The sequence below is a fragment of the Spea bombifrons genome, chromosome 13 (assembly GCF_027358695.1).
Source record: "Spea bombifrons isolate aSpeBom1 chromosome 13, aSpeBom1.2.pri, whole genome shotgun sequence".
Lineage (NCBI taxonomy): Eukaryota > Metazoa > Chordata > Amphibia > Anura > Pelobatidae > Spea > Spea bombifrons.
The window spans coordinates 26,827,010-26,899,098 of NC_071099.1; the positions used below are offsets into that span (position 1 = coordinate 26,827,010).

At 38.9% G+C, this 72,089-nt stretch overlaps 6 protein-coding genes and 1 long non-coding RNA gene across 7 annotated transcripts; all 7 read left to right on the forward strand.

Moving 5' to 3' along the window:
- Positions 1-233: 233 nt before the first annotated feature.
- On the forward strand, positions 234-1,172 carry LOC128470972 (olfactory receptor 11L1-like). The gene has a single exon (XM_053452818.1). The coding sequence runs from the start codon at positions 234-236 to the stop codon at positions 1,170-1,172; it is 939 nt and encodes a 312-aa protein (XP_053308793.1).
- Positions 1,173-4,442: 3,270 nt separating this feature from the next.
- On the forward strand, positions 4,443-5,366 carry LOC128470973 (olfactory receptor 11L1-like). Its single transcript, XM_053452819.1, has one exon. The coding sequence runs from the start codon at positions 4,443-4,445 to the stop codon at positions 5,364-5,366; it is 924 nt and encodes a 307-aa protein (XP_053308794.1).
- Positions 5,367-8,600: 3,234 nt separating this feature from the next.
- LOC128470975 (olfactory receptor 11L1-like) lies at positions 8,601-9,524 on the forward strand. Its single transcript, XM_053452820.1, has one exon. It carries the CDS (start codon positions 8,601-8,603, stop codon positions 9,522-9,524), a length of 924 nt encoding a protein of 307 aa, XP_053308795.1.
- Positions 9,525-12,830: 3,306 nt separating this feature from the next.
- Positions 12,831-13,754, forward strand: LOC128470976 (olfactory receptor 11L1-like). The gene has a single exon (XM_053452821.1). It carries the CDS (start codon positions 12,831-12,833, stop codon positions 13,752-13,754), a length of 924 nt encoding a protein of 307 aa, XP_053308796.1.
- Positions 13,755-16,709: 2,955 nt separating this feature from the next.
- On the forward strand, positions 16,710-17,654 carry LOC128470977 (olfactory receptor 11L1-like). The gene has a single exon (XM_053452822.1). The coding sequence runs from the start codon at positions 16,710-16,712 to the stop codon at positions 17,652-17,654; it is 945 nt and encodes a 314-aa protein (XP_053308797.1).
- A 17,185-nt stretch (positions 17,655-34,839) lies between these two features.
- Positions 34,840-41,211, forward strand: LOC128470978 (BPI fold-containing family B member 4-like). Its single transcript, XM_053452823.1, has 15 exons — positions 34,840-34,957; positions 35,232-35,733; positions 36,126-36,230; positions 36,338-36,481; positions 36,576-36,639; positions 36,822-36,882; positions 37,150-37,241; positions 37,329-37,517; positions 38,421-38,474; positions 38,641-38,811; positions 39,147-39,214; positions 39,418-39,460; positions 39,828-39,891; positions 40,539-40,615; positions 41,182-41,211. The coding sequence occupies exons 1-15, from the start codon at positions 34,840-34,842 to the stop codon at positions 41,209-41,211; spliced, it is 1,782 nt and encodes a 593-aa protein (XP_053308798.1).
- Positions 41,212-50,599: 9,388 nt separating this feature from the next.
- On the forward strand, positions 50,600-51,904 carry LOC128471529 (uncharacterized). Its single transcript, XR_008346113.1, has 3 exons — positions 50,600-50,643; positions 51,228-51,281; positions 51,795-51,904. It is a non-coding gene; the product is annotated as an uncharacterized LOC128471529 (long non-coding RNA).
- The last annotated feature ends 20,185 nt before the right edge of the window (positions 51,905-72,089 follow it).

The following is a 72,089-nucleotide window of genomic DNA, read 5'->3' on the forward strand; positions in this document are numbered from 1 at the left end:
ACATGTACCATTTAAAAAAAACTTAAATTCTACTACAAGTTTAATTAAACATTCATTCATTCACATTAATTCACACAATACCCATTCAAACCTCTATATATTATATATTATATATAGGTAGTATTAATACTTCCTCCCACTGTCATTGGTTACTTTTTAAAATTAACTCATAAGTTTGCATATATTTCTTAGATTGATTTTTCCCATGCCATGTGAATAGCCTTCGCTCACCAATGTCACCAAGAAACCAGTCCAGGGTCACAGAGTTCATTCTTCTGGGATTCGGAAACCTTGACGGAGCCAACATTGTTCTTTTCATATTTTTTCTAAGTATCTTCCTTCTTACGGTAACTGGAAATGTTCTTATAATTCTATTGGTTTTGTGCAGTAATCACCTTCAGTCCCCCATGTACTTCTTCCTCAGTCATCTTTCCTTCTCTGACATTTTACTCTCAACAAATACTGTTCCCAACATGCTTGGTGCCATCTTACTGGGTAGAAAAATAATGACTTTACTTGGATGTTTAACCCAATTTTATATCTTCGGTGGCACAACTATCACAGAATGTTTTCTGCTTTCAGTGATGTCCTATGATCGATATCTCGCTATATGCAACCCCTTGCGCTACACTTCAATCATGGACTCCAACAGCCAAGTTTACCTTTCTATCTTTACATGGCTGTTAGGTTTTATGCTCCACCTAATAGGTTTCATACCTATATCTAACTTTCAGTTCTGCGACGGCAACATCATCGATCATTTCTATTGTGACTTTCCTCCTCTCCAAAAACTTTCATGCTCTGAGACTTTTCTTGCAGAATTTATAATCTTTGTGTTTTCCATCCCTATATTTATTTGTCCGTGTGGTTTCATCATCGTGACTTATGTCTATATCTTTGTTACGATACTCAGGATCCCTTCCACGACTGGTAGACAGAAAACCTTCTCCACCTGCAGTTCCCACCTACTGGTCGTAGGGACTTTCTATGGGACATTAATAACTAAATACATGATACCTTCTACAGGTCATTCTTTGCTTGTGAATAAGATTATTTCTCTACTTCATACTGTGTTTACCCCCTTACTTAACCCTATAATATATAGTTTAAGAAATCAGGATATCAAAGTTGCCCTGAAGAAGATTTCTGTAGGGTTGAATTGGAACGCCTAAGCTTTTCATCACATATTATGTTCATCTCTCTATTGCAATGAGTGACCGCTGCGATACTATAAAAACGAATCAAAAGTATCCGCATTCAGAAGATTTCATTTGAATTGAAATATATTTTCATGAAAATGTTTCTCAGAGCTGAAAAAGTAGATTTTGCCTTCAGTGTATAGTCATTGGGGGATTATTTAAGTCATGTTTTCACACATTGACTATATGTTTTTCATTTCATCCTTAAACTTCCAACATGCCCACTTGGGCCAATAAATATTTTTACTAATAATGAAAAAAAGAATAACAGATGTGTAAACTAATTGTGATGTTGATTAATAGTTCTTTATAATTCTTAATAATAAAATATATTTTCTTATTTCCATTGTTTTTAAGTAACGTGTGTATGTAGTCTTATTTGTGTTTAAATATTTTGACTTATTTGACCTATGTTATATACATAAGAATCTGATCTTTTTTTTTTACAAAATAGAATGAGGGAACCACAAATCCAGTAAAAAAATTAATGAATTCCCATGATTTTTCTTTAAATGTAACTTTGACATTTTGTTTATAGTTGCCTATAGCACAATGTCTAATGTTTTTATGGGAATTTTTTTGAAAATGAATCATGAATTTTTATAGAAAAGTATATTTTGAATATTAAGGCATCGTGGATTTTCTTTTGCTTTTTACCCTGCTGTTTTGATTGGATTTAAGAACAAAGTTTATTTCTTATTCTGCTGAATCATTTGTTTGCAAGAATAAATATGAAATATTTTATAGCGGCATTACCATTTTTATTGAATTGAAAATTGGCAGTAGATTTCAATTTTAAAACAATGCATAGTAGTTATTTTGTTTTTAAAATGTCATTATTCTAGAAACTATTCTGGAAAACTCTGGAAAATAAAAATAACATGAAAAAATAAAGCACTATTTAGAAAATAAAGTATACATTATAAATAAATATAATGCAATCACATATAAACCTCCTGCCCAATAACAAATTATGTTTATATCAAAATACAAATAATGATAATAATAAAATTAAATTCTCAGTCTACACAGCAACAGGTCATCTCTGTTTTAGAAAAGTGGAGAATAGGGGTGACAATGAAAATGCTTTCATTAAATCCATTTGCCTCCATTTTTGTAGACATATAAAAAGCTTCAAATACTCCCTTAGAAGATATTTGCTAGGAAGAAGAGAAACTTAACATTGGCAGGTGATTCTGGAGCAGACCAATAAAACTTATCCACTATGCATGAGTATTGATTAGGTGGTATCTCACTCCAGTTTGATTAGCCAAGATCTATAAATTTCCCTTGGATGCCTATTTCCATGGGCGTACAACCCAAAGTACGTTCATCCATGTTTGGAGGACTCTATACTGTTGGGCACACGCTATACTTAAGTATGCCAGATGTATCACTAAAGGTTGGAAGGTGAGGGCCCCAGACTTAGAATTTTTTGCAAAAAAGATTGATTTCATTTATGAAATGGGGGCAGCTCAGCTGGAAGATACTCAGAAAGGGTTCCTCAAAGTGTAGACACCATGGTGTGTGTGGGACAGAGTGTTGGGCTAGTGCTGTTGAAGAGGTAGGGGCTCTTAATCTCTCCGAGGGATGTGGCTTTTTTTTCCTTCTCCAGAAAACCCTGAAGTCATTGGGGAAAGGGGGACACTGCACCTTGTCAGTAGAAGGCAACAAAGGGTTAATTCAAGGAAGGTCAACAGAGGAAGGAAGCATTGGTTACGTGATCAAGGGGGGGGTACTAGGCTATAAAGCCCTATGCTGTGTAGCAAGGGGCAGTTATTTTAATACCACAGGAGCAGTTCCCCTTTTCCCCTTTAAGTTGTTTTCCTCTCTTTCTGTTTTCCTTTGCAGCAATTTTGGTGATGGCGGAGAAGTTCCCTGGAAGAGTTTGAAGTCTACTGGGGGTGGCAAGTTGAATGGTTTGGTTAGAGGTTAGAGTTAATGCCTTCCCTGAGAAAGGATAAGCGGAAGCTTTGGATAGAGCTGCCCTACCCGGCCCACTGTCAGTCAGTGACCTATGGCATCCTGCGGAAGGGCTAGGAAGGGGTAGCCACTATCTTCTCTGAGATGGGTTATACGATGGTTTATTCAAGTCTGTTTTGAATAATTTGTTGTACGAAATGTTTAAATAAAGTTATGTTGTGACATTTAATAAATAAATGTCTCGGCCTTTTATAAATCCAATCCTGCGTGTGTCTTGTGTTTTATTGGGGGTATGGGAAATTGGAGATGGTGCAAACTCCTGGGTATGGACAGTGCAAGGGTCATGGCCCTTTCTCAAATGGTGAATGCTAGGGTGGTGAGACGGTGGCCGCGTTTGTGGAAGAGATCCAAGCTGGAGATGATCTACAAATAAGTTGGAAATTTCAAGCTTTTTGGTTCATCTATACACGAGGGCCGAAACAAAGAAAATGCTTCCTTTTATTCATTTTTTGGGAAGTGGTTGTTTTGGGGTTCAATGGGTTGTTGATATCCTAAAGGTTCCTAAGAAGTGCTGTGGGACAGCTATTATAATTTGTTTCTTTTCCTTTTTTCTGAAAAGGGTGATCAGGTATAACATTGTGTCAATACTAAATATGGTTTGGCCTGCAGGCGAGGGCCTAGCTCAGTGTCATTGGCTATTTATGTTTTTATGACAAATGTAAAATAATGCACTTGGGATGTAAAAATCCTCAAGGAAGCAGATAGCATTGTGGACTCTGTTCTCTCAGTAACAACAGAAGATTATTGTTCTGTTACTGCAGTTAACATTTTTGTCTTCTGGTAGGAATTACTGCCATGAATTTTAAATCGGCATATTTGTAATAGTGGTGAAATAATAAAAGTTCTGCTGCTTAAGTCTCTCTTTATTCTCTTTTTTTTTTTTTAAGAAAATACAATTTAGAATTCTACCTTTATTTTAACTTTTATATATTTTTGTGTAATATCCACATGTACTATTAATTTATGCAACTCTTTCTCTATAATATATTGAATACTGAACCTAAAACTGAATCTACTGATATTATGTTATTATAAAGTTATTGATTTGATGAAAAAAAACTTTGAAGGTTCTATAAATGCCACCTCCTCATTTACAACAGCTGCATTTTTAAAACACACAGAAAATTATCTTATCAAATATTTATTTTTTTAATTATAATTGTGTTTTAGTTTTTCTGTTCATTCTGTAATTAATATTTTTGTATATTTCTTATAAATATTTATTTTTTCCCATGCCATGTGAATAGCCTTCGCTCACCAATGTCACCAAGAAACCAGTCAAGGGTCACAGAGTTCATTCTTCTGGGAATCGGAAACCTTTACGGAGCCAACATTGTTCTTTTCGTTTTGTTTCTAAGTATCTTCCTTCTTACAGTAACTGGAAATGTTCTTATAATTCTATTGGTTCTGTGCAGTAATCACCTTCAGTCCCCCATGTACTTCTTCCTCAGTCATCTTTCTTTTGCTGACATTTTACTCTCAACAAATACTGTTCCCAACATGCTTGGCGCCATCTTACTGGGTGGAAAAATAATAACTTTACTTGGATGTTTAACTCAATTTTATATCATCAGTGGCACAACTGTTACAGAATGTTTTCTGCTTTCAGTGATGTCCTATGATCGATATCTCGCTATATGCAACCCCTTGCGCTACACTTCAATCATGAGCTATAAATGCAGAGTTTACCTTTCCACTTGGCCTTGGATGGTAGGTTTCCTGATCAACCTAACAGCCGTCATACTTATTTATAACTTTCAGTTCTGTGACGGCAACATCATCGATCATTTCTATTGTGACCTTTCTCCTCTCCAAAAACTTTCATGCTCTAACACTTTTCTTACAGAATTTATAGTCTTTGTTTTTTCCACCCCTATATTTATTTGTCCGTGTGGTTTCATCATCGTGACTTATGTCTATATCTTTCTTACGATACTCAGGATCCCGTCGACAACTGGGAGACAGAAAACCTTCTCCACCTGCAGTTCTCATCTACTTGTCGTGGGCACTTTCTATGGGACATTGATAACTAAATACATGATACCTTCTATGGGTCATTCTTTGCTTGTGAATAAGATTATTTCTCTACTTCATACTGTGTTTACCCCCTTACTTAACCCTATAATATACAGCTTAAGAAATCAGGATATCAAGGCTGCCCTGAAGAAGACATTTGTAGGCTAGAAACACGATGATCAAGCTTTTCATCACCTAAATTAGCTTCACGTCTTTAGTGCAAAATGGGATGTAGGATCATATGATTCACATTTCTATGTAAAGTCACCAAAAATAAGAGATTATCTGCATTGGGAAGGAGCAGAAAAATAATTATTTTTGACAAAAATAAAATGATTTTGGAACCTTGAAAAATATGTTTTTTATTTCGTGATTAGTCTTTGGGGTGGTTAAGTCATGTTTTCATACACTGACTATAGTATTTTTCTGGTGTATTTTTCATTTTATCCTACTTTTTCCCAGTATCTGTGTTGAGAGGCAGCTCAAAAATAAGTTTAATGCGAAATGTTTTTGATTTAAATATCATATATATATATATATATATATGTATGTATAGATAAATATCTATATCCTGATACTTTGTTTATATGTTTTATTTATTCCATTTTTTTTAACTTATTCTATGAACAATTAACAATTAACAAAATGAAACCCCCAAGCTTACTAAGTCGTCCAGGTACCACATGACAAATGCTCTCTCAGCTGCATTAACCCTTGACAACTTAAGCTGGGTGGGCTTCCCCACCAAGAAGAAACAGGGCCTTTTTAACATCTTCAGCCACCCCCAAATAAAATAAAGTAGACCTAAGCTCCGAAATATGAACAGCACCACCATGAAACAAAACTGGGCCAAACCCCTCCAGGGCTACAAAACTTACCATAAGTTTATTCACTTTCCCTGACTACACTCCATTGCTTCTGCACATGCAGGTGGCATTTCTTCACCCTCTTCGGGCCCTGAGGCAATCCTGGGGGTCAAGTGTCAAGGACGGATCCTTCTGGTAGGCCTCTTCGGAACTTTGGCCTGGCTGAACATTGGGCCTAGCTACTTCCTCAGCCACTCTGTTTCACGATGCAGAGCTGCCGACCAACACCCTCCAGCATCTTCTCCACCTCAAGATCCATGCTAACCTACACGGAGGACAAGAGGGAAGAAATGGGAGGAAAGAGAAAAGGCCTACGGACAACGAGTGACAAGGAGGCGCGCAAACAACAAGATTTTAGTAACATTATCACTCAATTAATATTTTACTGAATCCTGGTAGTACATTTCATTTCTAAAGCAATGTCATAGTAGTTATCTAACGTTTTAACTATTATTTTGCTTGGAACCATGTTTGTAAAAAGAAGGAAATAAATAATTTAAAAAATATTTAAAGAATAAAGGACACAATATACAAAAATATAATGCGATCACATATACAGCCCCATCAATATATCATTATCATAAAAAATCAGTGGTTGATCCAAAGCTGAATTTCAAAATCAGATTCCCCTTATTTAAAAACACTGCTGCTCCCCCCAAACCAAAAATAAAAAATGGATAATAATCAAGTTAAATTCTTAGTCGAATCAGCAACAGGCAGTCCATGCAGTGTCTTTTAAGGCAGACCATGGTGGCTGTGCTGGGCCATAATGGAAACAATGAATGGGAGAGGGCATGTATGTATGTCAGCATGAGTGTGTATGTATGAATGGATGTGGGCATGGATGTCTAATTGTCTATGTCTAAGAGTATGTGAGCATGGAAAGCTATGTATAAGTGTATGTGAGCATGAGTGTCTATGTACTCAACATATGTACTCAATATGAGCGAACATGAATGTGTACGTTTATGTGGGCATGGATGTTTATGTATAAGTGTATCTGTGTTAGTGGTGTGAGATACAGTATATGTTAACATGAGTGGCATCAGAGGGAGTGTGTGTGTTAGAATGAGTGTGTATGTGTGTTTCAGTGAGTAAGATTAAGTGTGTGTTATCTGTAAATATGTGTTATTTTTAGGGGCAAGGGGCAAAGAAGGCCCATACAAACTGTCTGGGAGCAGTGATGGCACAGATAAGCTGTTTGACGACAATAATGGCACAGGCCAACTGCTTAGGGGCAATGATAGCGCAGAATGCTGTTTGGAGGCCAAGAATTTGGGGCAAAGATGGCACAGGCAGGCCGGTTGGTTGGTTAGGATGGTATTGATAAGCTGCTTGGGGGCAAAGGTGGCACTGTGGGACATGTTGCTTGGTGAAGTTGGGGGCCTGACAGTGCAAGTTACGTTTTCATTTAAAAAAATAAATAATAATTATGCCTATTGTAATGCCCTCCGCATCACAAAGTCCAGGGACAAAGAGAGTAGGGGAAAGCACAGGATAAGCAGGTTCTTGCCCCTCCAAAGGGTTATTTCCACATAGATTATGGTAAAGTTAACTTTGTCCTTATTAGTGTAAAATGATCATTATTATTGTAATTATAAACTGCAATGGTCATGGGATGTGTATTGAAATACCCAGGGCTTTGAAAAACCCTTTCTGAGGTGTGCCAATAGTATAAAATGTGACTGCAGACAAACTTGGTGGCATTAATGCCTTTTCCATGCCGACATTCGGCATCAATCCTAAGAAAAGCAACAAATTCTGGATTTCTCAATACTACTGCGGCACTCACGAGCTTTATAATATTGCATTTTTTTGGTAAGTGTAAAGCATCAAATACAAATGTGTACTTTTTGTAAAAAATATGGAGTTGCAGAAAGCTGTGAATCACTTTAAAAGATCATAAGCCATCAACTTTTTATTCCCTTATGGTGTCGGGCTAAACAATGTTATGGATGACTGTGTCTGATTTATAGAAGGGAAGAACTTCATCAGACAATTCATATAACACATATCAAAATAAATGCCAAACCATTACACAAAGTGTATGATTCTAAAATGTGTTTATGTGACCTAAATTTCTGTGAATTTAGGCTGCATATTTATATTCTTTTTCAGTTGCCAATTGCAATTAAAAGCAGCCAGCACAATTCTAGAAAATATGAAAATGAATGTATTAAAAATGAATGCTCAGAGTTACAGAAATTGGAGAAATATCAACCTCCAGGTGTGAATAAACGTTTCCTTTTTCACATTTTCAAACATGTACCATTTAAAAAAAACTTAAATTCTACTACAAGTTTTATTAAACATTCATTCACATTAATTCACATTAATTCACACAATCCCCAATCAAACCTCTATATATTATATATAATATATAGGTAGTATTAATACTTCCTCCCACTGTCATAATTTTACACACAAAAAACATTTTTATCATAGCCATTGGTTACTTTTTAAAATTAACTCATAATTTTGCATATATTTCTTAGATTTATTTTTCCCATGCCATGTGAATAGCCTTCGCTCACCAATGTCACCAAGAAACCAGTCAAGGGTCACAGAGTTCATTCTTCTGGGATTCGGAAACCTTGACGGAGCCAACATTGTTCTTTTCATATTTTTTCTAAGTATCTTCCTTCTTACAATAGCTGGAAATGTTCTTATAATTCTATTGGTTCTGTGCAGTAATCACCTTCAGTCCCCCATGTACTTCTTCCTCAGTCATCTTTCCTTCTCTGACATTTTACTCTCAACAAATACTGTTCCCAACATGCTTGGCGCCATCTTACTGGGTAGAAAAATAATGACTTTACTTGGATGTTTAATCCAATTTTATATCTTCAGTGGGGCAACTATTACAGAATGTTTTCTGCTTTCAGTGATGTCCTATGATCGATATCTCGCTATATGCAACCCCTTGCGCTACACTTCAATCATGGACTCCAACAGCCAAGTTTACCTTTCTACCATTCCATGGCTGTTAGGCTTTATGCTCAACCTAATATCTGTCATACCTATATCTAACTTTCAGTTCTGCGACGGCAACATCATCGATCATTTCTATTGTGACTTTTCTCCTCTCCAAAAACTTTCATGCTCTGACACTTTTCTTGCAGAATTTGTAATCTTTGTGTTTTCTACTCCTATATTTATTTGTCCGTGTGGTTTTATCATCGTGACTTATGTGTTTATCTTTATTACAATACTCAGGATCCCGTCCACGACTGGTAGACAGAAAACCTTCTCCACCTGCAGTTCTCATCTACTTGTCGTGGGCACTTTCTACGGGACATTAATAACTAAATACATGATACCTTCTACAGGTCATTCTTTGCTTGTGAATAAGATTATTTCTCTACTTCATACTGTGTTTACCCCCTTACTTAACCCTATAATATACAGCTTAAGAAATCAGGATATCAAGGTTGCCCTGAAGAAGACTTTTGTAGGCTAGAAAATCAAGCTTTTCATCACCTAAATTGGGTTGACATCTTTATTGCTATAAGGTGCTCTAGAAAAAAAATGGGATGTAGGATCATATGAATCACATTTCTATGTGAATTCATCAAAAATATGAGATTATCTGCATTGGGAGGGAGCAGAAAAATTATTATTTTTGACAAAAAATAAAATGAATTTAGAACCTTGAAAATTAGAATTTTCATTCAGTCTTTCAGGGGTTAGGTCACGTTTTCATACATTCAAGTCCGATCGATATTATAAATATATATATATATATATATCCTGATACTGTGTTTATATTTTTATATCTATGCCATTTTTTTACTTCTTCTATAAAATTATTGTTAATCATTATTTTGGCGTATTTATATTCTGTATGTTACATAAGGAACAGTATTTTTCATAGAAAAGATATGATGAACCATAAAGTAAATAACATTTTTACATAATCATGATCGTTGTTTCTTTTAATGTCATTTTTTCATTTAAGTTTGTCGACCTTAAGACAGTTTGTAATGTATTTGTGTTATTTTTTAAAGACAGTATATTTTTGAATATTTAGCTATTTATGTTTCCTAAGACATAATGAGAGATATATATTTGTCTGTTTCCAAGCAAACATTTGAATTAATCCATTATAGTAACATTATCACTAAATTATTATTGGACTGAAAACTGGTAGTACATTTCAGTTCTAAGCATTGCCATAATAGTTAATTTTTAATTTTGTTTGCAAGACCCTGTAAAACGAAAAAAATATTTCAAAAATAAAATACACAATATACAAAAATATAATGCCATCACACATAAAAACACGCATTAACCCAACGCTGAATTTCAGTATCAGATTCCCCTTAAATCACTGCTTCACCACCAAAAAATAGATGATAACCAAATCCTTAGTTGACTCAGGAACAGACTTTTCATGCTGAGCCACAATAGAAACAATGAATGTGAGAGGGTATGTGTGTTTGTATGTGTGTGAGCATGAATGGATGTCTATGTGTAAGTATATATGAGCATGCATGTCTATGCATAAATGTATGTGAGCATGAGTGTCTATGTATAAGTGCATGTGAGCATGGATGTCTATGTATTTGTGTAAGTGGTGCGAGATGGAGTATGTGTTAGCATAAGTGGCGTCAGAGGAAGTGTTTGTGTGTTAAAATGAGTGTGTGTGCTTTAGTAAATATGAGTAAGTATATACTGTATGTTATCATGTGTAAATTTGTGCAAGTGTGTTTAGATATGTATGTAGAGTGTATGTTGGAGGGGGGCCAAGGGGCAAAAAATGCACAAACTGTTTGGGGTCAGTGATGGCATAAACAAGCTGGTTGAGGGGAACAATTGCATAGATCAGCTGCTTGGGGGCAAAGATGGCACAGATATGCTGTTTTGGGGGTTAGCAGTGGCATAACTAGAAACCACATAGCCCTGATGCAGAAATTTCCCCAGGCCTCCCCAACTTCACCTAGGATCATGTCCCATAGTGACATCCTAACCCCAAAATAGTTTGTTGGTGCCTCCTTTGCTTCAGCTTGTCAGTCCTCCCAAACAGCTTATCTGTGCCATCTTTGCCCCCAAACAGCTGTTCTGCGGCTTAATTGCCCTCAAACAGCTTGTCTGTGCAATCATTGCCCCCAAACAACTTATCTGTGCCTTCTTTCAACATACACTCTGGCACACATATGTAAATAGACTTAGGCACAAATTACACACTTACTCATACTCAACACACACATACACATTCATTCCAACACACACTCCACCTCACCCCACTTACACATTCATGCTCACACACACACACACACAAACACACTTACACATCCATGCACATACACACACAATTACACATCCATGCTCACACACACTTATACATAGACATCCATGCTTACATGCATACATTTATACAAACATACCCCTGCGTCCCCGTCCCCACTTACTTCTCACCTCTCCTGCAGCTTTCTGTTCGGCTGCTGAAACACTGTGACAGGAACAAATGGTCGCAGCGGTCGCCCCGGGCCCCCTGTCACAGGCATGGGCCCTGTCGCAGTTGCGACCACTACAACCTCTGTAGTTAAGCCACTGGGGATTAGGATGGGTCTGATAAACTGCTTGGGGGCAAATGTGGCACTCACAAGCTGTATGGGGCCAAAGGTGACATTCACAGGATGCTTTAAGGCAAAGGTGGCACTGAAGGACATGCTGCTTGGTGGAGTTGGTGGCAATTTTTGCACCGGGACCCTGTGGTTACAAGTTACACCCCCTGACAGTACAAGTTAAGTTTTTATTATTAAAAAAAAATACTTATTGTAACACACTCCCCATCATAAAGTCCTGGGACAAAGAGAGTGGGAGAAGCACTGCATGAGCAGGTTTGTGCCCCTCCAAAGGGTTTTTCATGGATAAACAAACTTTTGGAATAGTTTAGTTGTACTTACAAAGTTAACTTTGTCCTCATCAGTGTAGTAGAATTGTAACTTCTATAATTAAACTCTGCAATAGTAAAGGAGTGTGTACTGAAATCCCTAGGCATTCAAAAACCCTTTCTGAGCTGTGCCGATGGTATAAAATGTGACTGCAGAATAACTTGGTGGCATTAATGCCTTTTCCATGCCGACATTCAGCGCTAACAACAACCATGAGAAACGAAACAAATTCTGAATTTAAATATATTTCTAAATACCACTGCGGCACTCAAGAGCTTTATAATAATATTTTTTGGGGGTAAGTGTTAAACATCAAATATAAATGTGTATTCTTTGGCATGTAAATTTCTGTGGATTTGGGCTTGTTATTTATTTATTTTTGTACATTATATTTATATTCTTTTTCAGTTGCCAATTGCAATCAGAAGCAGCAGGCTTCATGAAAATGAATGTATTTTATTGTTTGAAGACCACATAGTGCTTACATTTGTACAAAAGTACAAACATTTGAGAAATCATATCCACTACCACCAGGTTTAAATAAAAATTTGCCTTTTTACATTTTCTAATTTTAAAAAATAAAATAATATCCACATTCCTAATTCACACAACTATGTCTTTCCCAATAGATAGATAGATAGATAGATAGATAGATAGATAGATAGATATTTTAATAGTGAGCCTAATTCTGCAAAAAAAAAAAAAAAAGATGTCTTAAGTGTCTTAAAGGTAATATTAATACCTCCTCCAACAATTATATTTTTACAGACAGAAAATTATATGATCAAGCATGTCCTTTTTATGATAGTTATTGGTGATGCTGTAAATTCAATATTCATATTTTTTAGATTTTGAAAATTGATTTTCCAATGTCACCAAGAAACCAGTCAAGGGTCACAGAGATCATTCTTCTGGGATTCGGAAACCTTGACGGAGCCAACATTGTTCTTTTCATATTTTTTCTAAGTATCTTCCTTCTTACAATAGCTGGAAATGTTCTTATAATTCTATTGGTTTTGTGCAGTAATCACCTTCAGTCCCCCATGTACTTCTTCCTCAGTCATCTTTCCTTCTCTGACATTTTACTCTCAACAACTACTGTTCCCAACATGCTTGGTGCCATCTTACTGGGTAGAAAAATAATGACTTTACTTGGATGTTTAACTCAATTTTATATCTTCAGTGGCACAACTATCACAGAATGTTTTCTGCTTTCAGTGATGTCCTATGATCGATATCTCGCTATATGCAACCCCTTGCGCTACACTTCAATCATGGAGTATAAATGCCGAGTTCATCTTTCTACCATTCCATGGCTGTTAGGCTTTATGCTCAACCTAATAGGTTTCATACCTATATCTAACTTTCAGTTCTGCGACGGCAACATCATCGATCATTTATATTGTGACGTTTCTCCTCTCCAAAAACTTTCATGCTCTGACACTTTTCTTGTAGAATTTGTAATCTTTGTGTTTTCTACTCCTATATTTATTTGTCCGTGTGGTTTTATCATCCTGACTTATGTGTTTATCTTTATTACGATACTCAGGATCCCTTCCACCACTGGTAGACAGAAAACCTTCTCCACCTGCAGTTCCCATCTACTTGTCGTGGGCACTTTCTATGGGACATTAATAACTAAATACATGATACCTTCTACTGGTCATTCTTTGCTTGTGAATAAGATTATTTCTCTACTTCATACTGTGTTTACCCCCTTACTTAACCCTATAATATACAGCTTAAGAAATCAGGATATCAAGGTTGCCCTGAAGAAGAATTTTGTAGGATAGAAGCTTTTCATCACTTAAATTGGGTTCACATCTTTATTGCTACGAGGTGCCTTAAATAAACTGGTGATCTAGGATCATATGAATCAAGCCCTGACTGGGTGCTGCAGCATGCGACCAGCGGTGGATATGCCCAGCCACACGCTATAAAGAGGTAATGTGGGGTCGGTCATGTCCGTCCATTGGCCATCATGCGGTCACTGGACTTAATGTGCCTTAAGGGTTGCCTGATAAAAAGTCGGCTTCTATGTAAAAGTATGAGTTATCTGCATTGAGAGGGAGAAGAAAAATAATTTCAGTAAATATTTTTGACAACAATAAAACATTTTTGTAACATTTGTGTCACATTTTTTACATTGACTGTATTATGTTTTTCTGCTGTATTTTTACTATAATCCATTTTTCCCATTATTAGACTTGTAGACTCTATGCTATTGGAATAAAATCAATATAATTAGTAATCAATATTAAAAAATTAAAAAAAAATATGTTAACGGCTTAGCTGATACTTTGTTAATACTTTTTAGTTATTTAGTTTTTCTTACTTTTTAATTATTATTATTTTTTGAGTACATTTTATGTATATATTTTTTTTTAATTTTGGGGATATTTACCCCCTTCATTATCCTATAGATGTGTGGCAAGATTATCTTTAGGATGTACTTCTATGTCATGGCTTTTTCACCTCCCTGCTGATGCAGTCTATTGACAGCCTGGACTCCCCCTGTCAGCAGAAGAATACTATGTAACGGGGTTTGGCTCTTTACGTAAGCAATGCCTGGGCATTCCCTTTCGGTAGGGGTCATTGCTGACATCCACCGCAAGGTCACCGGACGATAGGAGAGACTCAGCAGGATCTGTCTAGACCTTGTGTGGATCTTCAATTGCTCCCCCTGCTGGCTGGTCACGCCGATGCGATGAGCAATGCAAGGATATGGAAACCTGCTTGCTGATCACAGTGCGATCATTACAGGGTGATCAGAGGGAAGATTATGAGAAAAGTGTTTTTTTTTTTTTATTTTTTTTTTGAATAACCTATTAGGGCCAGATTTATCCTGGTTCTCTCCACAATCAGAGGACACAAATGTCCTCTCCACTCAGGTCAGGTCTAGAGTAGCAACACCCAAGAATTCACTGCTGAACACACCAAAATATCCATTTGATTAAATATGTAGCCCTTTAAGTGCCAGAGTGCTCAATACACCCTTTTGCATACAAAGAAAAATGGGTGTTTAATGTCATTAAATAAAATATATGTATGGGTAACCATGACTTAACAAGTAGTACATAGCATAACATTTCGGCTTACAGAAACAAATATTTTTTGACCTAGCACGGATTATTACAGACATCCGATATCTGTCTCTATTGCTAAACCAAGGCCATTGGAGTGGGGTACCCAAGGAGCAGAGAAGTCGTAGGCTGGGTACGATTTGCTCGCAGGATTTGGGGTAATAGTCATATCTGGGAACATCCAAGGGCAGGCTGCCCAGAGACCTTCCTGTTCTGAGGGTATGGCTTCATTGAAGGACAGGACCACCACACACGAGGACATGGCTAGGTTGCGAGTAGCGTGGTTAGCCATGCGAGATTCGTGGCTAGTCTCAGCTAGGGATCAGGCACGGCTAAACCCCACTCCCTTGCCCCGGGGAAAAGAATGAGGCTGATTTCATATCCCTAGATACGCATAATTGATTAGCAAAGGTAGACAACACAAAACTTAAAACAAAAATAGTTTTCAGAGCACAGTACAACATAGCATTTTTTATAAACAATCAAAAAGATGTTTCGTAAATAAATAACAAAAATGTGAAAGTAAAATGAATAAAAAGAATTATAAATGTTGCCAATTGAGGTGGAAGACTTAATCAACCACACGTTCATCAAGGTAAAGAGTACAGGGTAGAGGGGCCTTCAACATTTCTTTTTGTTTTAAGTACCCCCTTAAACCTTGTCATAGGATAAGTGACGTAAGAGAACGGTCCACTCATTCGTTTCAGCATTCTATTCGTACCCGTGGTACACTCTAATTTTCTTTTTTAATTAAGGGGGTCATCCACTCATTCTATTTGACATAAAGACCCCACGGTACACTCTAATTTTCTGTGTAATGATCATTGTTCATTCCACAGGTTAACCAAGTAAAATTGTTACGGAAAAATACTTTAAAACGGAGTCTACAGGGCAAGCAAATTTGTTTTACTACAATGATAGGATGGCAATTAGTATGACAGCCAGGGGCCGCACAGGGCATTCTCCTATGAATTGTGTAAAAAATATAAAATGCAAAGCTGGGACCCGCTCTCGTTATTCAAACCTTTACCTTAAACGCTACAGAGCCGTATTTGGGACAATTTATTATTAAGCAAAGAAAGAAAAATAACCAGTGGGTTTTTTTCCCAACAACCTTTAAAGTCTGGAGGTCACGGATAGGATTTTTTGGTAAGTACCGAATTAACCAGAATACGGAAGTCAGCTATGGATCCATCTTTTGTATTTTATGATTTTTATTATAAAACATACTCATTTTATAATTAATTTAAAAAGTTTGTAAGCTAGAAATGAATACCTAGAATTATTTATTCTAAAAATCAAAATGTAAATAAAAATCATGCCTTTCACCAAATCATGCCTTTTACCTCTGAATAATTCACGACATGTATATTTTAGAATAATTCACAATAATTTTTATTTTGGGACAGTTTGACAGACTGGGGTTCATCATGACTCTCCAAGGGTTGCATGGTATTCATATAGGGCCGCAATACGGCACGGTGAGTAAGTCCTACTGTGTGCTTGTGTATGTAATGACTTAGTATGAATAAACATTATCCAAATCAATTCCTATCCTTTATCCTGATGTTTTTCAGCATGTTCCCTCGTACTTATACATATAACTTTTCCAGAATTTAAGGAGGGGGTCATCATACATACCATGCGAGCAGCATTTCTCAGACGATGTCTTCACGGAACCATTCGGTCATCACCGAGTTCATTCTTCTGGGATTCGGAAACCTTCACAGCTTCAAAGTTGTCTTCTTTGTTATGTTCTTAATTATTTTCCTCCTAACAGTAATCGGAAATATCTTGATCATAGTATTGATTTGGTGTAGCAACCACCTTCATTCACCCATGTACTTCTTCCTCAGCCACCTTTCCATTTGTGATCTCCTACTCACAATGAATACGGTTCCCAACATGCTTGGCTCAATCTTGCTTGGTGCGAAATTAATAACTTTTCTTGACTGTATGACCCAATTGTATTTTGTTAGTGGCACCACTGTTACAGAATGTCTCCTGCTTTCAGTGATGTCCTACGACCGATATCTTGCTATATGTAACCCCTTGCGTTATTGTTCAATCATGGACCAAAGATGTCAAATCTGTCTGTCCGTCTTGCCTTGGCTGTTGGGTTTTCTGCTTAATCTAATAGGCATCGTACTCGTATCCATGTTTCAGTTCTGTGATAGCAACGCCATCGATCACTTCTATTGTGACCTTTCCCCTCTCCAAAAACTTTCATGCTCAGACACCTCTTCGGCAGAACTAGCCGTCTTCGTGTTTTCTACTCCTATATTTATTTGTCCGTGCGGATTTATCATTCTGACCTACATATATATCTTCATGACAATACTGAAGATTCCATCCACAAGACAGAAGGCCTTTTCGACCTGCAGCTCCCACCTCATTGTTGTGGGGACATTCTATGGGACATTAATAATTAAGTATATGATACCATCTATAGGTCATTCATTACTTGTGAACAAAATTATTTCTCTGATACATTCTGTTTTCACCCCCTTATTCAACCCAATAATATACAGTCTAAGAAATCAGGATATCAGGGTCGCCCTAAGAAAAATTGGTGCCGGAAAAAGACACCATCAAGATCATAGAAAATAAATATTTTTTTATCCATCTATTATTCGCTATGTGTGTTTCTTTCTATTTCTTTTGTACTGTTTCTTAGACAAAATGATAAAAAATATATATAGATGTAAAAAACTAGTTATAGACTAAAATAGTTTGGTTATATTATGGAACTCATTAGTAACGCATATGTTATTTTTATTCTGTTAATAGAAATACATATTTTAGGTTTTGGTTCTATAATTTGGTTTAATGTGCATAAACACAATAGTAAGAGTAAGAGAATAAGGCTTTGCTCTATCTGGGAATGGTGGCAAGGTTAAGAAGGCTCTGTCACATTCTAGATTATCCCAAATAATTAAGAACAGCATAGTAATCACGTTTTTAACATTTTATTTTAATTACTTAATACAATCACTAGCATTCAAAAACAAATTCTCAGTGTTTTTGCCCCAATCTAATGAGGCAGATTCTGGGGGTCATAGACTCCATCTTATTCTACACTGCTGTGATCATATAGAAGACTCAGATCAATGAATGCTTTTGCTACCAGTATGCCATGGCTGATATCCCCACTTGAATACAGGTGACTCAATTAAGTGCATCTTTAAATTAAGGTTTCCATAAGGACTCGTATTTGACCTATTCAATTAATACATTTGGCGACTTACTACATAGAATTTTCACGGTAGCCTATTAAAGGGTTAATGTTTCTCAAATCTCAGGTCAGCTCATTTAAAAAGTTCCCAGGTATGGACATTAGTGGTAGATTCTGTGGATCATATGGTTTAAATGATATTTTATCTATTGCAAATACATGGAAATGTATGGAGATCACATGGAATTTATTTTGGCCTAGGCCCACCAACCCATTATCTGCATGATCTTGCTTGATAGCCAAGGGGAGAATATGGTGGTGGCACTCTCCACCTAGCTTAACACCTCTCATATCCCACATGGGGCAGCTGTTATTTGTAAGACAGACATGGAGCCTGGCATAATCCCCACAAAGGAACGGCCTCCAGACATAACCAACAGGAAGCCCAAGTTCAGGACACGGACTGGTAGACATACTAAACAGGAAGGCAACCAAGCACATGGAGCAACCCAGGGTTGCAAAAGGTCAGGGTCACCAATATGCACAAGGGCCCAAACCACACCAGATAACACCTGGCTCTGACATAGAAGTCCAGAGCCAACGGACACAGCTAATAAGGCAAGGCCATTGTCCCCAGGTACAACCCATTTGTGGCATGTGGCTGTCTGACGCTGATGAGTTATGCAGGTATCCACCACCTTAGCAGTGGCTCCACTTCTCCACAACAATAACCCACATTAAGAAGGATCTGGGCAGAAACAAACAGGAATCAGCAGGCCCTGCACCTCCATGTCCACCATCAGAAGCATCAGGAGGATCTAGGGGAACAAGGGAGTCCCAGCTAAAGGCAAAACAGATGTGCAGTCCGAGAGGCAGACAGGGAAGCAAGGCACTCCCAGCTTAGGGCAAAAGAAGTAAATGGCAGGGGTAGAGAGATGGAGCCCAAATTATCTGGGAAAAGCACAGAGGGACAGGTGTAGACCAAAGGAAAAACCAAACACACAACTATACAAAAAATCCACTCCACGGACTCCTAAGACATGCATTTGAATGAAGTGTCACAACCAACAGGGGGTCAGCTGTCAAGCGAGAGAGTCTAAGATGCAGAAGGGTGCACAAAACCTGAGACCACCCTAGGCAGCTGCCTAGGCCGCCTAGATGGTAGGGTAAGCTTCCCGGCAATGTATGCCATCGGGAGTCATAAACATAGGTATTTGGGAATTTGATGATTGTCCCGGCTTGTCAAAAAAATATAAGGGTGCAAGGTGGAACCAAGCCAGTCCAAACTTCCTAATTCTTATTATTTTGTCCCCTTTCGGCATCTGCATGGATGCTTGAGAAGTTTTTTTATGCAGTGCACCAGTTTGGCCTGGGGCCTGATGCTGTGCTTGACTTTTTTCATGTATGTATAATAAATGCTTTATCACCAAAACTTAACATAAGTGTGACCGGGTACACCTGCCAAGCTGCGATTCCTTCTGCCGAGACACCAGCTATTAGCACCTTCAGCACCTTACAGCGTTATAGAGAGAAAGGGATGCCGCTGAACCAGAGCTGGCTAGCCGTAGCTTAGCCTATTCCGCTCTTGTACTGTCCTGAAAAATATCCAGATACAGACACAAACATAATCAGGAGTATAATCCCATCAACTACCAGACAGCCCGGTGCTTCCATACAGTTCTATGGCCAGCAATGCCCACCCAACAAAAAGTCACTATTTCAGCGTGATCCAGAGAGAGTGTCGTCAATCCTGGGGTACCAATGGAGAGCTCAGGGTCTGGAGATGTTATGATCCAAAAAACAACTTGATCCATCATCAGGACCCTAGTTCATGGGAGTCAGATTAGGGCAGACCAGACAGGGTCTGCCCCCCAATGAGCACAGGGTGACTGAGATATAAGAGAGGACAGGGCAGGCAAGGAGTCTCCCCAGGAATCCTTCAGTGCCCAGTCTAAGCAAACCAGACCCTTTCTCCTTTCCGTATCCTATGTTATGAGCATTCAACTTCTTTCGGCTTCTTCCGGTTTGTCCTTACTGCCCTAGTTAAATATATGTTCATATCTAGCCTACCTTTTATTCAAATTATTTTCCTTCCTATTCACTTAAATGAGACTTTACAGGAGAGATATGGTTCCAACTTAACTGTCCAAGATGATGGACGCGTTAAAGGAGCCCTACTGACTGAAGTACACGTTAGACAAAGTTAACTAAGCTCTTCTTACAGGAGGGTTGGTTCCCTCAGAAGATGAGCTTTCTGTAGTTAGGGGTACAGCATGAATCTGATCATGGGGTACGGCTAATCTAATTGTGAAACTAAAATATATAAATAATTTGGTAACTGTAAATCATTGTTATAAAACAAATATGACTTTCACTTCAATCAGTTATCTTTGGTAGACTTCTTAATGGTATGACAACGAATTTCATATCATATGGATAATAATATAACCACCATAATGAAGTCATTAACAAGCATTACTAGTTTGTTTAATTAGAAAGCGTAAGACTTCGTCTCCAGGGGAAATCCCTGCAGCGGTTAGAGAAACAATAATTTATTGGTATGGGACATGGTCCGTGAGGTTTATCTTCCGGGATTCTAATCAGTACTGTTTACAATTATTTTTTCCAGCTGAACTGACAAGGGATTCCGATGTAACAAACACTATGTTTACACGGAATGGAGACATTTTGCATATGTGTTCCAATTTTGATGTTAACCATCATATAGCCCATAACGCAGTTAGGGTTATCCCTAGGGGAGGGCCGAAACCTTCTGGCTTAGGGAGCAAGTGTAGTGGCTGCCCTGCACTTCCTCACCATAACTAACACACGCTCACTTTAACACATACTTACACTCTGTAACACAAATATTCACTGTAACACACACACTGAAACACACTAACACACTAACTCTAACACATACACTTAACTTGCCTGGAGCCTCTCTTCATGGTTACCCGCACAATGGGCACACATAAGTGACCCTACTGATCTTCTCTAGCCTCCAGATTGGGCTAGTCCCCTTTGTAAAGCCTATTAGCTACCCTGCACCTCCCCACCATAACTAACACATGCTCACTTTAACACACACTGCAAAGCACATATTCACTGTTACACACACTCACACTAAAACACGCATACACTATAACACATACAATTGGCTTACTTGGAGCCACTCTTCATGGCTGCTCGCACACTGGGCATACATTATGTCACCCTACTGAGCGTCTGTCTCTCTAGCCTTCAAATTAGGTTACCCCCTCCTCGGCCCTGGTCATTACAGTTATATTTAAATAAATCTGGTGTAAGATTAAATCCATGTCTGGGTTATTGGAAGCAAAGCGGGGGGGGGATTAGCTCTTTGGGCTACTGACAGTTTTGGTCCACCTTGTGTGTTACTTGTAATTACTTGGGGTCACTTTCCCTTGTTTTTTTTTTTTTTAAAGAAAAACACATTTTATCCATTAAACTAATATGAAATCGATTGGAAATCCAGCGCAGAAATGACCCTTTTGTAATTATGTTACAGCTAGAAAAGTCCTTGTTTTCCAAGAGTGACCCCAAACTTTTGAACGGTAAATGTATATAACTATATTAGAAGTCTAAGATCTCGGTTGTTTATGTGTAATGCATTTCATCGCAGGGCTTTTGTAAGACTTACCCTTTCTGTAAGCACTTTAGGTAACATGTATTCTTTTGACATATACTGTTGTCATTGTACAAAGCAAATAAAAGGCACTCGCTTTTACAAACAATCCTAGCAGGGCCACTGATGGCAATAAGAAAAATCTACCCTAACATTCAAAGGTCAAACGGTTCCAATTTCGCTTGGATAATCCATATACTTAAAAAATGTGTCAACGGAAGCTCTGATGGGGCCTGTACTGAAGAATTCCGGGAACAGTCCGGCGTTAACCCTTTCAGTGATGCGTTTTAGAGACCTCCTATGCTAAAGCTTGAGCATTAGTGAGCCTCTTCAGCTGCCAAAAATAATATCAATTTTGAATTAAAAAAAATGTAAATTTGATTAAATTCTACAATCCTACATGCTTTCAGCAGTCAGCAACAATATATCAAATTTATGTTTCCATGCAAACAAAAGGCTGAAGTGGCACTTAGACCACACATTTAATTGTTCGGCGGCAGAGGATGGCCACATTTGCCACTTTTGGCATGTAAAGTGCTGCCCCCTGCAGGGTGTAGGATGTATAAACCGACTCCCGTCTGTACGCTCATACCTTTCACATACTCTAGGGGGCAGCACTTTACATGCGTTGGTTAAGATTGTGTGAAATTTAAGTGCGTCCTGGAAAAAAAAATATCCGGCGTGGCCACCTTTGACCAGGATGTCTATGAGGTCACTCATTTCACCCGGTGTAGAAATAACAAAAAAAAGTCAGAACTCAGTTTTGAGAGAATCGCTCCATCTCTTCCAAAGCATGTTGAGCAAAAAAGGGGTTTCCTTCAAGCGAAGGAATTAGCTGTCTCTCAACTATCTTCATGCTCACTTGAAGAAAACATCAATAGAGAGGTCTAAGTGTGTACATACGTTGAAGACACATGACATTTGCTAAGGAAAGATCATGTCAATTACACCTAACACGGTTCTGAAAGATGCCACGGATTAATAGAGTGTATAATCTGATGTGTTGATATTTACACCAGGTTTACAACTAATCCCTCTTCAAGGTGCTTAATATTTTGGCTACAGTAATCATTGTGGGTTATGAGCATCATGCACCGCAAACATAGTCATGTTAACGCAATCCCCGGAGAGAGAGAGAGGACAGGTGTACGCTAAGGTTACATTTACCAAGTAACAGAATTTTTCAGAAATCTGGACCATTTAACACACTATTTTCTTGTGAACATTAAGGAGGAACCCAAAGGAACTTCACAAATATGTTAAAAAGTTATAAATAAAACCATGAAGTGTTTTAGGTCCCTGCTTTACTTCTAAACTCTGTAAATCTTTCAATGAGAACTTTGCAAACTTTGTTATCAAGAACATCTACGGGTTCAACTACAACCAGTGGTGGTGGGACCTGTTTTTGACCTGAATAGCACCCCCCAACCTCCCTCAATAAGGGTCGCTTATAGATGAGTGCTGGCCCAGCTCCTTCTAGTACTGCTTCACCTAAGACAGGTGTGTGACCCTCACGCAGTCCCGCTTACCACTCAAAGTCAGCCATGTTGGTTTATTTTAATGGATAAGAGGCTAAAGCAGAGTTATTCATTTTCTATTTATTGACATTGGCAACCAAGTGGTTTGCAGCTTTATGCAATAATGTTTTCTAATATATTGATAATTCACATATTAACATATACCTCAACATGAGTCCATAGGTATTTATATATATATATGTGTATATATATATATGTGTATATATATATATATATACATATATATATATATATATATATATAATACTAGATATTATTAGTACACAAATGTACATACATATAATAAATTAAACATTATATATATATATATATATATATATATATATATATATACTACATAAACATATACATACATATACACATACATACGCATGTACGAGTATGTCCTTAAATTGGCAAGGAATGATTTTTGGATCCCTAATGTCATTTCTTATTTTTCAGGCTTTAAGTATAACTATTTGCCTTGGACAAAACTTAACACACTATCCGCATCCAAGGAATAATCCCTGCTGTCATCTATAGCGTGACTTCCCTAACTGCCGGGGCAAAGTTGGGTATAAAAGGAGGACCAATATCGCTTCGGTTTCAGAGGAGAGAGGAGGTGGACAGAAAGACTCGGGCTTTCTTCAAACACCTAAGCCTGAACTGAACGAGGTAAGTGCAGAACTTTCCATGCACTAAATGTTTAATAGGAGAGTGAAAGAATAGTGGTTAATAAGAAAATTATGCTTTACGTGGTTCATAGAAGTGACCCCAAAGGCTGCCCGTATGGACGAAACTTCTCATATATATATATAATAGTTTTATATGGAAAGACCATTAGGACAAATCTTAGATCTGAGATGGGACAGTAACTACGTCAAAAAGGGGACTTACTCTTGGATACCCCAGTGATGCCACTTGCTGCCATAGTTTTCATGACAGCTGTAAAACATTTTAATAATATTAATAACCTGCCATAGACATGGATCGTTTAAGCATTATGTATTTTTGCTATATGTCTAGGCAAAGAGTAGACTGGGTAGATATTATTTACTCATCCTTGTGTTTTGTAACTATCATGTTCTTTTTAATGTTTCCATTTCTGCCACTTCCTAATAATCTGCTCAATATACTTTTGCTCCGTGGTCACCTTTATTATGTCAGCCCCGAAAATTCCTATCTGAATGTTGATTCAATAGCAAATGTTAAAATATGATGGCCCCAAAATAAATTCTAACCATTTATTGGCACCATTGATGCCATGGCTCCATATTGTTCTGCTAACCGTGCCTTCGATATATCTATTTATATTTCTTTGTTTTCAATAATTGTCAGTAAGTATAAGTTGTCCATGTATTAAATTAATAATTATAGGACTGCATGATGTCCATACTATGGAAGATGCTGCTTTTATGCGGCTTGGCAATTCTGCCCAAGAATCTTGTGCTATCCAGACCCGCACCAAAAGTCTTCCCAGCAGAGACAATGACCTGGGAAGGAGGTAAGTTGCATATGTATATTATACACAAAACAGCACACTCATTGATATTCAAACAAATAAAACATAGAAGACTGACACATGCAAGGAAACGCAACAAAAATAGGAACAAATATATATATATATATATATATATATATATATATATATATATATATATATATATATGGAACATTTAAGAATTTTTGGATTGCCAATCAAAAGTTCATTGGACCAACCGAAGCAGTACAGATCACTACTTTATTGTATTTTACCCCATGAAAGCTGTTGCCTACATTATCTTTGTTCAAAGGCTATGTAGGTTAAGAATTGACTTTTCTTTAAATCCCGTCTAGTGTCTAACCTTGGATCAGGAAAAAGCGGCCATACATCTAAAACAAGCTGGACAAAATCTGGAAGTAGTTCTAACTGGGACCTTCCTGAAAACATGAAAAGTGGAGCAATGGTTTTTGAAAGTCAGCCAAGCTTCACCTGGACAACACATAGTTCTGAAACAGCGGGTCCAGTGGAAAACTATAAGTGGAATGTAAATGATGCGGGCAAAGGGAACTTTGAAAGTGCAGTTTTCAAGGGTCAGCCTTCGTCTGCTAATTGGGAAGTTAGTGGAAAATCAAATAGCATGAAAGGTGGCCCAAGTAGTAGCTGGGTTTCCTTTGAAGATGGAAACGGCAAAGGGGCTTCTAACTGGGCTATGTATGAAGGAGGCAAAATGATGACAGGTGGTGAATCTGGTTTCAGTTGGGATCTAAGTGATGGAGACACACATGCATATGCATTTTCAAGTAATAGTGATGGAAACATTGGTGGAAATGGGAAAGGCCAGAAGGGAAAAGATAAAAAGGGTGGCTTGGGCAGTATCTTAGGTGGAAACAAGAAACAGAAAGAATCATCAGGTGAAAGCGGTGGGAAGAAAGGGGGACTGTTCGGAGGGTTATTAGGGGGAGAGGTGAAAAAAGGGGGCATAGAAGGTATTGGTGGAGGTCTGATTGGGAGTCTGAAAAATGTTGGTGGGAATCTTGTGGGAAGTGCTCTTAGTGGTGATGTTACTGCAGATCTTACAGGCGGATTATTAGGTGGTGATGGTCTAATGGGAGGACTTCTTGGTAGTGATGGCCTAGTTGGAGGATTTGGTGGCGATGGCCTAATGGGAGGGTTTCTTGGGGGTGATGGTCTAGTTGGAGGATTTGGTGGCGATGGCCTAATGGGAGGGTTTCTTGCGGTTGATGGTCTTGTGGGAGGACTTGGTGGTGATGGTCTACTGGGAGGATATCTTGGTGGGGATGGTCTAATGGGAGGAGTTGTGGGTGGAAGTATAATCGGAGGACTTGGAGGTGATAGTTTACTCGGAGGATATCTTGGTGGAGATGGTCTAATGGGAGAAGTTGTGGGTGGAGGTTTATTGGGAGGACTCCTAGGTGATGATGGTCTAGTAGGAGGGTTTCTTGGGGATGGTGGTATAGCTGGAGGACTCCTAGGTGGAGGTCTTCTTGGTGATGATGGTCTAGTTGGTGGCCTTCTTGGTGACAATGATCTGGTAGGTGGTCTTCTTGGTGATGATGGTCTAGTTGGTGGCCTTCTTGGTGATGATGGTCTAGTAGGAGGTCTTCTTGGTGACAATGGTCTAGTAGGAGGTCTTCTTGGTGATGATGGTCTAGTTGGTGGCCTTCTTGGTGGTGATGGACCAGTAGGAGGACTTCTTGGTGACAATGGTCTAGTAGGAGGTCTTCTTGGAGATTATGGTCTTGTAGGTGGATTTATTGGAGGTGATGGACCAGTAGGAGGACTTCTTGGTGACAATGGTCTAGTAGGTGGACTTATTGGAGGTGATGGACCAGTAGGAGGACTTCTTGGTGACAATGGTCTAGTAGGAGGTCTTCTTGGAGATTATGGTCTTGTAGGTGGACTTATTGGAGGTGATGGACCAGTAGGAGGACTTCTTGGTGACAATGGTCTAGTAGGAGGTCTTCTTGGAGATTATGGTCTTGTAGGTGGACTTATTGGAGGTGATGGACCAGTAGGAGGACTTCTTGGTGACAATGGTCTAGTAGGAGGTCTTCTTGGAGATTATGGTCTTGTAGGTGGACTTATTGGAGGTGATGGACCAGTAGGAGGACTTCTTGGTGACAATGGTCTAGTAGGAGGTCTTCTTGGAGATTATGGTCTTGTAGGTGGACTTATTGGAGGTGATGGACCAGTAGGAGGACTTCTTGGTGACAATGGTCTAGTAGGAGGTCTTCTTGGAGATTATGGTCTTGTAGGTGGACTTATTGGAGGTGATGGACCAGTAGGAGGACTTCTTGGTGACAATGGTCTAGTAGGAGGTCTTCTTGGAGATTATGGTCTTGTAGGTGGACTTATTGGAGCTGATGGACCAGTAGGAGGACTTCTTGGTGACAATGGTCTAGTAGGAGGTCTTCTTGGAGATTATGGTCTTGTAGGTGGACTTATTGGAGGTGATGGACCAGTAGGAGGACTTCTTGGTGACAATGGTCTAGTAGGAGGTCTTCTTGGAGATTATGGTCTTGTAGGTGGACTTATTGGAGGTGATGGACCAGTAGGAGGACTTCTTGGTGACAATGGTCTAGTAGGAGGTCTTCTTGGAGATTATGGTCTTGTAGGTGGACTTATTGGAGGTGATGGACCAGTAGGAGGACTTCTTGGTGACAATGGTCTAGTAGGAGGTCTTCTTGGAGATTATGGTCTTGTAGGTGGCCTTCTTGGTGGTGATGGTCTAGGTGGAGGGCTTCTTGGTGATGATGGTCTGGTTGGTGGCCTTCTTGGTGGTGATGGTCTAGGTGGAGGGCTTCTTGGTGATGATGGTCTGGTTGGTGGCCTTCTTGGTGATGATGGTCTAGTAGGAGGTCTTCTTGGAGATGGCGGTCTAGTTGGTGGCCTTCTTGGTGATGATGGTCTAGTAGGAGGTCTTCTTGGTGACAATGGTCTAGTAGGAGGTCTTCTTGGAGATTATGGTCTAGTTGGTGGCCTTCTTGGTGATGATGGTCTAGTAGGAGGTCTTCTTGGTGACAATGGTCTAGTAGGAGGTCTTCTTGGTGATGATGGTCTAGTTGGTGGCCTTCTTGGTGGTGATGGTCTAGTAGGAGGACTTCTTGGTGACAATGGTCTAGTAGGAGGTCTTCTTGGAGATTATGGTGTACTTGGTGGCCTTCTTGGTGGTGATGGTCTAGGTGGAGGGCTTCTTGGTGATGATGGTCTGGTTGGTGGCCTTCTTGGTGATGATGGTCTAGTAGGAGGTCTTCTTGGAGATGATGGTCTAGTTGGTGGCCTTCTTGGTGATGATGGTCTAGTAGGAGGTCTTCTTGGGGATAAAGGTGTACTAGGTGGCCTTCTTGGTGCTGAACTGTTGGGTGGATTTCTTGGTGATGAAGGTCTAGTAGGAGGGCTTCTCGGTGATGATGGGTTGCTTGGAGGACTTATTGGCGGTGAACTGTTAGCTGGGCTTCTTGGTGATGATGGTCTGGTGGGAGGACTTCTTGGTGAAGATGGTCTACTTGGGGGACTTCTTGGTGATGATGGCCTAGTGGGAGGACTTCTTGGTGGTGATGGCCTAGTGGGAGGCCTTCTTGGCGGAGATCTGCTAGGCGGACTTCTTGGAGGTGATTTGCTGGGCGGAGATCTGCTAGGCGGACTTCTTGGAGGTGATTTGCTGGGAGGAGCTCTTGGACTTGTAACAGACACACTTGGGTGAGTCAGATTTCCTTAAATCATATCACAAATTTACATCTTTCCATAGAGTGCATAGTACACAGGTGCAGTGAAATAAAAATATAGTACAGAAATGTTTGTTATGTTTATGTTTTTTACATACTTTCAATAGACTTAAAAAAACCTTGCTCTTTTGGGCACAACTGATGAAAATTGTATTCTCATAGATTTTAAATAACAAAATGATTAAAATAAGTTGAACAAATAAATTTAATGACATGGTAATACATTAAAATAATAGTTTTGTTACTGTTATTTTATCATGTTTAATAAATTGAACATGTATCATTTGCATTACATTGTGTTGTGGTATATATATATATATATATATATATATATATTTATTTATTTCCAGTTTGGGAAGTGTGGATATTGTCTTTCCTGCGATTACAATTACTCCATTAGACGGCCTGGGCTTTCAGATTGATGTGTATTGCAAGATCGGAATGGGTGGAGAAAACGGGTAATATGCTTTATATTTTTTTTTTTACAACAACATTGTTAAATATTATTAAGATACCATTGGAAAGGCCACTGTGGGCTCAAGTCCAAAGCTGTTTCCAATCGGGGAGGACCATAAACCAAAGCAGAGCCACCTTCTGCTCGGTCAATGGATCCTCAGTAGGTGACAAGCAGGGTCTCCAAAGGCCTTAACCTCACTTTCTTATTCAGAATTTTGGGAGACATGCTGGGTGCTTGTGTGGAAGCTAACGTTACTCTAAAAGTCCAGATTGAAGATGTCAATGGCGCATTAACTCTTGTGGTTGACTCCTGCGAAAATGTTTTCACCGGCATCAAAATGAAAGGATTTGGGTAAGTACCCCACAGTAACCAACTTTTAAAAGTTTAAGAAGCGGAGAGGTCCAATAGTTTATGTATAATGATGTATATGTTATCACTTTTTAATATTCTGTGGGTCCCATTCGTTAGTTTGAAGATGAAGTTTCATAGAATAACATTAGTGTTGACTGGAACATTATTGATATAATTTAGTTAGTTAGTTAATTTATATAGGATGTATTATATTCCTAACCATACATAGTAGCAGAGATATATGTAGTGGCAATGCTAGGCTAACCTAACCGAGTGTACGTCCCTAAAAAAATTAATTACACCCTGTCTTTTGGTGGTTGGCAAAAGGAGCTGAAACCTTTGGGTTTCCAACACAGATCCACTTTAATTTCTAAATCCAGCAACTGTATAATAAGGAGCACAGAGCTACATTGTTATTTTAATAGAAACCCAAATACTACTACAGAAGGGGTTGAGGGTTTCTACTTGCAAGAAGAAGAATCTAGGAAGGAGCTAAGAAGTTTCTGCCCTTAGACCTGCTTATACAAGCCCTATCCGTTTCATATCCATACATGTAATAGAAAGGAATTCTTGGTAGAAAAGAAGTTGAGAAAAGGTGTGTTAGGTGAGAAAAGAGTGTTAGGTGGTAAATGTCTAAAGGTATTGTTGTTTAGAGAGTATCTAAAGTTGGAGAAAACAGGGGAAGGTCTGGTAGAATTAGATATTTTCAGTAAGCCTTCAAATCTACACCTGAAATATGCATTTATGTTGACTTTTTTTTCTTCTACCTCTTTAGAGTGCTTGACATTGGCGAGGGAGTTCTTCATGGAGTTGCTCCTGGACTTGTGAGTTTAAAATTTACAAAATTTTGGTCAATTGCCCATCCTTCTCTCATTCCGTAACTCCTTCTTTCAGTCTTCTCCCATTGCTTGACTCCATGGTTGGTACAATGCAAATCTCTCAATCCTCATGGTTTTTATACCCTTGGCTATAGATCTTTGACCTAAAATCCGTATGTCTGGTCTGCAGTCTATTGAAATTGCCCCTTTCGAATGTGTTTTCATTTTTATATCCTTATTTATACTTCATTATTATGGTAGTGGCCATGTATTTCAAGCAACAAAACTACATTAACAGCAAAGCCCACATATTACTGACCCTTTAATGGTGTTTAAGGGATACATTAAGTCAGTGAAGAATAAAGCTTCATAGATTATATTGATATTACCTTGATTTTGGAACCAGGATAAGATTCCTAATTACAATTTTAATATGAATTTCTTAAAAAGTTAAAACAAGCTATTCATAGTACCTACCCTAAACTGCACATTGTTTGGATTCTTTTTTTTTTTTAGGTGTGCCCCCTAGTGGAAGTTGCACTTGGCTTACTCAACACAGCTGTTGGTCTGGCTGGAGGTAAGTTGTCTGGTTTATTTCTCAACACACTCTTGGCATGCGCACTCAAAGTAAACGTACGTTTGGATGGATGATGACAAAATGGAAGAAGCTAACTATATTGTCTACCTCTGAACTAGGTCTTATCCCCGGTGAGTTACTAGGAGGCGGTTTATTAGGAGGAGGACCAGCACCTGATGAAAATCCAGGCGGTTATGGAGAGCTTGATATATTATCACCAGGATTAATCGACATAGACATTCCTGACATAAGTGTCGATTTTGATTTTTTTCCTGATTTACCAGTAGACATCCCAGATTTTGGTTATGATTTTGATCTATCAATGCCACAGATCGATTTCCCAGAATTTAACCTTGACATTGAAATCCCAGATGTAGACATGCCATGGTCAGCATTAGACCAGGACTTCCTTGGAATTGACATGCCAAAAATTGAATTTGATATAGAACTCCCAAACATAGATGTGCCAGGGTTTCCTCTAGAGTTCCCAGGTATACAAATCCCAGAATATGGCCTGGATGGTCTAGATTTTGACCTGAATTTCCCCAAAATAGGAATCCCAGAATTTGATTTTGACCTAGGAGGAGATTTCAATCAAATAGGCCTGGATATAGAATTACCAAAACCAGACTTCTTAGAATTCGAATTAGATTTCCCAGAGTTGGAGCTTAATATAGACTTTGGCATCCCTGAATTTGATATAGATTTACCTCAAGTAAGCATGCCAGGACTTGATCTAGATTTCTCACAAATAGACATCCCAGGATTTGATATAGAATTCCCACAAATAAGCATGCCAGGACTTGATATTGATTTCCAAGAAATAACCATTCCAGGACTTGATATAGACTTCTCTCAGATTGGCATCCCAGGACTTGACATTGATGTAGAAATACCAAAAATGAGCTCAGTATTGGAAATAGACATTCCAGTAGTTGAATTCAGCTTTGATTATGACAGTCCCCAGGTTGTATCTGAAATTCCAGTCGACATTAACATAGATTTTGGACAGTGGGCTGGCAATATGGGAGGAGAACTTTCACTTGGTGAATTTGATGTAGATTTTGGAACACTTCAATTGACCCCGGGAAGCATAGAGGGAGGAATGTCAATAGTAGATTTCGGAAGCATGGGTGGCATGTCCTCTGGAGGTGACTATAAAGTAGATTTTGGACAACAGTGGACATCTGGCAATATGGGAGGAGAACTTTCACTTGGTGAATTTGATGTAGATTTTGGAACACTTCAATTGACCCCGGGAAGCATAGAGGGAGGAATGTCAATGGTAGATTTCGGAAGCATGGGTGGCATGTCCTCTGAAGGTGACTATAAAGTAGATTTTGGACAACAGTGGACATCTGGCAATATGGGAGGAGAACTTTCACTTGGTGAATTTGATGTAGATTTTGGAACACTTCAATTGACCCCTGGCAGCATGGAGGGAGGAATGTCAATAGTAGATTTTGGAAGCATGGGTGGCATGTCCTCTGGAGGTGACTATAGCGTAGATTTTGGACAACAGTGGACTTCTGGCAATATGGGAGGAGACCTTTCACTTGGTGAATTTAGTGCAGATTATGGAAAGGTTTGGCCACCTGGTTTCATGGCCGGAGACATTTCAGGCAGTGATTATAAAGTAGATTTTGGACAAAAGTGGAGTTCTAGCGGTAAGGGAGGAGACATGTCCCTAGGGGAATTTAAGAAAGGAAGCATGTCTATGAGTGGTAATGGAATGTACAACAAAGGACAAGACAATGGTTGGAAATCTAAAATGAATGACTGGAAATTTTAAAGAGCAAATTCTTTTTTTAACAGTTACAACAGATCATATAAACAAAACAATATTATAACTGCAAATGTTTATGCAAACAAAGCTTGTAATATCGTACTATGGTGATTTAAATCTAAAAATGGCACGCTGAGATCCTATGATTGCTTTTCCCATGTGGTGATCCAATGTAAATTATGAACCAGTCTTGAATAAATGGAATGTAATACAATTAAATGTAATTATTGTTGAAATAAAATATATTTCCTTCCCTGCAATTCATTTTGTTTGGTTTTCTTTCTGATAAACGTATGCAAACATGTTCTTATCTGCCTTTCAGAAGCCAGGTTTCAGGCTCTTGTGTTTTCATCTGAAATATGTGGGCCCACATTCACTCACACTCTCACTCACTCGTTCACACTGTCATTCTTGTTCACTCTCACGCTCTCTAAATGTTTCCCTACCTTCTCTACCGACCACTTCCGCGTCTTCTTCATCTTCTATCGCAGGGAACAAAATGTGTTGCCTGAAAAACAAATGGGCCAAAAACAAACTGAAAAACTTGTCTGAATCGTTTTTGGCCCATTCACACGTCTAGTGTGTACAATGCTCTGCTGTCGAATGGATACCTGTCAAAACATACTACTTAAAGGTTCTCAGAAAGTAAGGTTCTGGCGGTGGCTTAAAGTCTTTAAATCAGAGCAGACCAGTAGACAATTGCCCCCTTTGCCGGTCTTCTCCCATGAAGGGCAGTATTGTTGCTCCATGGGGGCACAAGAGACAGCAAAAATAAGTGACTAAACCAGATCGGAAATGTCTTTCTTCGTTTTCACACCAAACAAATAATAAATAACATGAAGGCCGAGCATTGTATTCTCAAGCAATAAACTTTTCCTGGATTTCTACGGGATGCGCAAATGCTGATGTTATCTGGTAATAGGAAACCAATTGCCATTGACAGAGGTTTTTAGTATGATTTATGATTAATCTTCTTTAAAGTGATATATGAGAAAAGCTAATCTTTATAGAAGTTTAACAGCTCCCCTCAATTTCTATAGCACTACATTAATGTTTGATAAAAGGATTACTTATCTGGTTTAACGAGGTAAAAGTGGCCGGCTACAAGGACATATGATCACTACATCAGATTTCTTATCTGTTCACCCGGTTGCCTATGAAATCGAGAATCAATTTAACAAATTTAACAAATTTTATATAGAAATGTTTGCTCTCATTAAGTAATATCCCCTTACGGCATCCTATTTATTAATGTTACTAAGTGAAAGGGGAGATGTGTGTCATCGGAGATAAAAATACAATATACTGTAAATTAAAGTGAGTTCACAACTTGTCTCAACGGATATCAGATTGAGAGGCAAAATCGTAAGTGGAATAAGTGGTATTCAAGTATATAAAGTATTAATCATATTAAAGTGCTGAGTTAAAAAACGAAAAAGGGGAAAAAGAAAAGAAAGAGAGAGAAAAAAATGAAAAAGAAAAAAGGAAGAGGAAAAAAGAAAGAAATCGTCAAATGTCTATTGAGAAGGAGTAGAGATCCTGCTTCGGGTTGACAGAAGCAGAATAGAGCACCGGAGTATTGCTGTTTTTACACCTAGAACAGCTGCGTCTCTTGCCCCATGGTAGTTACACTCCTGGACCACCACGTGATATATGACCTGGATCCACTACTGCTAATTAGGTGTGATTTGCAAACATAGGGACCCTAAATTTAGACGAGGAACGTGACCGTTATATGGGCCAGGTCAACCAAACCATGAAGATGGGAGACCCATCTCTACCCAAGACTTCCACTACCAAGTGACCCTTATTTCCGCACACCCATGGGTTTTCTTGTGACTGTTGGAATAGTACATACTGAGCTTGTACGCCATAACCGTTACTGATATGTTTCTGGATTTCCCTTTAGGGCTAGACCTATCCGTTCATCTGGAGGGGCTTAGTCATTTCCTAATTAGTCAGCACAGGTTTAGATAGAACATTTAATCCTCTGAGGGATTTGACACCTGACCTTACAGTTGGCAGTCTTGCTACATCCCACAACAATTGTTTATCTTGGAAAAAACCCACAATAGTTGTTAATTGTTTTGGATATCAGATGTAGGATTAAAGTCTAGAATTTGGTTCAGGATATAAGGATCGGTTGCAGTGTTTGTCGCCAACTGGGGTAGAAGAAAATGTGTGCCTAGTGATCAGAATTTTCAGTTCCAAGTGTTCTTCACGGATATTCAGTCCAAAGATGTTCAGGTTATGGCGAGTCTGCTTTGTGTGTTCTCTGCTCATTCAGTCTCATTTTGCTGCTGTTTCTGGGAAAAGCGGAGCTGTACTTCGAATGAGCAAAGGAGCCTTAAATAAAGGTAAGAAGTACAGAAATATAATAAAAAATCTCTTAAATTTAAGTTATTCACCAGCTTTCGATGACACCTGAAATATTCTTTATGAAGTTTCAGTGTATGCATATTCATAAGATATAGTCATAGTGATGGAAGACAAGAACCAATAGACCCCTAATTTCCTGTATTATGCATGTATTAACCCGGCTGTAATAAGGTCCGTGTTGCAAGACGATATTAAAAAGACTTTGGGCAAAAAAAGGAAAAAAAAATAATTCTGTTTTTGTTGGTGTTTTAGCTGTTTCAGGACAAATGAAAGGAAGAAATTCCCAGAATAATTTGCAAAATCCTGCAGCAGCTGGTGGCGGTGATCTTGTTGGAGGTCTGGTTGGAGGGTTGCTTGGTGGAGGAGGTGGTGGGGGTCTTCTGGGTGGCGTCCTAGGTGGCGGTGGAGGAGGAGGTCTGTTAGGTGGTGTACTAGGGGGTGGTGGAGGAGGTGGCCTCCTCGGTGGTGTCCTAGGGGGTGGTGGAGGAGGTGGCCTTCTCGGTGGTGTCCTAGGTGGTGGTGGTGGTGGTGGTGGCGGCGGTGGCGGAGGACTTCTTGGGGGCGTTCTTGGTGGGGGTGGTGGTGGAGGTGGTGCTGCTGGTGGTGCAGGATTTGATAATAGTAACACAGGTCCTCAACCTAATGGAGGTCTCCTTGGAAATGGAGGATTGTTGGGCGGCTTGCTTGGAGGAGGAGGTCTTCTTGGCATTCTTGGAAATGGAGGACTATTAACCACAGTGCAGGGGATTACTGGGTAAGTTATATCAAATTCATTTTTTCAAAGAGAAAATGTTTCATACCTTGATAATTATACGGGATATCTTTCGGATTTAGGATTTTAGAAAATTCCTTGGGGATATCCAATACAAAAACCTGCCCCCAAAGATATGTTTTCTCTCATTCATATCCCTTAACATGTTTTAGTGGTGTGAAGGAGATATCTCAAAAGTAACTCATCACTAGTGAAAAGGGAGAGATATTGTGCGTGCCTCTGAGGTATTGTGAATTATTCATCATGTATGTATATCATGTGTCGCCATCTAATAGACATAGAGCCCTAGTTGTTCCAAGGGGAAGATCTGTCTCCATGCTCAAGGAATATTTTCTTATATACTATATATATATATATAAATATGTTTCTTTTAGCTTACGGATTATTGATCTTACACTCCCTAAAATTTCGTTGCACCTGCTGCCGGGAATTGGAGTCCATCTTAACTTATATACCAAGGTGGCCATTAACGGAAAAAGGTAAGAGCGAAATTTCGGAAACATTTTGGAAGTGCCGCAATGATCCTTTCAGGAATCCATAAATACTAAGTATTGCTGTTTTGTACTTATTTCCTCATTTATCAAAGCCTCTTGGGGTTCCTTGATATCTTGGTGGAAGTCAACATCACAGCCAGAACCCGGCTCACCCAGGAGGCATCAGGGGTACCCAGGCTGGTGATTGAGGACTGCCATGCATTGCTCGGTGGAATCAATATTAGACTTTTAAGAGGGTGAGTAATATGGTATTTTTCATCATGTGCAAAAATAATGTCATGTAAATCAGATAAATTATCGAAAAAATACACACACCCCCTCTCTACACAGTTTGTTGTCTGGAATTTTGGATGGGCTGGTCAGTAATCTTCTTCGGAACATTCTTCCTGGATTGGTAAGGACGATCTCTGTATTCTAATCTCTTGGATATAGATTTGTGTTTGAGATCATGGAAGTTACTGATAAGTTAACCTGATAAATGACATTGTATCGTATTGCCTGCTTAACAGGCGTGTTTTGCCTTTTGGGAAATGTTATTTAAGAGAGCTAACAGATTGTGCTGCTTTTACTTCTCAGTTGTGCCCCGTCGTCAATGTTGTGCTTGACTTGACCAATGGACTTCTTCTTACTGTGAATTGTGAGTTAATGGCAAATGTAGTGGCCAGGACAAAATTTTAGGGCATATTGGTTATTTGCAAATTGTCTTGTAAAAAACATTCTACCCCTGCTCTAGCCACATCTACACATTCCCAGACCCAACGATGTCCCACCTTTGAAGACACCTTTTAATATTAATGCCTAGAGGCTTCTGAGATGTAAACCCAACCCTTGCATGACATTTCCGACAATGACAATCTGGAAACATCCTCGTTGTATTAATGTATTTTATTTGTTTTAATCACAGCTATGGTTCCACTTGGTTTAATCGGTAGCATTCAATACACAGTGTCAAGCCTTCCTATAGTGACCGGGCAATTCATCGAGTTGGATTTAAATGTAAGTTCTCTTCCTTAATACTGTTAATAATTTATATTTGATATACAGTCATTGATGTTTACTAACAGCACTCTTCTTTTTTTGTAGACAGTGGTGGGTCAGTTAGGAGGGGGTCTCATTGACTACCCACTTGGTAACTCCAATGCCCCAGTCTCCATGCCACCGATGACAGAAGCCACAGAATCCCAGCTTGGCCTCTCTTCCAACTTCCTTGGATGCGTTTTAACTGCTCTTCAAAAAGAAGGTCTTATGGATATAGAAATCACCAATGGAGATGTGAGTAGCTGTCTTGGATTAGATACATCCATTGCATAAGTGTTTTACATTCTCTGACAGGTTTTAGCGATGCTTAGGGATTATATCTATCAGATACATTCCCGTCTGTGCCTCTTTTTTCCTGGAACATGGGAATGGCTTCGTTGTTGGTCCCTGGCAGATAAAGCCTTGACAGAAAGCACAACAGTGAAGTATGACATTAGGCCTCAAAGAGGCTGACAGTTAGGGGCATAACAGACTAGCTGTGCCATCTTTACCCCAAACAGCTAGTCTGTGCCATCATTGCCCTCAAACAGCTTGTCTGTGCCATCATTGCTCCCCCAACATACACTGTGGCACACATATGTAAACACACTTACAAAAATTCAAAAACACCCGTACACATTCATTCTAACACACACATTCTTACATTGCTCATGCTAACACACACCATCTCACACCACTTACACATCTATGCTCACACACACGTATGCATGCATATTCATGCTCACATACATACATACACATATACAAACATACATACAGCCTCCCTACTATCAGGCGGCTTGCACACTGTGTGAGCAGGCTCGGTTTCTCCGCAGTCATGTGACCTAACGTGACCGAGAGTCATTCTTATCTTACCGTGCCAGTTCAAAATAGTTTAGGAAGAGCCCTTCTGACCTGGACCAGACTTTCTGAAGAATTTTGAACTGGTAAAAGGAGACAGGAACAAGCGGTCACTGGGATGTCATCAAAAGACAGAAGTCAAGCGGAACGTTCCTTTTTAGCAGTTATAGCCTGGGGGAAAACAGTGTCTGCTTATTTTATTTTACAGAATAAGTTTTACAATAGATATAAAATGTATATATTGCACATAATTTGTTAAAAATGACATTAAACTGCATTAGTGTTCCCAATTTTCAGGTACCTGGAATTCCACCGCTTACAACAACAGTCCTTGGCAGTATCATTCCAAAGGTAAATAATAATAATAATAATGTAATGAAAATAATTACAAAGAAGCGTTCTTGAGTAAAGTCATAAATATATAAAGTCATATATATATATATATAAACTTATTTCATGTATTTAAAGAATGTATATTTTGAAAACCCAATAACATGGATTATTTGTTTTAATTTAGGTTTCTCTCATGTATAAAGACGCCAGACCGCTGATCCTCAGGGCTAAGGTTCCCTCGGCTCCTGTTGTCAAGCTGCAGAAAAATCGAGGACTTGTAACCTTATTTGTTAAAACAGAAATCTATGCCTCCAATCCAGACTCAACACTCACGTCTCTCTGTGTCCTTGGGGTGGTAAGTATTGTGTGTAACAAGGTCTTCAATATCCTTAAATGAAACAAGTTCTGGAGAAAGTAGGAATGGTCTCGTCTTAGATTCAGGGCCCATACGCCTATCCCATGCATGTTTACATTCCCTCGCTGTATTACCCTCTACCACTTCTGCCGGGAGGCTGCTCTACTTATCTACCATCCGCTCAGTTAAGCAAAACGTCCTTACATTCCATCTAAGCCTCTGACCCCCTGGTTTTAGATTACGATCTCTTGTTTTTGGTGTTTGTGCTCTTCATAGGCTGAATAACAATCATGGATGTTGCATTTTCACAGAGTTTCTCCTCTCTCTCTCTGCAGGATGTCCGGTTAAGCGCTCACTTCACTGTCGGCGGCGACAAGCTGATGATAGCATTATCTCTTGAAAGGTAAAACTTGTTCGCCACCCCCATGAATGTGTGTGTGTAGTGTGTGCAGAAGATAGTTGGGTGAAAAGTTTCATTTTCTCCCTCCAAGTGATTCTAATGGCTCTATTTGGAGTTATTTAAGAAGTAATGATGGGAAGACTATGGATTTATCCAAAAACCCTTTCATAAAACACACCCCTGACAGATATTTCCATGTTTTCTAGCACTCACGCCTCGTTATTGTCTTCATCGGTCGGACGCTTTGAAGTAAGTAGGACAATCGAAGGGTGGAAGTTCCATCCAAATGACCAAGTTATAGGGTAGACCAAAACATGTATGATGCGCACAACATCTCACCAAATGAACGGCTACAGCTGATTTTGGACTTCCAAGTAACTTTTGGCAGCACCTTGAGGTTGGCATGAACATTAAAGAGATTGAATAGATCCGATTCTCATGACGAGTGAAACCACTCGAGGGCTAGACAATGCAAGTTGGTTTGCAGTTGATGTTGAGGACCAAAAAACACCCATTTTCCATGGTTTTGTAATTCATGATACAGAGGGTGTTAGTAAATTAGTTTCTGTGATTCAGGTTATTTTGTTTCTTCTTTTGGTGACACCTTTTCTTGCAGGTTTCAGCACTAGAGGGATTAGTTGGAAACCTCATGAGCTTGGCCCTCTTGCCGGCAATCAACAGTAAGAATGAGTTTCTGGCTTAATACGATATAGAAGAACATCACTGAACAATTGCAATTGTTTTGCCGGAATGACGGATTCTATTTTTATATCATTCCGCTGGTTTTACAAGGAAGTAGCTGTCATGGTACAAAAAAGAAAAAAAACCTCCAAAAAGTATTTAATAGGGCTGCCATCAGATGGAATACAAAGGTGGCTATTGTTTGATATGGAGATAAAATGATATCAGATGACGACAACAAGAATGTTAAGCACACATCCGATCCTTGTATAGGATTACTGTAAAAACCACACAGTTTAATTTCCTTTTCCATGACTATATGCTCCATTGTAATTACCTTTGGTTGGGTTGATTATGGGGTCCTGTAGCCCCTCTTGGAAGACACTAAGCCCATATTTTAGTTGTCATATCGTGATGCCGTACCTTAGAACATTTAGTGATACATGAGGGACGTGTAAGTGTGATCTGTCTCCAATGACAGTCATTAATATTTCCATATGTCAACACTTTAGTTCTGACCCATGAGCCTCCTCATCAGATAGGCAACCATCTTGAAGATATGGTATTAAAAATGTAATATGGAAGACACATGGTTTCTGCTGACAACCATAACGTCAACCTAATACTTAAACTCTTTTGATTCCAGCCGTAGTAGGACAAGGAATTCCTCTTCCGAAGCTGATGAATATAGACTTTAATGATGCCGACATCGACATTCTGGATGTAAGTCAAAAATAAAATATGTTCTATTATATATATATAAAACTGTAGAAATTGAAAACAGCTCATGGATCGAGGTTGGTCCATACAGAAAACCAAATTTAACTTAGGGATGTCACAAGTATTCATTTAAATGTTTGAGGTCCTCTTCTAACGCTCAACTTGGGTGCTCGTTCTTGGGAACTCTCCTAATCAACCCAGGGGACCTGATAATACCCTGATCTCTCGGCGGTGGGGGGGGTTTGCTTATTACCCCCATTGTTTTCCACCCAATTCGCCTAACCGTTGACTCACACCACTAGATCCTTTTTTCTCAAATAGAGTTGAAAGAACAGTTCCCATGACATCATTCCCAAACTACCAGAAGAACTCGGTGAAGCCTGTAGAATACAAGTGCCCAAAATAAGTAGGGAATGGGTAGAAGATGACGAAGCTACAATTTCCCCTTCATTTTCCTCCTGTGGCGATCTTAAGAGTTTCTAATCGACCATGCAGTTAGTTCAGGCTGTTGTATTTACTATTTATGAATATTATCGCATAAATAAGATGCATTTCCTTTCATTCTCTAGGATCTTGTGGTGCTATCTACACCAACCTAAAAGGTAACAGATCTTTGCACCGAAGAGAGTATTGCGCAACGGTATCCGCTGTCCTGAGCCCAGTATCCATGCAATGCGGTCCTGTCTAATATTTTTCCCGTTTCACTGCAGGGCAAGCAAACACGTGTAACTAACATGCCATCAGATGAGCGGATCATGTTACCTGCCCTCGAAGCTCATGATAGTGATTATAACTGTAACACAAGTAGCAGTTTGTTGGATCCATTACGTCGGAGATTATTATTCTGGGGCGTTAAACACTGAGGATTGGTTCTGTATTCTTCCAATAAAGGATTTTACAGTCTGTGTAAATTGGTCTTTTTTTTTTTTAGCTCAGGTCTTGGTATCAACTCTACAGAGATGGGTCATCCTGGATGGGTTTTGGGCTTCTAGCAGTAGTGTCATTCTCACCCTTATGTTCCACATACCACCAGAGGCGGTATTAGGATATTATGTCATGATGAATAATGAAGCCAGATATTTTGTTCGAAATCCTTGTTATTCTTCTTCATTTTTTTATATATATTTTTTGTATTTATTTATATTTACTGAGTACCTCTGACTGCTTAGTTGTTTTAACTTTCTTTTCTTGGTATCTTCACGATTATTCCTCCCATTATGTTGTTGATTGGTTCAGGCAGCATTTATAAGATTATTCTGTAAATTGATTAGATAATATTAACCTAGGTGTTTAAACTAATTATCTCCAAACCAATTACACGGATTGCCAGAAAGGCACAAGCTACAGCTCATTTTAATACAGTAATATATTTACACAGAGACAATCCACATTTAATGACTCAAACAGTATGTTATTTGTTATTTAGTTAGTTATTTTTAATTAGAACCCTGCACAGGGTTACCGCTAAATATGAAAAGTACGTAAGTGTGAAAAATATTGTAATTCCGCCACTAGATGGCAGTGCAGAGTTACAGACGCAACACTACGAAGCTCATATTCTGACGTGGCTTTAATCGTACAAATCGAGACACCTGTGTTGAGGGTATGGCAACAAGGGGTGGAGCAAGTACCAGAAGTGGGTGGGGACAGGGGCGTGGTCACCCATCCACCATACCTGAAAAGCCACGTCACCACGTGGGCGCTGCAATCCATTGATTTTACAGCTCAGTGGGCCAGTTAGGGGAGATCAGAGGATCTTCACAACTGCCCCATGCACCCCACTGCCTGCAAAAAGCCAGACGGCAGGACAGTGTCTAAAAAAACTTTTGGGAAGATTGCGGTGGTGATATGGGATTATCAATGAAGCCTGACACCACACTTTTCTGTTTCGCCACTAGATGCCGGCCAGGACAGAGTAACGGGATTTACATGCCCTGTGAAATAAAATGTTCTGTATATGGCTTCCACGTCCCTATTTATAAAAAACATATTTATCGGAGATAAAATCTCAATTTTACGCAATAGGAGAAAATGAGATTGTGACGGACGTCTATGGATGTTTATGGTTTAGTTTGCCTTTGTGTCTTCTGTTCGACGTGTGTGGTTACATTGTTTCTTTGGCACAGTATAAGACTTTTTTTTGTCAGCACGGACAGATACCACCATCAAATTTGGGTAGAGTATTAGGGACATCTCCAGAAAGATATTGACAAGTTGGAGAGAGTCCAGAAGAGAGCTACAAAAACGGTATCTGGTTTTCAGGACAAAACTATCAGGAACAACTAAGGGATCTTAATAGGTAAAGCTTGGAGGAGATGAGACGGGGAGAGAACCTTATTTCAAAGGAGGAGCAGTTAGACCAAAAGGTCATAGTCTAAAACTCGAGGGTCATAGGCATAATGTAAGTTCTAGTTTACTGAGATACCAGTAAAGAAATGGAACAGTCTCCCAGTAGAAATGGTGGAGGCTAATATAGCATGCACGGAATTGACAAAACGTTACTTTTTCAGCTATTTTTTCATCCAGGACAAATACAACCCAGAGAGACTCGCCGAAGTCAGGAGCACAAACCAATAACGAACCATGATCCTGAACTTTACCATACATTTAACGCCCGGCGTTTTATAAGTTACTGTTCAGTGTTTCACACCAAAAGTCTCTGGAGGTGATTGCAGAGATGATAAGAGATGATACTTCAAACAATTGTTCATGGTCACTGCCCTAATTCTTGGCATCACCTTAAGAAACAACTCAACAAAGAAACCTTTGTTTTAGGCATTCTGTGGTCCAGTCACAAGACGAAAGCAACTACACGGTGCCAACGTGCAGCATCTACATTGTACAGTTCTATACACTTGTGTATCTTTGGAAATATTACTCCTGGAATAGACTGAAATAGTCTGAACTAAAGACCCCATATGGTAGATAATAGCCTTGTCACTGTGGTAAGGTGCATTTCTAGTGCACCTGCTGCACCATGAGTGGACCGTGTCCCACTCAATGTTTCAGGTCCCACTTTGACAAGTGTTTTCTAGCATCATCCTCTTCAATCTCTCTTAGTATGGCGCTAGAGGGAGATCATAGCAAAGTTAAGTGAGAGTCAAGTATGGGGCAAGGTGGACTTTATCCTTCTCGGGGAGAGGTGGGGTTGGGGGAATGGTGATTAGAGAAAAAGCGAGAAGGGAGGAAAGTAGAAAGAGAAAATAGAAAAAGAGGGTGAAGGAGGAGAGTAATGAGAGAGAGAGAGAGAGAGAGAGATAAAGGAGAGAAAGCAAAGAGAAGGAAAAAAAGGTGAAGGAGAGAGATATATATATAGAAGATTAGAGATAATGTGGAGAGAGAGAGAAGGGGAAGAGATAAAGGAGAGATGAGGGGAAGAAGGAGAAAGGATGAAAGAGATGGGTTGTTGGTCACATCATTTCAGTGATGAGAAGAGGTTGTCAGCTTCCATCTACAGGCCAAATAAATCAAATGAGCAAATGAAACAGTACAGTAGCGGTTACAAAATGCATGCGACACACAACATGTCAACAAGTTTAACATACAGATCTTACTAGTACAGCCAGCCATGAAATGGAGTCATTTGCAGGGAATTTTACCATAGAGGAGCTTTACCCCCTCCAATAAAATCATGGAAAAGCCCCTCCATAAATACAAGAAGGGCACCAGAACTGTGCCAGTTTCCCCTTTACGAACATGGCCAAATCTGGATAAATTAGTAACGTGCTACATTCCTCGAGAAGTATCTTAATCGATACTTAGTTGCTAACTTAATACGGGGTATTTAAAACCACAAAAACAGGTAGCCAAAGTTCAAGTCACAATGGGTACAAATAATAAAAGCAAATATGACATTTACTTATCACGGATTCTGGAAATAAAACAATGAATGCATTTTGCCAGCATATCTGCTTGGTACTTTATGTATCATTTTACTAAGCCGCAATTTGCCCTTTTATATGTTGGGTATTTAAAGCACGGGAATTATTTCTTCTTTTCTTTTGAAAGAGCAGGAAGGTCTTCCAGAAATCGCCGTCGACGTACCCTGCTTAGGTAAGATGGGGAAGAATGGTAGCCGGTGAAAGATACCCCCCAAGTCTTCTACGATTTGAAGGATTCAGGTCACCATGATAGTTTTTTTTGTGCTTTTAATTTTGATTTTTATAACAATGTATCTAGAGTAATACAAATCCTTCTATTTTCTTTCTTATTATACCTTTTTTAGTGCAATATCTTTAAGTCTGTTCCTAGACCGAATGGCAATCCAGCCAAGAACGGCGCACCCCATTTTTTTCTATTTTCGAAATTATTATGTTTTTTCTTTTTAATACAATTATTGTGTGTTTACGCAATTTGATTTAACACATTTCCTGCTTTGGCTTGCTGTTTTATCTAATCATTATTGTGACTTTTAGGGCCGTAGAACCCTGTGAGACCCTCATAGCCAACAAACATTCTGAGCTCCTAGTAAAGAGGGGCATCGGGTTGGATCTGAGTCCCATTGGGGGGGATCGGCTCCTCGTAAATCATTTCAAGACATTTCAGCCACGTCCAACTAATCTCTGCAAAGCCCCCCCCCTGGATCCATGTACCCCAGATATCTACCAGGGGTGCCTGGTGCCAAGACAGGTCCTGCTTTACGTAAATGTGTGTTGGGCAGGAGCCACAGACCTAAAAAGAAAGCATTCAGCATTTTATGAGCCAAAATATTTTTTTACAACCATATGGCTCTCTCGCCCCTTTCTATATAAATGGTAATCTTGGCTATGGGTGAGATTACTAAACATCAAAGGTGTATTCGCCAGTCTAGAAACAGAATCTCATATTAACATTCTACGGGGGTTCTCGCGCCTTCTTGTCCTTTCTAGAGAAATTGTGCACTTTAATTTTCAGAAGCCAAGGATTGATCGCCTACTGGGTTTTGTAAAACGAGATTGGAAACAAATGAAGTCCCGTAGCAGATTAATATGGACCGACTTCATATTAGAGAAATGCTTCATTGTCTTAATTATAGGCGTTCGGATTTTATGGCACGTGTAATTAAATGAACGGTTTAATTAAAAAGCGATCTGCGACCGGCAAACTAAAACGTCTAGAACTGATCCAGATGTCTGGGTTTTAATAATAATCTCTCCGCTTTACAAAGACAATTTACACATTTTCAGATATCTGTTTTTAATATTTATTTTAGAGATTTTCTCCCAATTCTTTAGGCAGATCGCGTTACACAGGGCTAGTTAACGTGCATTGATCTAGCTCGGGTGATCGTGTGGGTTGTGTGCTTTAAAAAGCATAGTTAAATAGTTGTTTAGTCGTATCTTGAGCATAAAAAGTAGAAAATTCCAAAAAAGTTAGTCTTATATTTCATAAAAATACAATAATTATCAAAACAAAGTCTAATTTCAACCAACTTTAATTTTTTTGTTTGTTTTAGATCAACGGGCAATGATGCTGAAAGCCACCATTGCTTGGTTCATGTATGGTCTACTGGCCACCAGTGAAGTATGGGGTGAACCTATGGTCAAAATGAAAATATGCTGTGATGTGCTTGAAGGAGGTATGCAAAAAACCTAAAGAGCCTTAATAATTAATTTATTCTACGATAGATCATAAAATATATTGTAAAAATTATTTAATAAGTTGAACGTGCCTATAACTTTTGATTCCAATATTCTCAGAATTCCAAAATAGAGTTCCTGCCAAGATGAGAATTTCGGCAAGGAACAGCACACATATGATCAAGTGATCAATTTCTATATGTTCCTTGGTGGTTGGGGTATCAATGGGACATTAACATAGTAAATGGGGCTACCATATAGCCACCACCACTTGGCATCATCAGTTTACACAAGGAAACTTTATTCTAGGGGAACTTACAAGAACATCTGCTCTTGTAGAGCTACACAACCATGTCTAGGAATGTCTAACTGTCCAAACTGTCCCTATGAGAACAGCGACGACAACAATGACATCAACCACGGTGAATAACAATGAAATAACGTTTTCTTTTAAGCTTTCAATGACTCGTTCAAGTCAACTGATCAATCCATGCTCAGGAAAGAAATAGGAGATCTTGTGGTCCAGACCCCAAAGTGGAACAATGGTCACGGCGGACGAAAGAGAGGTGGAAAGACCCAGTCCACAGTGTGAGTGATGTTAATAAGTAACTTCTTTACAGCGACGCTGAACATTGAGCAGGCTCTGGGGCTTCTAGACCTGATGGTGAACCATGTCGCCCATCAGCCATCGAATCGTATGTTTCCTTTGTATGCCACAATGTAATCTCAGTGCATTGTTCTAGATCAAGTAAAGTATATTAACAGAAGATTCTTGCATGAGAAGTTTTATCCTGGTCTACTGAACAAAAAAATCTCTATAAGATATGAAAAAATGTGTTTTTAGAAAATTATAACTATATAATTATGGTATAATATATTCGTTTATGAAATTATATAAATCAGCTTTTTTAAAGAGGATCATTTATCCACCATGTCCCATTTTTGGACATTTTAACATCTCCATTTTTGTTCTAGGCTATCTGTAAATAGAGTCTCTTTTACAAACATAAGAGGACGCATCGAATCCAACGACAGCATGGAAATAAGAGCCCAGAGCAAGATCCGATATGGAGAAAAATCGTGCGTATTTATTCCCTGTTCGGTTTTCTATAAACCGCAGAATAATTTGTTAATAAACATAGAGTTATGGGATTAGCATATCATGAAAAACAGTATATTTTGTTCACATTAAATATCATGCAGGACTGTAAGCTAACTACAGAAAACATGATCTTTCTGAAATATATATATATATATAAAGTTATAAATTAGGTTAATATATAGATATATATAGATATATATATATATATATAAATATATATATATATATATAAATATATATATATATAAATATATATATATATATAAATATATATATATAAATATATATATATATAAATATATAAATATATATATATATATATAAATATATATATATATATAAATATATATATATATATAAATATATATATATATATAAATATATATATATAAATATATAAATATATATATATATATATAAATATATAAATATATATATATAAATATATATATATAAATATATAAATATATATATATATATATATAAATATATATATATATATATATATATATAAATATATATATATATATATATATATATAAATATATATATATATATATATAAATATATATATATATATATATAAATATATATATATATATATATATATATATATATAAATATATATATATATAAATATATAAATATATATATATATATATATATAAATATATATATATATAAATATATATATATATATATATATATATTTTTTTTTTTTTACTCAAAAAAAAACAAGATTGAAATCTCTTGGCCATTTGTCAGGAATACATCATTGCTTGGAATGTTCAGACCATCTTGAAGCTCTTGCCTAAGGGCATTAGGATTAATGACCATCCTGTCTTAAACAATGCATAAGAAAAGTCTCAACCTGAATCACATACAAATCAGACCTAGAAATCTGATCCTTTCACGTAAATATAGAAAAACAATCCAAATTCCACGTGTGAAAGTGTAAAAATATAATCACAATAATAAATACTCCCCAAGAAAGCAGCCTCCAATAACACTCTTCCTCATTTCACGTAAACGCAGATTTTAATAACTGATTTGCTGCCTAGACCTTCGTCAAATGGACGATGGAAGAAGCAGAGGGTTGACCTCATCGTCGAAGTTGACATTGTTGCCACCTTCAGTTTCCAAAACGATGATAATAACTTGCAGTTTGGTCTGAAAAAGTGTGAGGCCTTCATATCAAAAATACAAAATGAATGGTGAGTATCTGAAACATATTTACTAAATGAAACTTATATATATATAAGTCATATATGTCATTAAGGGGTTAAAATTGTATTTTTAGTATTTAGATGAATTTGGAAATAAAACCAGTAATTCGCCCAATTATATTCCCCAATTTGTTTGCATTTTTTTTTTACTTCACTGATACATACTTTATTTTCTTCATAATGTCTGAAATACTTTATTTTGTTTATGTTACGAAGGCTTCGTGAGTTAAATTTGCAATCAAGGAAATACGAAGAGTCGCTGAAGTCGAGAGTAAGTTTACGTTGGCGTTTAGAAATCTTGTGGTTATCCAGACGCCACTTGCTGTTAGAAAGAGAGAATATCTGTACCTTATTAATCCTTGGTACTTTACTAATCTAATAGCGTTCTTCTTTTTCTTATAATTGATCCGGTCACCATGGTAACATATGAAATCAAGAAATCGCAAGCACTTCTCTTAAAGGGACAGCATTTTAAAATACGTTTGTGAGAAGCTGCAGCATACTGCACCCTTTGTTGTCTGCTATCCAGTAAATATTTCATAGTAGAGAACTCAAGGGTTTTAATTACTTATCTCGATAAATAGATAGATAGATAGATAGATAGATAGAGAGGCAGGGACATGGTACTTAAAGTATATCACTATTGGATTTAAAGTCACAGTGATGGTCTGTTAGGTCATCTAGACAAAGGCACTCTCAGGCTTATTATGTATAGGGGATGTTGCAAACGCAGGACCCCAGTATGGAGTTTTAAAGCTGTGAGCTGTAGCGTCTCCATGCCAAGCTGGTTTACAGGTAGGGGGGTATGTTTGTAATTATATTTCATTCAGTATTTTTTAACAGCTGTGCAACATACTTCCCTCTGTGTCCGATAAATTGAACAGTGGCCTGGTAGGTAAGTAAAAATACATTCTTTTCCAATATTAAAAATATATTAGACTAAGATGGTAAAAAACAACAACTCGGTGATTATTAAAGTATGGACTAAGAACGTTGATAGAATTAGATAAAAAGTATATCTGAAACCAACATTAATAGTGTAAGTTTTCCTGATTAGTTAAAGTTTCTAGTACTAGGAAGGGAGATATTTCTGTACGGCTTTGGACGTTTTTAGTTGGGAGCTGAGGACAAGAGAAGAAGTAGAGGTCATTCTTTTAATTTGATCTCTGATGGACAGCGGCCACGGTACTGGAAGAGAGGGCGGCCATCGTATCGATTCACGGGTTGGGTGCCGTCAAATGATTGACTTGTTTTTTTGGAGTGATTAAAAGTGGAAGGGTAATGTTCTAGCTGATCTAGAACCCAAAGGTGGACCATCTTATATACATACTACCAATACTACACGAAAAGGACGTTCCTCCATTCTATGACTTTAATGTACAGCAACCCCACGCTTTAGGCTTATCGGTCAGGGGACCAGTCCATAGAGATTGCTGCAATTATGGAAGGAAATGATTAATTAAACTCAGAGCTTTAGATGCTGGTAACATTACAAATATTCACGGAGTACTATTTTACATTTTATACATGCCACTTCTTAATTTACAGATATGATGAAAATTGATCCTTCAGGTAGCAGAACACTGGTCATAAAAACAATTAAACATTCCAACCTAGCGTGCCTGGAAATAGACCTCAATGTGAGTACTAACTTCAACTTTTCTTACGCTTATAGCTGGGATTGGTGGTTCCTTCTGGCCTGGGCCAACTAGGCCTAAAACAGCAGTTCTGACTGGGGCAAATCACGCTATTTGGTGATAGGGCTCCCTGGAATCACCACTTGAGATCAAAAGGATCTCCCCACATTTACGCTGCAACATTCCGTACGTGGATACGGTAAATGCGGTACATAGGCTACACCAAACTCGATTATTAAAGTCTTTAAAAGATAATTCCAAATCATATCGTGCTCCTATCACATGAACCGTGAAGGGTTTTTCCCCTCCTGAGAGCCTCTTAACTTACTCTCTTCGGTGATTTTGATCCGATGTAATTATTTTCCCCTAGCTTGCTGAAAATGGGACAGAGAAGACCTCAGAGCAGACACATGGCAATTTGTTGAGCAATGGGTTAAGCCTGCTTAAAGATTACATCAATGACATGCTGTCTGTGAAAGTCCATGCAGAGCAACTCAACAAGATTCTGGTTAGTAAAAAAAAATATATATATATTTATATCAGCATTTCTACTAAAGCTCTACTTAAAATCATAAAAATGCCGGGTTGGATAAATGCCAAAAAAACGCAAATAAAGGGCAAATGTTGCTGTCAAAGCATCAAGTATAATCCATTAATTAATTAATTAATCCCTATATTTTCCATATATATTGCTCATTTTGTCTGTTAATCATTGCAATGAGTTTGAAGACACACGGTATGTACATATAATAGAAAAGTTTTATACATGTGATTATATAGGTTTATTTAACGTATTTAATGTGTTAAAGGCACAAATCTTACTGTTTCAATTGAATGATCAGAAGATTAAATGATTATACACAAGCTAAAGGGATGTACAGTGTCACTATAAGTATGTAACTATGTAACTATGTAAGTACACAAGTCTATTTTTCCAAACTCTATTTGGGTTTGGTATGGGATACCATCCAGGATACCTTCCAAGATGCGATCCAATAATAAAACAATGAGCGATTCTCTACTGAAATCGAGTTTCTTATTTAAAATCAATCACAAGGCAAGTCATTGAACTAATCATTTCTCTTATTACAGGCCTTAATGAGTTTGAAACTTTCTCCTGAGGAACTCCAACTTTTAATTCATGATGTGAGTTACCTGAGTGGACACTCATTCCGTTTTTTGTGTTCTGCCTCGAAAGAAGTTAAGAACAAACACTAGCTACTTGACAATTAAAAAAGAATCTGTATACAATAGGAATTTGATGGCGCTATACAAAACAATAAATAATAACAACTTTAGAATTATAAGGTAATGCAGATTAACATAAGTCTGTGGAACCAGTGAGTTCTGGAGTTTGTGATCCTACTTGACTGGTTGGAAAAAAATACCATTATTTAGACTATTATTTTTATACAGATTTTAAGAGGTTTATTCATTAAAAGATGACAAAGCCCCAATGATTACTTACATTTTTGATATTGACGAAACTTGAGGTCCAAATGATTTTAAAACTTCCGGGGCCCAAAGATCGCCAGAGGCTTTATAGTTGAGGTTAACTAAAGCTGACCTCCTGAGGAAGTCTCAGGGAAGCTCGGAGCTCCTTGAATAGTTCAGTTTATGGATTTTCCTTATCTAATCATTGTCTTCTCCATCTTGTAGGTATATGAAACAGAACCAGTGAAGCTGAAAATAAACATAAAAGAGTCTCCAAAGCTGACCCAGGACAGTGAAAACGCGACATTTTCCATCTCTGCAACAGTGGATGGGTTTTCTTCTAAATCTGAAGATGAACCCGTTTTCACCATAGATTTTGTGAGTTTTCTATGAATTGTTATCTTTCACAAGTGTATGATACTCACAGGCATAAACAACCTGAGGTAGAGACTCGTGCACCTCTAAAAAAAAATGGCGGCAGAGGCCAGGAAGTCGGTTACAACTTCCTGTTTGGGCAAACAGTTGGATTCAAATGCAATCTCAACTCATCCTCTTATGCCCTCACCATGCCTTCGGTGGTTATCAGAGTACTAAAATATAAATCTGGACACCTTGAAAATAATAATAACAAAAATAAATAATTACTAATATTATTAATACAGGCTATAAATATTTTTCTTGTTTAGTCATGATTTGTCATTTTCTTGAAATTGGAACCTAGTGCAAAGCAATACCCAAACAGGACGGCAAGCAGGATTATTGCTTAATACCTGAGATAAATCGTGGGAGCCAGGAAACAGGATAAATAAAGGATTACGTAAAATATTTTTTGGAAATTGTGAGGCGTGGATCTCCTGTTTTGTACAATGGTGAGGAAACACGTGCAAGGGCATATGTTGTCTATGAGGAACGGTGCGATCTTTTTAATATGCAGCAACATAACCTCAGCAACTCTACATTAGTACTTTCTTTTTAAAGAAAAAAAAATAATGGATTCCTTTCTCTGAAAAGATAAATCTTATTTTTATTGAAACAAACATACATAACCATATACACGGAATTTATGGTGCCATCTACTGGCTACTTTAGGTATTGACTCCCGGTTTAGATTTAGGTAGAGTTTGAATGCTCACATTTTTCTAATTAGTTTGTTACATTTGGGTATTATCGTGAAAGAATGTTAATGCCATACAATATAGTCAAAGATGTATTTACCTAGGGATCTGCCCTAGGGCTGACCCACGGCAGCGCACCCAGCCATCCACTCCACAACCACGATCCTCAACGCAGAGTGCAGGGATATGACATCATATCAGTGCCTTTTCTAAGTAATTGTTATTATTTATCGTTTTATATAGTGTCATCATATTCCGCACGTGTCAGCTTGGCACAGCCTCCATGAGCCAACTGAGTAGATCAGAGATCTCCCTTGTGACCGCCATATTGGGCAGTGGCACACCATGGTGCCAGTTTTGCTGGACTGCCGCTCTCTAGACGTGACTAGCTGGCCACCCCATCACCCTATCATAAACTCTTAATGAAAACTAGAATTCTGTCCTTTATCCTATTATATGATTGGTCCTGCTAATACTGGCCAATACGTATGTCTGTTTATCTCATTTTATGAAGATGTTGTCTTACAGGACATATCACTGGATGCACAACTTTATGTTAAAGGCAACAAACTTTTCTTTCCTGTGACGGCAACGGGGTAAGGTCGTTTTATTGGTTCTTAACCAGCTTGTGAAACATTCTTTATGTTAAGGGCAATACAGTTCGGATCGTCAGATATTTTATGTGTTTTAGGAAGGGTGTTTTGGGTATAAAATATTCAATATTTATTGGGTAAGGATTTTACCTCCTAGGTCTTTCTATCCATCGTGCTTTCCCCTAGTGGTTTGAGAGGAGCTCTTTTTTCGTTCACAGCGGTCGTGGGGGATTAACCACTTTTATTGTAATAGGAATGACATTATGATAAATTAATTAAGATTTAGTTAATCTAGAAATTGGAATCTTCTACAAAGCCATAAGTAAGACGGTTGGCCAGGAAAATGGTTTATTGTTAACTTCTTTGCAGGGTTCCAAAGATACATTCATGGACCAGCAAGATAGGAAAAACGGGTGATTTAGATGTAAGTGGTATGTGTGAATGAACATATAAAATATAATGTAAGCCGTGGCGGATCAAATCGATACAAATCTCTTTTCTCCTGGTTTCCCCAAATTGGTGGGACATGTACTGATGGGACACCCCAATGTCCCCATGCGTCTGCCCAAAGCATGAGGAGAGCAGTAGAAGGCTGCTCCCCATTGGACCACCAAGAACATAGCACCACATGACTGATACCAATCTCCTGCACGTATGTCATCTGGGGGCCACTGGCCTTAAAGTGCCGGTGTTACCTTTCTTCCCTAGTCCTGCCCTTTCTAGAAGACTGTTGCGTTGCAAAGATATATTTAAGTATATACCTTGATATCTAAGTGCGGTAAGCGAATACTAATGACATGCAGAAGAACATGTTTCCGTGCGTGAATAATACAGATTTTGATTTTTCTGCCCCTAATCCGCAGTATGACAATCTGGAAGATTTCATAAAGAAATTCACCAACGAAAAGATATCGCCAATGATAAACAGTAAGTTTACAGCTTTCTTTACTTGAATGTGAATATTTCTAGGTCTGTATTCTGTAAATGGCACTTATATAGCTTATTATAGCATAATATACTAATTGCCATTTTATATACCCATTGAAATTAATTTATATGGTATGTTAATGCGGAATTGTTGCCGTCATAGCTGTGAAATGTGGGATTTGGGAAAAGTGACAAATTAGCTTTAAAAAAAAAAAACAAAAATAGTTTCCAATGGTGACATTGAGGTCTTGTTTATATTTTTGATACTGGCTGATAGCTTTGTAAAATATTGACTTTTTTTACTGTTTTGTTTTGCCTAAAGATTTGCAGATAAACATCAGAATTCCCCGTAAACCTGAAAAATCTAACGAGTCATTACAAGTGATGGTGGAACAGGTAAGTCTTCAGTTTCTTAGGACAAAAACGCTCATATCTCATTTGCATAATTATTAGTTTAAGATATAATATAAATGATATTATAATATAAATCTGCTTAATTTAAATATATTAGTATGACTTTCTCTTCTTTTCTCACATTTTCAATGCTATGCAATCAATACATATATATAGGAAGTGCCACTTAAAAAGGGCAGGAAGTGGGTGGGACCATTAAAAAGTGGGAGGGGTCAAATATTCCTCCCCGCCTCCTCCTATAGATTAAACCGCAGGCTCAGAGGGCTGATAATCAGCTCTAATATGGCGCCCCCTATAGTTCTATCGTATGGAAAGAATAGGGAAGTGTTCTTCCGGAAGTATATTTCTGCAACCTTACATACTCCTATGTCTCTCTCTCTTTTTTTTAATTACAAATTGGTATCTTTGTTTTCCAGGATTCTGTTGTGATACTCCCCAACATGACCAGCTAGAAAATTAAGCTGAAATTTCCTGGAACCCCTTCCATGATAATTCTGCAAACAAAAATATAAAAAATCAGAAACAAATTATATAAATGTATGGGTGGTAGTTAGAAAAAACATTAGGAGACTGATTAATAAAAAAAATGTGGTTGTGTATCTGTCCATGCCTTGTTAGTTTGCATCATATAGTATACATAAAGAATGGGTATCACAATCCTTGTTTGTCAAATTAGCTGACCCGTGTCACATCAAGCTGAGGGCTTGTCCAATGGCTGTGCTGCATCTAGTAATGAAGAGAGCCTATATAAGAGCAGAGCAGGCAGGGGATCCGTTCATTTCACTGTGACCGCTTTATGTGACACTGCGGTGCTGTACCTGAGCATTTCACAGAGTGAGATTCTTCAGTGTGAGACGTGGTGAGCCTCAGCCTACCATTTCTCACAGCGTCTAAGACTCTCAATCTTTTCAGTTTAATTCATTTAAGTAATGTCATTAATTATTTTAATTTGGTTATGGAATCAGCAGAGCGTTGGCTACTTTTACTCCCTCAGCACTCGGCGATCCTGCTCTGTGACTTTCCCTGGTCTCCTGCTTCATGGCTGAGTTGTCGCTGTTCCTAAACGCTTCCACTTTCCAATACCACCACTTACAGTTGACCGTGGAATATCTAGCAGAGATGAAATGTCACAAACTAACTTATTGCAGAGGTGGCATCCTTTCACAGTACCACGCTTCACTGGGCTCTTCAGAATGACCCACTTTCCTTGATTTTATACACCCGTGGCAATGGGTCTGATTGAAACACCCGAATTCAATAATTAAGAGGTGTGTCCCAATACTTTTGTCCATACATTGTCTCATCCTCCAAGGATTTTTTGTTTCATTCAATGGATAAAGCCATGCACTTGAGTGACACGTGGTACCATTTGAAATGTGGCATATTAACCAACAGAGATAAATCAAGCCGGGTGCTTTAGATGTGAGAATATATCTCATTGCTTCACAGTTAAAGTTTACCCAACATAATAGGCATTACGTGACAAATCTGCAGAATCATTTAATTAATGGACTAAGAGCATACAAAACACCCCGCTGTATGTATCATTAAATGATGATAACTTCATTTATTAATTAGTTGAATGTCTATTATCTATCAGGGGATGGTTTCTCATAGCCCATATATCTTTCATTTAAGAAGCATTTGCTGAAAGTGTTGCGTAATGAAGCGTTTTAATGAAAGGAAAAAGGGAATCTTGGCACACGCTTCGAGAAACATAAAATAAGAAGACGACACAAGAGCAGAGGAACAAACAGCTACAATTTATGACATTGAGAATAAGCACAGTCCAAAACAAACAGGACGATCCTCTGTTGATCCTCAGAGACGTTGGTAAAATAAATGAGTTATTGGCTCTAGAGAGCCTTGATATTTAATAAGGGCTGGGTGTATCGTGTCTTATTGTATAGAAACTATTTTGGAAACACAACACAAGATACAAGTTTGAACGATGCCACATCATCATTTAATTATAATCCTTAGATAATTTTCTTTTTATTGAAGCTCGAAGTGCTTTGCAAAAAGTGCCTGTAGGAGCCTCAATGGATCATCAGCTCCAGGGGTGGGCTGGGGCGGGGGGCAGGAGGGCAATTGCCCCCCAGGCGCCCGCAATCTAATCTAAACGGCCACTGGGTGCTGATGTTAATCGGCTTGCCATATTAATTTTTTAAAAAAAAGTATTAAAGTAGCGCAGGCCGGTGGCACCAGCACCCAGCGGCCGTGTGCGATGGCCGCCTAGTGATGGGAGCAGCGTGGGGGGTGAAGGCTGAGTGCGAGGGGGAGGAGCTTTCCCCCTCACGCTGCTCCCATCACTATGCGGCCATCAGACTGCTGGAAATCTAATTTAAACGGCCGATGCGTGCTGATCCCGCCAGCCAGAGCTACTTTAATACTTTTTAAAAAAATTTAATATGGCAAGTGTTAAAGTAGCTCCGGCCGGCGGCATCAGCACGCAGCGGCCGTTTAGATTACATTCCCAGCAATCTGATGGCCGCGTAGTGATGGGAGCAGCGTGAGGGGTGAAAGCTCCGCCCCCTCGCACTCAGACTGCTGGAGCATACAAAATGGCGGCCTGCAGCTACCAGAGGACGGAGGTCTAGACAAAAACCCCGCCAAAGTGGAAGAAGTAGAAGGTCAGTAAACCAATTCTATTTTGTACAGACTGTATAATATTTTTTTGCATTCGTTGTATGTAAGTCTGTCCGTCGGGGACAAACAACAGAATGCTTTTTTAAATTATTAAACAAAAAAAGAAATTGCTGTGTCTGTATGTGTTCACAAGTTCAGCTACCCAGTGTCACCTCTGTCCCCAATCAGCCCCTCCCAGTGTCACCTCTGTCCCCTTTCAGACCTCCCCATGTCATTGCTGTTCCCATTCAGCTCCCCAGTGTCACTTCTGTCCCCTTTCATACCCCCCGTGCCACCTCTGTCCCCAATCAGCCCCTCCCAGTGTCACCTCTGTCCCCAATCAGCCACCCCATGTCATTGCTGTCCCCATTCAGCTCCCCAGCGTCACCTTTGTCCCCAATCAGGCCCTCCCAGTGTCACCCCTGTCCCCTATCAGCCCCCCATGTCACCTCTGTCTCCAATCAGCCCCCCCGTGTCATTGCTGTCCCCATTCAGCTCTTCAGTGTCAGTTCTGTCCCCAATCAGCCCACTTTAAGGTGTGATCCTGGTAGGGTACTCATATTAGCCTTTACAATTTCCCTGCTCCTGTGTACTATACTTCATAATCCTCAGCCAATATCACGGGGGGCATTTTACTGGCTGAGCATCAGGGGGACATTAGGTTTTGCTTTTTTTCACCATCTTTTGTTGCTATAAAATTTACTTATGTTAAACCACATTTGAATCATATTTGTATTTTTATAATCAATATGCGTTAGAAAATCAGGAAAAGAAGGGCATGGATGGTGGGCTGATATGGTGGCGCAATGGGCCACTTGACTTGACTTGCCCCCCAGGGTTTAGGCTGCCAGCCCTCCCCTGATCAGCTCCCCAAATCTTCTGGGCTGTATTCTGGGGCCGCATTCCCCAAAAGCATTTGCAACCAGAGATGTCAGCCATAACATACTGGTAGCAAAAGCACCAACTGGGAGTCATATAGGATCACAGAGGTGTAGAATAGGAAGGTGTGACCAAGAAAATCTGCCCCCTTACCCTGAGATTGGGGCAAAAACCCTGAGAGTTCCCATGTATGTCGATTTAATAAAATAAAATTTATGCCAATATGGACATCTTGGTAATGCTCAATTTTTGATTCCTTACCGGTGATTACATGGCTGCCCCCCCCTTTTCATATGGTTGTCGTTTTAGACACAGCTGTTGAGCACAGAATAGGGTTGAAAATATATGGGCATAAATGCTCCAACTACAGATAGCCACTTCAATCAGATGTCGAGTTCATTCCAAAACAGAACATACATATCATATACGTTGTACAGCAGCGCAGGCACGAACATCTACAGCAATAATAAAAACTATAGGTCCAAAACATCAAGAAAGTTATACACTGCAATGCAGCACCTACAAGCCAACGTTGGCATTAAGCATGGTAATCATGGCTAGCAACGAAGCATTGTGGCATGAATGACACACGAGGATGAGACGGGAAAGAGGTTCGACAGAAATCACGATGGAGGCATTTTGTTCAACCTTTGTTGAGGACAGAATAACGTACTCTGTTGATTTGTGGGATAATTAAATCATAATTATTCTGAGTACACATGGGTGGTTACTGTTTGTCTGAGCGTGATTTCCGGCATACAGAAGCACCTGAATTCTATCTTCCTTGTTCCTTAACGTTTTGGTAAACAGCACAGATTTGAAACACAGAAGAGATTAAGAAACAACATTAAATTCAATTAAAACCCGTTAAAATCGACTTGACGGGTGCCCTTGCATACTAACAACCCCGATGCAACTATTGCAGGCAACTTTAAAAGTTTCAAGTTACAGGTGAAAGCAAGAGAAATGAAAAAGTAAAACAAAATAATAATAATGATAATAATAATAATAATAGGGTCCCATAGGCCCCCAGTTAGTCAAGGGGGTTCAACTCCACATATGCATATAATACTTTTGAGAGAGTATAGACCACACTTACACCTCCTCACAACCCCTTTCCGTATTCAATGGGAGGGGGGTGTAAAGTATTAACTAAACAGATAACAGGGAACACTTCAGTATCCCTTCTCTTGCCTAAGAGTCCATTGGGCATTAAATGGGAGGTATAGGGATTTCAAATATAATAATACCCTAGGAAGTATAGAACACACCAAATCCCACCATCCCCTGTCCACTGGGTTGAGATAGGGGCTTAAAGTCCAATTCATGCTATGAAAAGGTATGGATCCCATCCAATGGCTTCCCTCTTCACTCAATCCCCATCATGTCTGATAGGGGATAGGGTTAAGATAACTAAAAAAAAAAAAAAAAAAAAATAAAGTGTCCTACCCATACTTCCACCCCCTCTATATGCCAAAGTCATACTGGGCCCTGCTGGAGGAATTTGGTATGGCCTTTGGGGCAATTTTCCCCTTGCTGCCCAGTCAACTTCTGTCTGAAAGCAGAATTTGTCGCTTACATCGATTACTTAAGAAGTAAATAACGGTTGATTATGACTAAGTAACTTGTCAAGTAGTTGGATGACTCCAGGAAGATCACCGTAGTGGAAGAAGCCAGCAGAATGCTCTCCGACTGTTGTAGAACTACAACACCACCTCTCATTACACTCAAGAAACCCTTTTTGTTTAAGATGCCAGCCGAACATGACATGAGTTCGAAGACCAGAACACAGGTTCAGAGCATTTTGCTTGTAATAGTCTGTCCAACAGGGCCGGACCGGTCATATGGCACACTGGATCGCCAAGTCATCCCCATGTTGGCCCTGCTGTCCATGGACTAATGCTTCAGCGATATGATTTTTGAGATACAGTAACTACTGCACTGAGACTCGAACCTCTATAACTATTACCTCTATAACTAAAACCGGATCTTACATTGAGGTTTCAGGGAACAGGATCTTATGTAACTGACATGATTAATGCCAAAGTAAACAAGACATCGAGTAAGACTATGAAGGCGCTGGGCGGAAAATCATTGTTGACCGCATTAACCGGCTTATCACGCAGCCATACTTTAATGTTGGGGTATTATGTGGGGGATTGGATTTCTTACAGAAAAAAACAGAATGTTGCAGAATCCTGTAATACCTTTTTTATTGGACTAACAGAATTTAAAATAACAGACAAGCTTTCGGGAGTCCTCCCTTTATCAAGTCAAATGCATTTCTGACCAAGCAAGTGAAAAGCACAGTTTAAAACTGACCAGTACATGTTCTGATACAGGGTTAAAACAGGGGTTAAAACAACAAGGTAGAGAATTTGCAGACAAAAAACTAAGAGGGTCGTAAATAGTAAATAGTGGCATATACTGCACAGATAAGGCTAGGGGGGGAGCAGGAGTAAGCATGTAGGAGAGAGAGAAGAGAAAAAAAAAGGCACAGGTTATAGGAAGTTTTGATAGTGTGCTAAGAAGCTCAAATCCACATTAAGTCCTCTGTTTTTACAATCATAAAAATGTATCATTTTGGCTTCAAATGTCTTTCTTTCTTGGGTGTTTTTGAAATGACCTCTCAGTGGTTTAATTTTAGGGTCATGTATGGAGTGACCGGTTTGGGTGAAGTGGTGCCCAACTGGAGTGCAAAGGTTTTCTTCATCATGATGGTTGATGGAGTATCTGTGCAGATTCATCCTTTTATTAAGTTGCTGGCAGGTTTCACCGATGTAGCACCCTATTGTACATTTGGTGCATTGAATCATGTATACAACATTCTGTGAAGTGCATGAGTACGATCCTTTAAAATTGTATGTCTTGTTGTTGTGGGTGGCTGTGTTGCTGGTACAGATGTGTTGGCAAAGTTTGCATCTGGCTTTGTTGCACGGTTTGCTTCCATTATCTGTGTGTGTTGTTTCAGTATGTAGTTTGCTACTCAACAGCTTTTGTTTGAGATTAGCTGGTTGTCTGAAGGCCAAGATGGGGGGTTCAGGGAAAATTTCTTTTAACACCACATCCTCTGCTAGCATTGGCTGCAGATCCTTGATGATTTTTCGGATTTCTTCTAGGGCAGGATTGTATGTGGCTACCAAAGGTATGCATGAGGATGTTTGTCTCTGTATTGCAACAGGTGTTGGCGTGGTGTTTGTAGCGCAGAGTTAATTTTATTATTGATGATCCTGGGTTTGTATCCCTTTTGTTTGAGTGTCTCAGACAGTGTTTTTAGATGCATGTCTCTGTCATCAGTGTTGGAGCAGATGCGGTGGTACCTGGTGGCTTGGCTATGGATGATGCCTTGCTTTGTGTGGGATGGATGGAAGCTGGATTTGTGCAGGTAGTTCGATCGGTCTGTGGGTTTTCTGTATAGGGATGTATGTAGTGTGTCCTTGTTTATTGTGACAGTTGTATCCAAGAAGTTTACACTTTCTGTGGAGAAGTCCATTTTGAGTTTGATAGATGGGTGAAATGTATTGAATGCGTTATGGAATTTTCTGAGGTTTTCTTTTGCGTCCGTCCAGACAATGAAAATATCATCAATGTAGCGATAATATTTGTAGGGTTTGTGAAGTTGTGTTTCCAAGAATCGTTGTTCCAGGTCAGCCATGAATAGATTGGCATTTTGTGGTGCCATTCTCGTCCCCATGGCAGTGCTCATGGTTTGCAGATATACATTGTTGTTAAAACTGAAGTAGTTGCGTGTGAGGATGAATTCTATGAGTTTGGTAATGGTTAGAGGACTGTATTTCTGGTTATGAGTATGTTCTGAGAGGAACAGAGAGCAGGCTTCAATTCCATCTTCGTGTGGGATGTTGGTATATAGAGATTCCACATCCATGGTTACAAGTATGGAATTGGCAGGCAAGTTTGTAATTTGACTGAATTTGTTCAGGAAGTCCATGGTGTCTTGTATGAAGCTCTTAGTGTTTTTAACAAAGGGTTTTAAAATATTTTCCACTAAACCTGAAATTGGTTCGGTTAGTGTGTCCATACCTGTTATTATAGGTCTGCCTGGGTTCCCTGGTTTGTGGATTTTCGGAAGCATGTAGAATGTCCCTGTGTTGGGATTGGTGGGTATGAACGTTTACAGAAAAAGAAATAATGGGGATGTTCCCTTTTAATGTTTTAAGCCTTCCAAATTGGGGTAATTACTGAAAGAATCACTATAACGGGGTATAAGTTGTATTATGCTCCGTAGATACTGACTGTGCATTTCTGATGGGTTTCATCATAAAAATGGGAGTTTGTAAGAACTTTGGGGTCCCAACTCACCAAATTCAGTATGAAGGGCCAAGCCAAGATGTGAGTAGGCCTGGATGAAGTATAGCTGGATCAGTGAAATGACTTTGAAGTCACAAATTTAACTCTGCAGGGTCAAACAAGCTCTTCTGGCAGGAAAAGTCAACTGGGGTTTGCCCTTAAAAATGCATCGCAAAGTTAAGAGTTAAATCGGCAAATCCTACTTCACTTCATAAAAAACTCTATGGTGTTGTTAAGATTTTGTCATGGATTTATAAAACAGAAAGACCTCTTTTTGAGCTCCAGAATTCAAGGACACAGGACAGAGTTGGCGACCACCAAAAGTGTGATGTCGCCTCGGTCAATTTGCTAAATTTAAAATTGTCACTTGAACCCCAAAAGATCCTCAAATGACACAACTGGATGCAACATGACAAAATCAACACAAAACACATTTAATATTAGTTAGAGTTATGGCAACAGATGTTGCGATTAATATACAATAATTCATATCTCAGAGAAACTAAGGCGCTGCACTTATGTTTACTGACTTAGTTGCAAGTTGGATCTTAACAGCAACATGACTGGCGGTTTCTCAACCTGGCCTAGCTCATTCAGGTTTTGCCGAATGTTCCATGCTTTGATGGTCAAATGAGAACCTTAATATAATTTTAAGGAAGATGGTAACATACCCCCCCCAAAATTCCATGCGTTCAAATTGGACAAAATGGACACCCATGTTAGGGGTGTGTGACTAGAGGCAAGGAGGGGGCGTGGTTGACTTGGGAGGAGTGTCGCTCAGCAGGACCACCCCTGCCCAACACACTCGGAGAGCCACCTTGTGGCGCTCAGCTGCAGTGCGTCACAAAGTGGCCGCTTGAGAGCCGCAATGGAGGTCTGTGTTTCAACAGCACGGACCTTCATTGATTTTACAGCTCCCTGGGCCAGTCAGGGGAGATCTTCCCATCCGGCCCATGATGCCGACCGCAAAAACTGGAGTAGTTATGAGGGACAGTACCCAAACATCAGGACTGCCTCTTACAAAAAAGGCGATTTAGGAAGTATGTGTTAATAGTATGTGGCTGTTGGTCAAAACAAAACCTACCTTCCTCTAACTCTATATGGTTGGATTTGAATATCATGTGTTCCTAAAGGTCTAGCACTATTTAGCAGACAGAGTCCGTTGAATTATGTATTACCAAAAGTAATGGCCGGTCATGAAAACTATTTTGTAAAAATATCGTTAATTATCCATTCCAAGTTAAATAAACGAGCTCCTTTCTAGAATTCATTTTTAATTAATTGTACAAACATTGGCCCTAAACAGGTGCAATTAAACATTAAAGGCAAATATTCTGTGTATGAAAAGTAAATGCTGCCATTACCCATTTGCCAAGAGACCAAAATGTTCTGAACGGTGTATGTTGAACTTTTATGGAACCCACAATGAATAAGGAAGCTGTCCAGCACATGGTACAAAATCTTTACAGTGTGGGATATGTATCCTCGTGTTGTTTTTGGGCGAATTTACTAAAATATTGAGCTATCTGTAATGTCTGTCATTTTTACTGAATTACTAAAGAACAGGGAATAATTCCATGTACATCAAGTCAAGCCCTTTAAATATTTTTCTCTTGAGCATAACCCCCAGCGCTGTATGCAGTAATAACCCCCCCCGCTCTGTATACAGTAATAACCCCAGCCTTAGACAACCACTCTGAGCAACTTGGACTCGGAGGCACGGGGATTTTAGTCTCCCTGGCAAAGCGCAGGGCAAGGTGGTGTACACCCCTACACCACCCCAGGTTCTGAGCCACAGGCCAGCTCGAAACCTACCCAAATAACTTGAACCAAGTCAAATTATTAAACCAAAACATAACAAACCACCGTACTAGGCAATAATCCCCAACTATCCCCGCCGCTGTGACCAAACGGGGTAGTCACCCCCCACAACCCACCTTAAAGGGAGGGAGGGTGGGACAACCAGGATTTAGAAAAGCAGTTAAGTGACCGTTTACAAAATGGTTGCCACTTATATACCTTGATAATAACCCCACCCATAACAACTTTGAACCAATTAAATTAAATCACTCCTTTTGCACACCACCTAGCTCTGTCAAGGCTCACTCCGCCTAAGCTGCGCTGCTCCATGGGCTTCAGGCGATATGGTAGAACCAACTAGGAAAATATCTATAGCGTGAGATGTTTGTCAGTCACTGGAATGATGCCCACAGGGGCAAGAGTGGGCTGGAGTGGGCCTTGACTGGGATGCCAAGTATGGCTAAGCCTGGCAACATTTTCTGTGTTTTTGGGATGGAGCTAAAGGGAGGTCATTTAAGGACGGGTGTCACCAAGTTTGGGCCGTTTGGTGTGTCACCCAACCTCATGTAGTTTGTCCAACCTTTCCCCCCTGACTGTGGTGCTTAGGTGGGTGGTTAAAATTTGTCACAGTTGGGGGAGGAAGCATACCAGGCATTTACGGGGTAAATGCTTTGGGGAGCTTGGAACCACGGGTCTGGTGTTGTGCGTCTGGCATGTCCTTCCCTGTGTTGGTAGTACATTGATAGTTTGGTAAGCGTAGGGGAGTTTTTTCTATGTTTGGTATTTTTTTGTGTTAATGTTCTTTATTGGAGTCCAGTTCTTGGTAACGCCCCTAGTTTTTGGTTTAGGTTGGGTGGCAATGACCAGGTTAAAAAACTAAATTGGCTATGGCCTTTTCCACCTCATTCTTGGTGTCATGCAATTATTGGGTTGAGGGCCTGGCCTGGGCATCGAGGATACCTCAGTCATTGATTTGGTGATGTTTAGTTTTTAATGGCTTTCATGGAAGCTGTAGTCTGCAAGCTGAAATGTAAAAATGTATTTACATAAAAGGATTAAAAACGATTAATCCCACTTACGCCTGGCTTATTCGTTTGAGCAAATATAAATCATATAGTCATGAAAGCCAAAAGTGTATGTTCTCAGTTTAATGAAAGTGGCAAGAAAGGAGATATGACCATTATAAATAAATATTTATAAATATATATATATAAATATATATATATATATATATAAAAATATATATATATATATAAATATATATATATATATATATATATATAAATATATATAAATAAATATATATATATATATAAATATATATAAATAAATATATATATATATATATATATATATAAATATATATAAATAAATATATATATATATATATATATATAAATATATATAAATAAATATATATATATATATATATATATAAATATAAATATAAATATAAATAAATATATATATAAATATATATATAAATATAAATATAAATATAAATAAATATATATATAAATATATATATAAATAAATATATATATATATATATATATACCTTGATTGGTCTGGCGAAACATACCATTCTTTCTTCTAATCATTATCACTGATGATTCTACTGCCATCCAGCTTCAATCTATCCTAACTGCAGCCTCTCTTCTTAGTAGGAGAATAAACCATGATCTTCATTACTAGTAAGAATAAAACATTCTAAGAGCATAACCACACACGTCTCAATTCAAGAGGGGTAGCCCTCCATTTTAGACCCCAATACCCCAGCCTTCCCTTTCCTCCTCTGATGTCTCTATTTTTAAGGAGCATAGAAAGGAGACTTTACAGACCGCGCAAAAGGGAAGCATAGGGGCTACATGAAGGAGAAGGTGTGATAGAGCAGAAAGAGTTATGGGGCAAGGACCGGTTAACCTGGGAGAAATTATTTGGCTCTGAGAGTAGGTGCGGATTTGGAGGGTTGTGGATAGAAGCAGAGGGCTTCAGTATAAAGGGACACTTTGAGCAGGAGAAGCCCCCCCCCGGTGTCTTTAGTAGATACTCGGCTCAGCCATGGTTGATTGGCGCTGGATCATGAGTTAACAAGGCAAATGTATTGTCTGTGATCCTCTGTCTGGCAGAGGACACCACCAAGAGCTGGGGTCTATGCAGGCAGTCAGTAGACCATCCAAAGGTTCCCCTCCTCTGGTGAAGTGACTTTTTGATGGCTTGGGACTGACCACACATAAGGTATGGGCTAGTTCTAGACGGCCTTTAGTGGGTAGGGAGTAGATGGAAAGCGGCCAGAGAGTGGTCGCTTCCCTGTTTGGAGAAAGAAGAAATTGACCTGGAGATCCAAGGTCAAAACGAGTTCCCATGCATGATAGTCAATGAGGCTCTTGGGATGCCACTGATCTGATGTGGGTTTGGCTGGTGGTTTAGGTCGATTTTAATATGAATATGATATTGATAAGAACAAGTTATGAAATAAAAACATGTAATTATCAGTACATCATAGTAAACTCTAACTTAACACTCTTAACAGATGACAAAGAATCTGGAAAGCCACAAGACTAAGTAAGTGTCGCTAGTTGAGGTTTAGGCGTTCGACAGTACTAGGGACGATGTCTCATAATGTTGCATTTGGTTATGCAGCAAAATAAGGGCTTTTTCTCGAAATTCCCAATTGCCTAAATTGCCTACTTGCTTTTTTCCAATGGGTGATTTGATGGTCAAATGAGAACCTTAATATAATTTTAAGGAAGATGGTAACATACCCCCCCAACATTCCATTAAAACTGGACAAAATGGACACCCATGTTAGGGGTGTGTGGCATGAGGCAAGGAGGGGGCGTGGTTGACCTGGGAGGAGTGTCGCTCAGCAGGACCGCCCCTGACCAACTCACTTGGAGAGCCACCTTGTGGCGCTCAGCTGCAGTGCGTCACAAAGTGGCCACTTGAGAGGCGCAATGGAGGTCTATGTTCCAACAGCACGGACCTTCATTGATTTTACAGCTCCCTGGGTCAGTCAGGGGAGATCTTCCCATCCGGCCCATGATGCCGACCGCAAAAAATGGGGTAGTTATGAGAGACAGTACCCAAACATCAGGACTGTTATACCATATGTTGGATAAGTCTATATGGTTGCATGGTCGAATATCATGTGTTCCTAAAGGTCTAGCACTATTTAGCAGACAGATTCCGTTGAATTATATATTACCAAAAATAATGGCCGGTCATGAAAACGTTAGTCTTTTTAGACGCACGTGAAAAACAATTTAGTAAAAATATCGTTAATTATCCATTCCAAGTTAAATAAACGAGTTCCTTTCTAGAATTCATTTTTAATTAATTGTACAAACATTGGCCCTAAACAGGTGCAATTAAACATTAAAGGCAAATATTCTGTGTATGAAAAGTAAATGCTGCCATTACCCATTTGCCAAGAGACCAAAATGTTCTGAACGGTGTATGTTGAACTTTTATAGAACCCACAATGAATAAGGAAGCTGTCCAGCACATGGTACAAAATCTTTACAGTGTGGGATATGTATCCTCGTGTAGTTTTTGAGCGAATTTACTAAAATATTGAGCTATCTGTAATGTCTGTCATTTTTACTGAATTACTAAAGCAAAGGGAACAATTCCATGTACGTCAATCAAGTCATTTTTCTCCTTGAGCATAACCCCCAGCACTGTATACAGTAATAACCCCCACAGCGCTGTATTCAGTATTAACCCCCCCCCAGCACTGTATACAGTAATAACCCCCCAGCGCTGTATACAGTAATAACCCCCAGCCTTAGACAACCGCTCTGAGCAACTTGGCCTCGGATGAACAGGGATTTTAGTCTCCCTGGCAAAGCGCAGGGCAAGGTACACCTGGGAGCAACTTGGCCTGGGGAGACTAATGGCTTCGGCGTCATGAGTTAAAGGTCGGTAAGAGCGACTCTATTGGTTGCCACCAGGAGGACGCAGCTGCCCTTCATTGTTTGATGCCAGAGGAGGCCCCTGCTGTCGACCAATAGAGTTTCTCTTACGGACTTTTAAAATTCTGGCGCAAAGGCTGCTGCGTATTGTTACTGCGTGAACCCCGTATTAACCCCCTGCAAAAAAACCTGGCAAAAATCAGAACGTACAGGAGTATTCGCCTGAAAAGAACATGAGAACGGGCGAATATTCGTGGAATATGAAGGTTTTTTCATGAACACGAAGACTTGGCTGGTGCCCAAGTCCAGTTATTAAGACTGAGCCATTCTCTTGTTTACCACAGCCAACATTATAAGGGGTCGGGGTCTTTTGTCTAGTGATTTGGACTAAGATAACAGAGCAAGAACTCATATGGCGAATGTGCAGCTGCTTGAAAACATTATAACAACTGGTTTTACAAAGAAAACAGGACAATATTTTTGAAAGGGATCTTTATGAGGATTCTATGTCTATCAGTGGGTGCTCTGAGCTGGTGATATGGTAGAACCAACTAGGAAAATACCTATAGCGTGAGCTGTTTGTCAGTCACTGGAATGATGCCCACAGGGGCAAGAATGGGCTGGAGTGGGCCTTGACTGGGATGCCAAGTATGGCTAAGCCTGGCAACAGTTTTGGGGGTGGGGCTAAAGGGAGGTCATTTAAGGACGGGTGTCACCAAGTTTGGGCCATTCGGTGTGTCACCCAACCTCATGTAGTTTGTCCAACCCTTCCCCCCTGACTGTGGTGCTTAGGTGGGTGGTTAAAATTTGTCACAGTTGGGGGAGGAAGCATACCAGGCATTTAGGGGGTAAATACTTTTGGGAGGGCATTTGATGGTATTTAGGTGGAAGGTTAATGGCTGGTGGAGCTTGGAACCACTGGTCTGGTGTTGGGCGTCTGGCATGTCCTGCCCTGTGTTGGTGGTACCTTGATAGTTTGGTAAGCTTAGGGGAGTTTTTTCTATGTTAGGTATTTTTTTGTGTTAATGTTCTTTATTGGAGTCCAGTTCTTGGTAGTCGTGTTAACGCCCCTAGTTTTTGGTTTAGGTTGGGTGGCAATGACTAGGTTAAAAAACTAAATTGGCTATGGCCTTTTCCACCTCACTCTTGGTGTCATGCAATTATTGGGTTGAGGGCCTGGCCATCGAGGTCACATCAGTCATTGATTTGGTGATGCTTAGTTTTTAATGGCTTTCATGGAAGCTGTAGTCTGCAAGCTGAAATGTAAAAATGTATTTACATAAAAGGATTAAAAAAGATTAATCCCACTTACGCCTGGTTTATTCGTTTGAGCAAATATAAATCATATAGTCATGAAAGCCAAAAGTGTATGTTCTCAGTTTAATGAAAGTGGCAAGAAAGGAGATATTACCATTATATATATATAAACCATGATCTTCATTACTAGTAAGAATAAAACATTCTAAGAGCATAACCACACACGTCTCTATTCAAGAGGGGTAGCCCTCCATTTTAGACCCCAATACCCCAGCCTTCCCTTTCCTCCTCTGATGTCTCTATTTTTAAGGAGCATAGAAAGGAGACTTTACAGACCGCGCAAAAGGGAAGCATAGGGGCTACATGAAGGAGAAGGTGTATATATATATATATATATATATATATATATATATATATATAAATATATATATATATATATATATATATATATATATATATAAATATATATATATATATATAAATATATATATATATATATATAAATATATATATATACATATATAAATAAATAAATATATACATATATATATATATATATATATGTGTATATATATGTATATATACACATACATACATATATATACACATATATATATATATATATATATATATATATATATACCTTGATTGGTCTGGCAAAACATACCATTCTTTCTTCTAATCATTATCACTGATGATTCTACTGCCATCCAGCTTCAATCTATCCTAACTGCAGCCTCTCTTCTTAGTAGGAGAATAAACCATGATCTTCATTACTAGTAAGAATAAAACATTCTAAGAGCATAACCACACACGTCTCTATTCAAGAGGGGTAGCCCTCCATTTTAGACCCCAATACCCCAGCCTTCCCTTTCCTCCTCTGATGTCTCTATTTTTAAGGAGCATAGAAAGGAGACTTTACAGACCGCGCAAAAGGGAAGCATAGGGGCTACATGAAGGAGAAGGTGTGATAGAGCAGAAAGAGTTATGGGGCAAGGACCAGTTAACCGGGGAGAAATTATTTGGCTCTGAAAGTAGGTGCGGATTTGGAGGGTTGTGGATAGAAGCAGAGGACTTCAGTATAAAGGGACACTTTGAGCAGGAGAAGGTCCTCCCCCCCTGGTGTCTTTAGTAGATACTCGGCTCAGCCATGGTTGATTGGCGCTGGATCATGAGTTAACAAGTTAAATGTATTGTCTGTGATCCTCTGTCTGGCAGAGGACACCACCAAGGGCTGGGGTCTATGCAGGCAGTCAGTAGACCATCCAAAGGTTCCCCTCCTCTGGTGAAGTGACTTTTTGATGGCTTGGGACTGACCACACATAAGGTATGGGCTAGTTCTAGACGGCCTTTAGTGGGTAGGGAGTAGACGGAAAGCGGCCAGAGAGTGGTCGCTTCCCTGCTTGGAGAAAGAAGAAAGTGACCTGGAGATCCAAGGTCAAAACGAGTTCCCATGCATGATAGTCAATGAGGCTCTTGGGATGCCACTGATCTGATGTGGGTTTGGCTGGTGGTTTAGGTCGATTTTAATATGAATATGATATTGATAAGAACAAGTTATGAAATAAAAACATGTAATTATCAGTACATCATAGTAAACTCTAACTTAACACTCCTAACGGATGACAAAGAATCTGGAAAGCCACTAGACTAAGTAAGTGTCGCTAGTTGAGGTTTAGGCGTTCGACAGTACTAGGGACGATGTCTCATAATGTTGCGTTTGAGGGCTTTTTCTCGAAATTCCCAATTGCCTAAATTGCCTACTCGCTTTTTTTTCAATGGGTGATATATGACCAGAAAAAGGACACAGCATACTTCTTCAATAAAAAAATAGTAGTTTATTCCAGCATAAACTACTATTTTCACTGAAGAGCTGCTCTGTGTCCTTTCTTTGGAGGATATATTATATTGGGTCGACGCAGAGTACTGGGATTGCTTGCACTCCTATACGAAGTTTGGTGATTATGCCTTATTTCGTGAAGTTTCAGGCTATTACATATATTCTGTGAGCTCAGCATAAAAGCTTTTATCATCGTATTTGGAACCCTTGCCAAACAACACATCAACACTACATCTAAATACAAAAATTACTGTATTGAAGGGCTAAATCTTTTTAACGTTAATAAAATACAATTCTCATAAAATTATAATTTCCTATCAAATAACTAAGGCTGACCAGAAAAAAATAAATAATTATGAGATACATTCGTACGTTAAAAACTAGTGTGACCAAACTATACCTCTTAAGATAATTGTTATATTAATTATAGACTAGGAGGGTATCCTAGAAGCGTTCCAACTACTATTTGGTTTGGATTCCGTACAAAAACTGTGGCAGCCCAGAAAATGACGTATTCACTTTGACATTTTGGGATACTTCCTCATCTTAGCTCATCTGTTGGGTATAAATAAAGCCATCTCGTTGTATCCGTCTATAAGTTGGAGGAAAGAAGTAAGCATCTTACAGAATTTCCTATCATCCAGGTAAGAACTTTTTTCCATGTTCATCAAGGGATTTTATTCATTAGGGGGTCCTTGTGTGTAGACTTTAAGACAAGAGGGCTTTGAAGCTGAGAGGTTTACTAGGTGTCTGATTAATATTTTGCAAATGTCCTTAAGTCAGCTACTGAATTCATTCATCCAAAAGTAAGTAGAATAGGTAGGATATGTTAGATACATAGT

Coding starts and splice junctions, on each gene's coding strand:
- LOC128470973 (XM_053452819.1), top strand. CDS start 4,443: ATGTCACCAAGAAACCAGTCAAGGGTCACAGAGTTCATTCTTCTGGGA.
- LOC128470976 (XM_053452821.1), top strand. CDS start 12,831: ATGTCACCAAGAAACCAGTCAAGGGTCACAGAGATCATTCTTCTGGGA.
- LOC128470972 (XM_053452818.1), top strand. CDS start 234: ATGTCACCAAGAAACCAGTCCAGGGTCACAGAGTTCATTCTTCTGGGA.
- LOC128470978 (XM_053452823.1), top strand. CDS start 34,840: ATGTTCAGGTTATGGCGAGTCTGCTTTGTGTGTTCTCTGCTCATTCAG. Junction 36,231..36,337: donor GTGGCCATTAACGGAAAAAG/GTAAGAGCGAAA, acceptor CATTTATCAAAG/CCTCTTGGGGTTCCTTGATA. Junction 39,215..39,417: donor ATAGCATTATCTCTTGAAAG/GTAAAACTTGTT, acceptor CATGTTTTCTAG/CACTCACGCCTCGTTATTGT.
- LOC128470977 (XM_053452822.1), top strand. CDS start 16,710: ATGTCTTCACGGAACCATTCGGTCATCACCGAGTTCATTCTTCTGGGA.
- LOC128470975 (XM_053452820.1), top strand. CDS start 8,601: ATGTCACCAAGAAACCAGTCAAGGGTCACAGAGTTCATTCTTCTGGGA.